The sequence below is a fragment of the Ylistrum balloti genome, unplaced genomic scaffold (genome assembly GCF_031769215.1).
Source record: "Ylistrum balloti isolate Yb309-2 unplaced genomic scaffold, AGI_CSIRO_Ybal_v1 Utg369858, whole genome shotgun sequence".
In the NCBI taxonomy this organism is placed as follows: Eukaryota; Metazoa; Mollusca; class Bivalvia; order Pectinida; family Pectinidae; genus Ylistrum; species Ylistrum balloti.
In genome coordinates, this window is record NW_026782007.1 from 724943 (window position 1) to 797031 (window position 72089).

General features: G+C 35.0%; 3 protein-coding genes across 3 annotated transcripts in view; 1 reads left to right on the forward strand and 2 right to left on the reverse strand.

The window, feature by feature from the left end:
- Positions 1-3154, reverse strand: part of LOC132545860 (hemicentin-1-like) — a 6119-nt gene extending 2965 nt beyond the window's left edge. The window contains exons 1-3 of the mRNA XM_060209532.1: positions 3122-3154; positions 1965-2117; positions 409-462 (exon numbers count right to left, since the gene is read on the reverse strand). Coding sequence (XP_060065515.1) covers positions 409-462; positions 1965-2117; positions 3122-3154 — 240 coding nt within the window. The remainder of the gene's footprint in view (positions 1-408; positions 463-1964; positions 2118-3121) is intronic.
- Positions 3155-26292: 23138 nt separating this feature from the next.
- LOC132545861 (amine oxidase [flavin-containing]-like) lies at positions 26293-52420 on the forward strand. Its single transcript, XM_060209533.1, has 15 exons — positions 26293-26341; positions 36735-36829; positions 37261-37398; positions 37688-37792; positions 38153-38244; positions 38686-38827; positions 44162-44225; positions 45330-45418; positions 45731-45890; positions 46293-46392; positions 46863-46974; positions 47592-47689; positions 48863-48974; positions 51320-51382; positions 52117-52420. The coding sequence occupies exons 1-15, from the start codon at positions 26293-26295 to the stop codon at positions 52258-52260; spliced, it is 1563 nt and encodes a 520-aa protein (XP_060065516.1). The 3' UTR covers positions 52261-52420.
- An 8266-nt stretch (positions 52421-60686) lies between these two features.
- On the reverse strand, positions 60687-69418 carry LOC132545863 (hemicentin-1-like). Its single transcript, XM_060209534.1, has 6 exons — positions 69392-69418; positions 65167-65292; positions 64584-64610; positions 64006-64050; positions 61077-61929; positions 60687-60874 (listed from the first exon to the last, which is right to left on the reverse strand). Exons 1-6 carry the CDS (start codon positions 69416-69418, stop codon positions 60687-60689), a joined length of 1266 nt encoding a protein of 421 aa, XP_060065517.1.
- Between the last annotated feature and the right edge of the window lie 2671 nt (positions 69419-72089).

The window sequence follows — 72089 nt, forward strand, 5'->3', positions numbered from 1 at the left end:
AACTGATATAATTACGTCATACTTCTATAAAATGTCGATGATTAGTCTATTAGCAAAACAAGTTCCTAGCTGGATGAAGATAATGACATAAGAGTTCATTATCTCTTAATCACAAAAACAATAATGTATTATGTCAGACCTATTTAATTTAAACCTTTGCCGCCATAATTTCACAAGTATAGAACACGAAGTTTGGGTACTATGGAGTAAAATTTAAAATGCTATTCTGACGAAGAATGAATAATTTCTTTAAAAAAACACTTCCTCAGTGATCAAGTGCGATATTTTACCCTCTAACTTTTGCCAATGACAACAAAACTCTAATCATTGTTTGAATTGTATGTGTTTCATAAGTACAAATACACGGAAAACAAGCAAATCTGAGGGAGTGACACCGATAGTACATACATTTGATGGTTGTACACCTCCGATCACAGCGTAGGTTGATGCTTCTGTCAGTAACTAATAAAAAACATAAACATTATTTATGAAAAAAGAACTGAACACATTATATCAGCATACATTTCAACGTCCGTCGAAGATTCCTTTTAAAAATTTTCCTAAAGACACACAAGTGAATAGCATTCTTTAATACAAAGTTAGAGTTAGATACAGTTGAGCCAGTTAATCAGAGGCAATAAGTTAAATTGCATCGTACAGATGCTTGTCTTCTAGGACTCGTAAGTGGTGCTATAGGCCTAAATATTTAAATCTATGATACAACTTCAGGAAATCAAAGAACAAAGATATTTAAAAATGTCAAATGGAAAAGTATACTAACGTTACAACTTTGTACATTTCAGACATGATTAATGATTTCAGCAGATAGTCAATTACATGTGTTGACATTTATTTTAAACCGTGCCACTATGCGAATGCATTAAAACGTGGCATGCCGGGCATGGAAAACCCCGAGGACTAATAGTCCACCAGTAGTATCTGCTACCTGCAATCTCAAGGAATGTACAAACGACACGCAGGTGACAGCAATATTACTCTTTTTATCTCATTGCATAATACAGAAAACACATTTAAATGAAGGATGCAACTGCGTACACCAGTGACACTAAGTGTTTTTCTTATCACATAAATTGTCTGAAGTGCATTACGTAGCTTTAAGGCATTGTTCATGAAATAAAATCTTACGTGGGGAGTCCCAATTACCCTCATTCCGAACACTGATCAACCGGCTTTCACAAACCCAGTTCAGTCCTGTAAAGCCCATTTGACCTCTAATTTGAATTCACAATGTTCTTACTTAAAGATTTTCGTGTGCTTATCTGTTTGATTTTTTATTTATTTATTTTAAAAAAAATTTTTTGTCTTGTCATAAGATACATTTTATCTTATCTATTTTAATTTTCTTTTTCTTGAAATATTCCTTTTTTGTCCATGTGTTTCAAAGTGTTTTATTTCGTTTTACAAAAAAGTAACGCACTTTCATTCCCAAAAAGACATGGTAGAAAAAGTGAGGTATAGGTAGGAGTTAAACATTTAAACGAGATTTTTTAAAAAGATTCTTTACTACGTCATCAGGTATTTAAAATTATTTTCATTTACTTTACATCTTGATTGTAAAAATGATGTTTTGGAAAAAATATACTTTATTTTACAATCAATATAAGATACTTATTACTGAACTAAATGTCACCTTTCTTAAACAAAAATGGCACTAGTACAACAGATATAATGTGTTGATGGTGACTTCTGTGAATGTGCCAACTAAAGAAGAACGTAATGCAACTCAGATATAGAATACTTACTGAGGAATGCGATCTCGTGGAACTGAACTGAAAGAAAATATTACGGGGATTACTCCTGTGTAAACATGAGCGATATAAAAGCGAACCAAATATTCTTGGAATGTTTACTTCAAAGTTCACAAAAATATCAATATATATGGATATTTCAACATGGATAACATTTACGATTTATTCTTTATTGAAACTTCCTTTGACATATACCTTGTCAGCAGAACACTTTACATAGTCGAAATTGATATAGTCGTAGGGATCTTCTTTGGTATCAGGTAAATTCTGAGTTGGGTTGGGCGTCATTGTAGGCTTACTGACAAACCCCTTGTTGTCATAGTGTCCAACCTTTCCCAGATCAAAAGCCTGAAACCAAGCAATGAGCTGTTTAGTATACATACGTGAAAAAGTACAGTTTGTTCTGAACGGCAGATAATGTCAATCACCGAAATATGGGCATTACGAGATAGTAAATGAAAACACTGTATCAGGTAGGTTAATCGACGTGTCAATCATCGATTAGATATGAAACGTTTGGTGAACGAGAGTATTACATAATCTTTTATAGATTCTTACCTCTCAATAACTAGAAAATGTCTGAGATGTAAACTAAATCGTTATTTGTCACGACTCCATCAAATAAGACACAATTCCAAACACAAAGTCATTATGCTCCATTTATTGTAAGAAAATTATTAGTATTTTTATTTATAACATCATTATCTACCTTTTGAGCTTATAATTGACGCACGTAAACAATTAATCTTTGTCAATATCTTACATCTAACACTTTAGGATATTAATATTATATATTACAAAATAACAAATAACAAATTGATTGTTTTAAACAGGTCCTATTTAACACTATTTCAGAAATTGCAACGAGACACAAATAGTCTTTTCGTAGGCGTTTTTATCAGTCAGACATTGAGCGAGTTAAACAAAAAGATTTTATTCTTAAACTGATCACAGAGGAATGTATTACTTGATATTCATATTTAATAACTGAACTAAATTTAACAAGTCACCAGAGAAATATGGTGGCCACAATTGGACAAGAACTACATATTATTAACCATCAATGATAACCTTTCCTGATGAGCGTCTCACCGAATATAAATTTATTTTCCAATTCCTTTAACAAACATACAGTTATTGCGGTTATACTATAAAAAGTATCGCTTTCGAAATAACCGATAAACACTTAGTAATCTGTGAAAGTTAATTAATGATACTGGAAAACATTGAAGAAAAAATATTATTGTAAGCTAAGAACATGAATTATAAGCTTGATATTAAGGAAATATCTTCTGTTATCCGAACACGTTCACAAATTCAAATTGATATTATAAATGCGTAATGTTTCTTACCTGATCATCCTTTTTCTTCAAGTATTCTTGCATTATTTTCTTTCTGAAAGTGAAATTGAAATTATACATTAAATTAGTCTGTTTGGAATGTAAATAAAGCATTAGCATTACTACAAACATTTATCCAAAAATGAATTAAGGAAATCTTTTGTGCACTTGAAAATTAACGTCTTTTTTCATTCAGTACATGCAAACATTTCCAAGTTGGATTTTTAAAAAAATATTTGATAAAACATTGTTTCAAATTAACTAAAATTTAGTTACAGTTTGAGTCAGTATCCTTTCAGGCCTTCCACACTCCCGATTTCTCCAAGCTATTAACGCATATGGAAAACCACAAGCGTCAAAATAAACCTTACGCACACTTCCTTGTCATTGCGTAACTGTAGCTTGTATGGAGACAAATTACAATCTAAGCATTAACAGGTGTAAACCCGAAGACATATATCAATATATAGTGTGTTATTCATGTTTATTGTGTCACGTTTATATTGATTTTCTGCAAAAGGCACAGAAAAAGTTGTTATCAGGAATTTGAATCTAGCAAGGACATTTTCTAAAAAGGACTTGAGTATTGATACACGACTTTCGGGACCAAATAAATTGCTTATAAAATCGATATAAATATTTAAGGTCGGGTGATTCACCAATATTTCCCGCTTATTACGCTTTATTCTATAATAACAAATAGTAATGAGCGCAACCTGATTCTACACAGACAGGTGTATGTATACTCATTACAGCAAACAGTCGGGTCTCTGGACAAGGTCTAATTAAAACAGATATTATGTTCGATTTACCACAGTAATACATGTATCGAGGAGCACACACACGTCAGACAATCGTTACATGACCTGGCATATCGAGAGAAGGTCCGAGACGACATATAGGGCACATGTCAGGCGTACAAAAGGTAGTCACTCGTCGGTAGTCGATAGTCGATAGATGGACGATGCGTAACTTTTCATGGTAACACCACGAATCATAGGCTTAGCGTTTATAAGGACAGTAAGTACAAGTATGTCCTCATATCAATCCCATGGTGTAGAGTGTAAGCAGCGCAGTAAGCAACTTCAGTGTCTAGGATTACTGCTGACACAACTGAGGAGGGCATTGTAACATCCATCGTTGTATTCGCAGCTAAAGGAGGCATCAAAGTGACTTACGTGAAAATAATTAAATGTTGGGGTGGAGAAGAACCAACATATACTGCCAGGCTAAACATTCTAGGACGTCATTTTGAAAAGACAATTAACCCATCATTCTGACCTTAAAATGTCCTTGTGCCCGAATGAGAATACCGTAATCGATTCGATGGTATTTTGTGCCCAATTCATTCAAACATGTAAATTTTGTGGAAAGCGCCTTGATAACATAATTGTTAATTTTTTTTTGTTCAGTTCCCAGTTCTATTTATTAGTCGGGACAAGTTATCAATTTATCTTTTTAATTTTCTAAACGTTCAGGGATATGTTTTTTGACAATTTAATAGACCATCAAACATCTAACTTTATTCTCGTTTGCAAAAGTGATATAACACTTGATAAAGAAAGGTGGTCGACTGATGCTAAGTATTGCAAATCATGTACATTATATGTTAAAAGAAATTAATAACGTCATAAATATGTGAAACAAAAAGATTGACAACATAAAATACTACCTTTTAAATCTTATAACGAAGAAAGGAAGTCTGTATGTCTGTCTTTAACTCACCTACGTTCTGAAAGTAAAATTGAAATTATACATATAATTAGTACAGTATTTAGGTCTAGAATGTATTTATAGTATCAGCATTGCTACTTATAATTATCAAATGATGAATTAAGGAAATCTTTTGTGCGCATGAAAATTAATGTCTTTTTTCATTCAAAACTTTTTCATGCAAACATGTTTTTATTTATTTGATAGATAAACTAAAATTTTATCAATTTTTTGAGTCAGAATCCTTTCAGTCCTTCCACATTCTCCTGATTTCTCCACGCTTTAACGTATATTATACGTGATTATAAACCTTATAGAAACTTCCTGGTTGTTACATAACTTTTTCGTGTATGAAGTATCGGAGGTGAAATACAATCCAAGCCTTATCAGCTGTTATCCCATAGAAATATATCACGAAAAGTGTGTGCTCTCCGTCACGTAGATATTAATTTTCTGAATAAGTACAAATCAATCAGTTATCCTATACTGAAAGGATAAAGAAACGCAGGGTAATATTTATTCCGATATTTTGAAAACGCGTTCTCCAAATAAAGTGAAACTTTGTGGATTGAGTAATTAGGTCATATTACACCTTGTCATGCATCGAAAATTTAGTCACGGTACAGTGCGCAGCTCTGGTAAATGGAGGAATGAGAAAACAAGAATCTCGTGCACCGTGTTGTTCTGGTCTCATGCAGCGTTGGTCAAGTCACTCTTCGTTAGTCTTAATACAGACCAACTGCTTCCATAAAATTAATTGAGAATTTGATTCGTTTTAAGAATGGCACGACTCACAGAAGTTCAGAGGGGTCAGGCCATTCAGATGCTGATGCAAGGACAGTTGCAAAATCAGGTTGCTAGGCACTTTGGTGTTAATGTTTCCCCCCATAGAACGTCTTGTAAGACGTCTTCGGGAAACTGGGCGATTGGCCGATCGACCTAGGTCAGGACGTCCGCGCGTAACGTCACGACGTCAGGATCGCTATATCGTCGTCTCTCATGTGCGTAATCGGCGCCTTACTGACGTTGAGAGTGCACTTAATGTTAGTGGAAATCATGGGCGTCCTATAAGTTCAAAAACTGTAAGGAATCGATTACGAGAAGTTGGTGTAAGAGCACGTTGCCCCTACGTAGGTCCACACCTTACCCCTGCTCGACGTCAGTGTCGTATGGCCTGGGTCGCTGCACATGCTCCGCGACGGTTTCCAGTGAGGCAGTGGAGACAAGTTTTCTTCACGGGCGAGTCTCGATTCTGTCTTTATCGATCTGACGGCCGTCAACGTGTCTACCGACGTCGTGGCGAACGTTTTACGTACGCTTGCGTTGTAGATGGGGATAGGTTTGGGGGCGGTTCAGTAATGGTGTGGGGAGGAATCTCATTCGGGTTAAAATGATTATTGATGGCAATTTAACAGCAGCTAAGTATAGAGATGAGATCCTCCGACTCAATATTATCCCTTTCTTACAGCAGCATAATCTAACCCTCCAGCAGGATAATGCTAGGCCCCACATAGCAAGGATTTGCCAAGTCTTTTTGGCCAACAACAACATTCAACCACTAGATTGGCCGCCATATAGCCCTGATTTATCCCCAATCGAGCATCTTTGGGACCAGTTGGATAGACAGGTTCGAAAGCGCCAGCCACCCCCTGCTACTCGAGAGCAGTTGACCAGAGCTCTGATCGAAGAGTGGGACAACATCCCCATACGACGGATTAACGCTCTCATGAACTCTATAACCAGAAGAATAAGGGCCGTGACCACAGCAAACGGCGGACACACAAGATATTGATGACTCAGTTCAATTTCAATTTAAAATCCTATGGGTCCATTCAATTTAATCGTTAGTACCTCTAAACCAATTGCCAGATGCAAAATACAGACTTTTAAGCTTTAATTTATCTGTAAGTATACAAAATTTCGTTTTAAATGAAGCCCGATATCATACTTAATTTCTGGTTTAAAGTTCACCCTGCGTTTCTTTATCCTTTTAGTGTATTTGACAGAGGGTATGTAATCAGAAATAAGAACATAACAAGGACATTTTCTAGGATTAAATTAAGTAGTGACACACGACTTTTCTACTGTTTAGGAACAACTGAGTTTTATAAAATCTAAATAAATATTTTTGGTTTAACCCTCCCCATTGATCTGGTGACCTTGATATACAGTCGATTGACTTATTATTGTGTTTCCGCTTAGTATGCTTTATTCTATAATAGATATTTAACTATTAGATATTCAACATTTTAAGCATTTAGCAGTGATATGTGTTTGCTGTATATTCCCATTTCTATTGATGGGAATGATGACAACTGAAAGTTAGTACTAATTTTGCGGAAACCATGTAAGAAAACTTATGTGGTTATCAAAACAAATATTTTTGCGCTTGGGTGTACTTAGGATTATGGGTGTAGCACCGTACATACACGCGCTAAAAACGAAAATAAACATCGGAGCGCGGAAAGAAAGACAGATGGACAGACTACCTGGTAAATATAAGTAAAAATCATCCTCAATGTGACTCTCATACATACGAAGGGTGTAACTTAGAGGAGAATACGTTTTTGATTGACAACGAATGTGACGATACTTAGCAGCGTATATTTGCATACTCTTCAGGTAAAAATGTATTTCTACCTTTGCAGTGGCAATAAATTTAATATATTGCCCCATTACTTCGTGAAATCTTATCTCACCAGGTGATTCATTCAAGGATTCTTTGCCAACGATCTGCATTATTGAGCTATCACACAGACCTTTGATCCATCGAACCTGATAATATCACGATATGTCTACAGTCGTTGCTAAACACGACTATTATTCAAGTATCAGAAACACAATTGTCAATAAAAATGAAAACCTATTGTATCGAGAGTCCCGTATGGCATGTTTGCATAAAGTCGTTTATCATTATTTTAACTACATCACTATAGTAATGAGAGTACAGACTATGCAGTTAGTATCATTGATAAAAGTAGTCGCAGGTCTTTCTAAAAATGTAATCAAATTATATCCTGACTACCGTTTCAAGCATTTGGTTACAGAGAGACAGAGGATTCCATGAATGTTTTTGCTTCATCAAAGCCGTATATTTAGGGAAAGAACTAGTTGAAAAACCTGTAAGATAAAACATATTTGATACAGGGTATGGTACTGTACTTCCTTGGATTAGGCTGATCACTGTTGATTAAATGCTTCTGGTATATAATTAAAAACTCTATTTATTTTACAACTATTGCGAAGCAAGTTTTTGAAACTTACATTAATCACTCTTGTAGGCTCGGATGGTAATTGGTAACCAAATATTCACTAGATGGTGTAGAAGATGTGGGTGGTACATTGTTCTTCATGTAGGACAAAACTAACCAAAATGTTGATACTCTTTAAAAGGAATGACAAAAGACAGTGATGGAGGATATAGAGGAAATATATGTACATCGGTATTTGCATGTGCTTTTATCACTAAAAGGTATAAGTCATTGTGTAATTAATAAATTCAGAAATTGATGGTAAGCTCAAGACAGCACTTGAAAACTCCTACTATTTCAAAACAATCTATCTGTATATAAGACAAAGACAAATATCATGCAGGATACAATACTAAAATGTGACGGTAGGGTTTGCTACCGTTTTTAATATTAGCGGTTACGAAGCCGATTTAAAGGGAAAACTGATGTAATGTGTGTTTATATAAATCAAATCCACATATGAATGTTCAAGAAGAGCATTTAAGCTGTTATGTATTAAACTAGTCATTGATGTCTTTTTGTAGGATATAAGGTTAAAGCAATATGTCTGTTATCTTATATGAATTAACATACAAGGGTGGATAGACTATCGATTTGTCAATACCCAAGGACGTAATCTGCTTTAAAATCATACGATTGAGCGGAATTTATGTAAATCAATGGTAATTATTATATTGCTTACAGTATTCAATAAATATAAAACAAAATGGTTCTATTGAAAAGCAGATATACGCATGATATTAAATGCTGAACACCAGCAAACTAAAAATGTTAAGGACACCAAAAATATTCCCAGCGAAAGACGAGAAAAGACACAAAAGAAAAAAACACATGAAGATATCAAGATGTCAACATAATCAAAATCCAAACTCAAAGTCATTTAAACTAGGACAAAATATGAACATAAATGTAAAAGGAAAAAAGTCTATGTGTGCCGGATGAGTCTTCTGCTTCAACCGCCATGTAAACCGAAGCCAATCAAAGAAAGTAACGTCACGTTCTCAAATGAGAACAAGGTATAAAACAACGGAACTTACATGCAAACTTATAGAAGAAATTCGAAGTTCTTAAGTATGTAACTAAAGTTTAGTTAACTTGAATCAATATTTTATCTAATAATTTAAAATTAGTCCAAATTGGAAATGTTTCCATGAAAAAGTACAAAATGAAACAGGACATAATTTAGAATGTGCACAAAATATTGAATTTTGTAAAAACGTTATAATAAAATTTATTCAGAATTTATTACGTATATTTAATGCGGACATAACATAGGATAATTGTACCAAACATCTATCACATCTTGGAGGTAATCAACTCAAAACAGCTAGAATGATTATTATTTTTTTCGCTCTGGGAAATATCATATTAAACGTTATAAGGCAGTTTGGAAGCACTATGTTTAAGAAACATTAATGAACAAATAGTGTATAAAGTTAGATGAATATGTATACATATGATTAGGTCTTTGGTAACAGCACAATGTTACAAAATGATTTGAATTAGTATTAATATATATGGCCTATTCTCTCAGTCATGTAATACTTTTTAACAACGGATATGCAGAACAAACAACCATTTTGACATTTTCTTTGCTTTCAAAGGAAGCATGTCTAACATGAAGTTATTGTTATTTTTCGCCCTCCATATTTCTTAGCGTTTACACACTTAAAAACAAAATTTCATATACTAGATATTCTAACTTTCAAAACAGAAAGGTATAGAAGAGCTCGTATTGTTCTTTTTAACTTTAACAAATCGTGTAGCAATTTAAATTTTGATTTGTATTATAATCATTAAAGTGACTGTGCAACAGTTTTCTTCTGTTTTCATGATATACCGTGCAATCGAAATGTCTTTGTTTACTTCGTATTATTGAAAAACAGAATCAATTTGATACAACCGTTTACAACAATTTAATAAATAATAGGTAAATAATGGACGCAGGCAAAACAAATGCCTCTATATCCATATCTAAAATTATATGATGTTTCAAAGAAAAAAAAAAAAAAAAAAAGAGAAAAAAAATCTGAGATTCTCAGTTACTACATATGTATAGCCAATTAAATGCTAAATAGCAAAAACATTTCACTATTTTCAAGTTGAAATGAAATTAAAAGTTTCCTCTTTATTTATTGTTTCTGGGAAGGCGCACAATTTTTCTACTCCAAGGCGGTCCATGGACACGGTATACATAATCCTCCGTTTCATTGTTTTCTTTCTGATTCGCTTCCTCGTATAATGCCTTCTGTGCTCCTCTTTCACAATGTGTTAAGTCGTTTCTTATTCCTATTGAGGAAAGTTGACTATGATTTCTTATTTTTCTGATATTTTTAAAGATTCCTTTCTTTGGTTGTTGTTACTCCAAAAGAACTAGAATAGGCCGGCTGTTTTTGGTTATGTCACTGGACTCTGGTCTCTTTCCCAATCGTATAATTTTTCTAGGTCTATCTTTGTTTAATACTCCACAGACTGCTAATAAATTTCTACAACTTTAGCATCTTCTTCCATACGTTTCTTTCCGTCGTGACTGGACTGCTCCGAAACTTCAAATAGAATTGTGTTGTTTTCCCTCTCTACTTGCTCGCTTGGTGCAGATTTCTTAGATTTCAAGTTCATTTCCAGTTTAGCAATTAACCCTTTTACCTCTCTTTCACGTTCCGCAATTCTATCTTCAAATTCTTGCGTGATTTGCCTGCTCTCTTCTATTTTTCTGCCCGTGAGAATATTTTTTTCAACTGTCATTCTGCATGGTGGGCAAACCACATTGTATCTGATTTTGATAGGATGTCATATTTCTTTGAATCAAAATCCAGATATCTGATGCAGAAAAGGTCCTGGCATCCATCACACTTCATGTACTTCTTTGCTTCCTTCGAGCATGTCTTGCAGTTATACTGTTCCTCCAATAATGCGTCGTTGAAGGACTCATCCGAGTTGGATCCCAGTTGAGAAGCCGATTTCTTGCTACTTTTTGCACTCTCAGTTTTATCATTTTATCTGTTATTTCGCGTATATTTTCGTATCCACGAATTCTCACTAAATTTAGGATGGTCTCATTATCACTTTCATACTATATGTATCGATAGTTACCTCCTTATTGACAAATCATCGACGAAAATTACCCCGTTGGTTACGGAGCATCCTCAAGTAGGACTGTATCCATGGCGTGACGTCACAATCCCCAGTATGGTTCTGATAGTGATGAATTAATAAACAGTTGGTTATTTAATGATAAACACTTGTTTACTGAAGTTCAGAACAACTTGAATCTGTATATCTGTGTTAAACATATCCCAGTAAGGAATAGTATAAACTATTTAGCAATGTTCGTGTGATTGCTTGGTTTATTGTTAAGGGTATTTCTAACAGTGCCTGAATGAAATATCTTCTAAACTATATCTACTTAATCTAAACAGTCTGGTGTGCATGTATTTGCAAATATTTTTGTCGTTGTCTACCATAAGGTGTATGACAAATATTTCCCAATTCAGAATTGAAAACAGGATATTCATTCCGTTACTATTTCATGTGGTTTTTTCTTTCTTTTTTTTTTTTTTTTTTTTAGATTTTTCAAGCCGGTTTGGAATGGAAACTCGTGTTAATCCTTTATGTATTGTAGCGTTTTAGGATTTTTTCACTTTTGAAAGCATATTGTTTTTTACTGTAATCCAAAGGATAACGTCTTATACAATCGTACTTTTTGAATAGATATAATATTGAATCAATTGAGATACAGATGCAAATGGAATTTAAATCGGAGTTACAAATAACGACTTAAGGAAAAAAACAACAAAATTTTAAGCTACAGTTACATGTGAAATTTATGTATGACGCAATGTAATGTGAGATTGTTTTTTCTGACAAACACGATTATCAAGTACACAGTTATAAATATTATGAAATACGAATTTGTATTGATATCATCTTTGACCATACACAATACATTATTCCTGCAATACAACCTTCCCCTCAGAATAATTACAAGATGACTGAAATGGTATTCATCTGGAATCTGCTCTAGATTTTTCATCAGACTCACCACCTCCTCCATAGTGGAGGTACCAGTTAGTAACTGTATCATCATTCTTTTTGAAGGAGTTACAATAGAGATGTTATTTACAGCCAGACGGACGACACGGACAAGAACCGAAATGACTACGTTATAAAGGAAGAATACCAATTACATTAAACAACAAATTGTAAGCTCTTGATGAAGATTGCATTCAGAAAAGTGGTACCATTCACGCTTCCCACGCACTTTTTCGAACTGTGCGATCTATAATTCACAGCACGTGTGTTTGGTATCTAGTGATTATAATGCAATCGTAGAGTGTACAGTATAGGATATCATGGGTTCGATTGTGATTGGATTGTTGATTAGTTTGTTCGATCAAATAATTTTTTGTTAAAATGAATACATCGGCTAGCGTTCAATAGTTTCACAAATACTCTTGTAAGTTTTTTGGTATTTATATACGTGAGTATAAGTAGGTAATGTAATATGCATCAAAATTTGTCTCACATACATAATTTTTTAGTGCATAAATACGCCAAACTTTACCTTACCATGAGAGAAAACAAAGTAAACAATATGAAAGAATGGCATTAGTTTACATAGCAAAATTCGAGGGATTACTAAACTCATTCACGAATGACTGTCCAGAAGAGTTCTACCAGAATTTCTGCCGTTAATTTTTATCTTCGTTTGAATTCCATAAAAAATGATACTGATACCTGTACTTACCCACATAAATGTGGTATCTACCCATGGTATACTTTTGTCTAGTTTATTGTCAGTTTGAAAGTTGTACAGTGATAACGTAAATTATATCTAAAAATTACCATAATAGTCAGGTCGTCAGATACACAGTATCAGAATAAGCAACCGACATTCATCAAAACCCATTCATATAAATTCTCGAACCATCCCCTAATCATCAAGTTTTCAGTTTTAAAAGTGTTTATTTTCCCACGTATGTGCGACATTTGAAGGAGTTGAGCTTTAAGTGGTAAGAGTCGAGACTAGATTTGTCTTTGGCGAGGATGGAATTTGAAGTGCACATATGAAGAACAGTAGCTAGACTGAGAATTGAATCATGGCAGTTTTTCTTTCAGAGCAAGCAAGCAAGCAGTAGTACTCCTTCCTACTTAAACATATCAAAACAGGTATGTTTTTTGTTCTATGTCTTCTTATGTCCTCTTCATTAGAACTTCCGTTGTAATAACAACGAAGAAGAAGACCACATCGTCCTCAAGACAGTAAACATATTCTCTAAACTCCACTGGCTCTCTATAGGCCGTTTCTGTGTATATGTTTAACTATGTTATATGCTTACAAAGATTAGGTTATATTTCATTAGAAAAATCTTGAAAACCATAGCAGTGGGTCCTGCTTTTTCAGATTATACCCGTAGATTCATTACACTATTTAAGTTAAAGCTTGTTAACCATCCTTGTTGTATTTATTCTCTAAACCATTGATTGATTTATAAAAGCATGTTTTAGGTTTACAACGCTTACTATCTGCCGATATTTAAACCGCTTTTAGCTATTTTTTCACGCATGAACCACTTTCTCTTTTGAATATACCTTCAGCTTACAGCCGTACATTTCAATATGGTGGCAATGCATGAAATGTTATCACCATGCATTCAAAACAATTCATGTTTTTTTGCAATTTACTTCTGTGATATCTTTTTATTTTATTTTATCATTTTATGATCGTATCTATTAGATCATACTGTATATTTGTACTGTTTCTTATATCTAGTATACAATTATGCGAGTTCACTACTTTCAAATGGAGTTGCTGCAGATTTTTATAATCTAATGTTTCTTAAGGAAAAACAAAAAGAAAACAGACTTCACGAATGTAAAGATATGTCCTACTGATGTATGTCTGTGATTTACGGTGTTAAGGTTACATAGCAATGACATTAATATTTACAGAAGAAGAGGTATCATTAAGACCAGGAAGTCCATGTGTTTTATTAGCCTTCAATTGCCGTGCTGTCTGCATTCTTACGGAGGGACGGGAAGACGTACATAAGTAAATGCTGCAAGCCGTTAACGGATTCAAACACAAATCGTAAGTATAATTGAAATTCGTTAAATTAATCAACAGTTATTGGCCTAATTTTCTATGATGGGTATTAATGGTTTCTTATTGAATATCGAGTTACAAGTATGTTTTTTTCATGTTCGAAAACAACGCGATACCTTAGTGATGTCATTTTTTAACATTTCTTAAAGTAAAACTGAAATATTGTAGTGTCATGGACATATTAACATTATCACTAGTGATGATGTAAGGTTTTCCATATCCTCACCCTTAACATATGTTGTTTTATGGACATTTCAATTGACAAAAAATGTGGTGAATCTAGCTTCACAATACTGTTACTGTAACAAATACGTTCTAAATAAAAATAACAGTAACAGTTCATGCACCATTCCATACACTATCTTTCCAACAAATGTACGTTTGAATAATCTTTTAATCGTTTGAATTGATTTCATCTTATTTTAGATTTGTACAAACAGGTCTTTTTCATTAGTGTTCCATTTTAAATAGTGATTTCATTAATAGTACAATGTAATTTCAGAACATCAGGAAATACAGGGAAATCTGGTAAAACAAGAGGATAATGTAAAACCTTATTCGTATATTATTTCATTCTTTCTGTGTGCTTCCAGAGATGTTGAAATGCTTGTGCCTTTAATTTTCTTTCTTTCCTCCATCTACTCCCGCTTTGGCAAAATAGCAAGGTATATAAATCACTGGAAATATTTCACGTCGATTTGTACGTAAAACTAAAAACCCAAAGATATTCTTTTGGTAATTTTTTTCCCGAACCACGATAAATCGTTCTTTTAATAAATCTTGTTTTGGGTATATATCGAATATAACCTATCTGGGGGGAAATGGAAAAAAATAGCGTCGTTTCGCTTATGACACCTTGTATTTATATCACTTCTACTTATTTCCAAACACTTGAAATAGAGCACCTGCTACTACCGCACTGTCGATTTATAGCTTTATTGATGACGCTTTATTTTTGTGGGGTAAAGTGTCTTTGTTAAAAATGCTCAAACTTCAAAAAAATTTATGACAGGTCAATAAAAAGAAAAATGTGAAATATTAGAGTAAACATATTGAAGGCTGCCGTAAGATAAGATTTGTTTCCATTTCTTCGTTTCTAATTAGTTGAAAGAAAGGCTTCCAATTTTGATGTAATTAAAGAGAAGTACATAATTTATACATGGAAGTCCCCACATTGGTTAGTTTCCAGTAAAATAGTTGTAATCATCAACATCCGGCATGTTTCGACAGCGTGTGATATGCGTTTATGTCCTTTGTCGACATATGGCATGAAAATCGTGATATTGCGAACAAATCTTTGTGACATGAATATGTAATCCATTGCGACCTATTAACATCATAAGTTGTGAAAGCAGAAATGTTGCTATCCAGAAAAGAAAATTCACAATGAGGAGACTGAAATCACCACGCCTATCCGTAACCTGTTTTGCTAAACTCTTCGAAAAGAACAAGACATTATCCAAGAGTCGGGCATCCAAGAGTAAGATAAAATATAAACAAAAGAAAGATTTACACGGACACTCCTGAAAGATATTGCAAACCATATTTTCGATCATTTGCATTTTTCTATGATTTGGACTTGGACTTTGTTCACCAAATACGCCCCAGGATATCAAACAACCTTATAGTTGTACGGCAGTTTTGAAAGGCGTTCAACAGAAGGCTCATAGAGCAAGAGAACAAAGACGTTCGTTCAGTTTTGGACGGATAATGGTAGTGCACTTGTGCAAAGAAATGCCATGCAGAAGTGGGCTTTCAAGAATGGTTAAAAGTTCTTTGGAGTTCATTGAGAGTATACATACCGTTTTTCCACTTTCTAGTAAACAGTACCACAATTCTGCTACCAGTGTTTCCGTGATGACGAGAAACATTTTTCTTTATTTTCAGTTCTTTATTCTCTACAATGTCAAACGGCTTCGGCATAACTTTAACGAACGTAGACGACATAAGCCAGAGGTAAACGAAGATGAACGCACTGAATTCAATCTAAGAATACTCAAGCAATATATATTTGATAAATTTGATAAATAACAATGGTACGTACCTCCTTGTCACAGAAAAGCTGTATAAAACTGCCCATGAAAACAATAACTGACAAGAAACATTATAGATTTACATTTTTATCATTCCTAATCTACCAATACCTAAATCATCTTATTAATGTATTAAGTTACACTTAATTTGAAAAGAAAATAAAGCATAGAAATCTAATCTAAACATTTAGTATATATATATATATATTTGTGTGTGTGCGTGTGTGCGTGCGTGCGTGCGTGCGTGCGTGTGTGTGTGTGTGTGTGTGTGTAAGCATGGGACTTTTATCATGTGAATAGTTATATATAAAGACCAAGTAATTCAAACATAAAAAGAGAGTACCTGTGTGTATGGCAAAGAGCCATTATATATATTATCTCGTCGATCTTTTCTCACAACAAAACAACTTGCACGGCTTTCAAACAAGAATAGAAATATTAACTTGACATATTCCAACCTGCTTTCCGTATTTACTGGGCATGTTTGCTTATTGTGCTTCACAAATACTCCGATGATATCGTGCTCTACATGTCACGTTGTGGGAACGTACTTGGACATTATCCCTGTGTGAAATGATGCCTCCCCTTACTAGGACACGCTGTATTTGTGTTCTCTTATATATACTAAACCAATTACTGCATCCTCTATTCCAATGGTTTCGATTACTGTCGTTCACTGCATCCCTAGAACTCAACCTGGCAAAATTGAAAGGCTTAATGAATTTGTATGGTCTAGAAACTGTTTCAGGAGAATAAAAAAGACAAATCACAAAATGTTTCCTACATTTGAAGATTATGAACTTCAAACAAACAACTTCAAAGCCAGTACAACATACAGTTTTGCGACCTCGAGATTGGTGTGATATACATCAAATGATCAAACTAGTCATGTCCATAAGAAAGTTTTGCAATGAATTGTTCCAGGATGCAGAACGAAATTGTGAGCGCAACACCTGGATTATCGAAGATGAGGTCTCTGATTCATTTCAGGTTCCTCATCCGGACAATTTTGGAAATTATGACAACAATGGATTCCTCAAGGAACCTACCATGACGCACTTCCAAACCCTGAATTCAGTTGATGATACTTACACCTATATCGACCCAGAAAATATTTTTGCTAGTGGACAGGTAACTGTGATTGGTGTTCTCCGTAAGAAGCAAAATTCTTTTTTTTTTTCTTTTTTTCTTTTTTTTCATTATCTAAATGTCTTGTTTACCTGCCTATGCATATTGTATATGTCGTCGTATTTCAATATTCCACCGACATACATAACTTTGGATTTCAGATAATTTAAAATGATTGCAAAGGACACAAATTAAAAAGATGTACCTTTTGAACACGTACATGTAGTACAAAGATTGATAATAGAAAAAAATTATTTTCAAAATCAATTCATAAAGAAAACGTTTATGACATATTTTACAAAACTGGTTAAAGTTTTAAAATGTATTCTTTTCTAACCGCTACACACTCTGCACCTATCCCTCAAAATTGTAAATTGTATATTATACGAAGGCGTCAGGTGTCAACGTACTTCTTTTCTGGTTTTGAAGGTAGATAATCAAATTTTGATTCTAATTTTTAGACGATAGGATCCAACTATGCTTCAATCGGAGGCGTACAACACCCTAAGGTAGGTACTATAATCTACCATCACTTTTCATTATCATAGGCAGCATTTTGTAAGGGGTTCCATTTGTAGGAGATTTCCACAAAATACCAAGTCATACATATACATGCAAATATCACTATCGTAATTTAATCCTTAAAAGGATTCGTTATTCAACACCATTTGTTTATATAGAAAGTATGCTTTGTCTACATTAGGATTTATCATTCAGTCGTAAGAAAAAAATATTGAACCTTCGTCAGATACACATAGAAAAGTACATACAATAGCAAAGAATTGTGGTATTTGAATTTATATAAAGGATCGTTCTACAGAAAATCATTACTAGATTCCTTAATTTTCTATAAAATGGGAATTCGTCATTTTCGTCCTTTGATTTCCATTTACTTTTTTGTTGGGTAAAACCAAGTGGAAAAATATTTGTGCCGGTTCGATGAATCAGACTAACAATCGTTATATATACGTTGTTTTGTTGGATAGAAATATTAAACACAAATTCATTTATCAAAGTCTAGTAATATGTGACACATTTTTCCTATACAGCATAAATGGAATGCAAATATAACTATGATTTACTTTATTTCATAACATTACATCCTTTTATTTGGTACAAGGAAGTAGAACCATCCCCAATGATGACGAAAACATATAATGTACCTTGATACTAAAGGATGGGACTGGTCAATGATTTGTATATTTGTTATCCACAGCCAATCCCAGTTGAAGTAGAAACTGAAACACCTACGGTGAGTAGAATCAGGAGGCTATCATGTGTTCATACTAGATCCCTCTAGGTTTGTGGGTGCAATTGTCATCATCATCAAGTCACGCTGTATTTCAAAAGTATATACGGGTGGTATCGCGGATCTACCATCTACTAAAGGATGTGAACATATCATTGTGCTTTTCTTTGCTTACATACCTTTCTGCAGGCGGAGGTAAAGAGAGACCTGTTGTCCCTTCCATTACTTGATCGTATGAAGCAACTAAATATTGGTTCCGCTGGGAATACTTAATTGTGGTACCACTATATACCACTAAAAAGTCGACTTCAGTTTCTCACTTTCACAAGGAGACTCACACAAACATATCACAACAAGGCAACGACACAGGCACAGACCTCACATACATCGAGAGGCCGTCCTTAAATAACCTAGCTGTTGATACGACGTTAAACAATATAAACCAAACACCTTTTTAATATGAAGTACAGCAATTAAAGTAAAATCGGTATTGAATGGTTATATTCATTTCTGTGTCTTGTGTACAATCTTTGAGATAGCAGGTGGTAGACACTGCTTGTCGGCTATAAGTGATCGAGTAATGCCATTACCTGCATGCCACGTTTCAATTTATTCAAATGGAACATTTCAGAATATAAACACGCAGTTGAAGTTCTTCTTAAATTCTCCCTTTTCTTTTCCGGTCCTCTTCTATGACGTGCCTATTCGGATCTAGCTTAGGGCTAAAATTAAAGTTTAATAGCAGGTCTGATAGTATCGTCTCTGTACCCCCTTTATCATATAACTTAACAGAATTCGTTAATGAATAAATAAAATCAATATGTAACTTGTCATTACTGGCTTTGATTGACCAAGATATACATGAAGGGTGTCCTCGATGAAGCGGAAGACATCCTTCCGGTACACCTGGTCTTATGTCACTTGTACTTATTGAGGAGACTCCGTGTATGTCTTTGTTTTGTTCATACCTAGTGTGTCATCGGATTTGAAGTCAGATTCTACAGACATGTCAGCATTTTCCTATTGTATAGATAAATACACGAAGTAGGCGTTCTACCCTGTTTCAGAAATCGGGAAGGTGTAATCGGCCAGTGATTGCTGTGGTAACGGTAGTTTTTATCGTCCTGCTTGCAGCCGTCATCGCTTTATTGGTCGCCTTCGTATTTAATGAAGAAGCGACTCTTAAAACAGGTATGTGTACACTGATATTCGGTATTAAACTTTCAGAGGAATTTTCTAAGTATAACATAAATTTTGTGAAAAAATCAATACCGCTCTATTTATCGTTTAGTCATGTACAACATTTCAATAATTAAAAAGAAACTGTGTAAAGTCTATTTTGTTATGTCACGATGATATGGAATTCAATATCAAGCGCATTTCTTCAGTCGATGGACAGTGGGGGTCCTGGCAGAGTTGGGGTGGCTGCTCTGCAACCTGTGATGGTGGTGAGAGGAGTCGCACAAGACAGTGTGATAGTCCTCCTCCTCAACACGACGGCCAGTACTGTGTTGGACCCTCCTCTGAAAAATCAATTTGTGGCGATGAGCTCTGTCCTGGCACCTGGGCAAACTGGGGAGACTGGGGCGAATGCAGCTTCACGTGCGGGAGTGGGGCACGGACAAGGAACAGGACATGTGACGGCAAATTCAGTGGAGAGGAATGTGGGATCCCTCCGACATTCAAGGAAATAGATACAGAGGGTTGTGTAGTCTCGAATCCTTGTCCAGAAAGTAAATACAGAAAATGTTTATTCATTTGATGTTATCGATAATATATATCGACTCAGTGTATATTTTGATGTTACTTCTGATCAGTAAGAACAATGAACAATGGTTTACCAGCATTTTATAAATCAGGTTCTTGTTTCATTTTAAATAAATTAATCAAATTTCTATTCTTGTTTCAGCATTTTGCGGTGACAGAAATGCGAGCTGTTCGTACAAATATCCAAACAGATGTGATTTGTTCATTACTTGTGACGCAGGGAAGGTCGTGCACATGTTCACGTGCAATGCGCTGATGAGGTACAGAGAAAATGCTGACGATAAATGTCAGGGAATCTGCGACTGGGAAGATAATGTTCAATGCTAATTATAAACAGACGATGTTCCTGAGCCTGTCTGTGTGAAACGTCATGGATATAATGAATTACAAGCCCAGTTATATTGAATGTGAAAAAATCCTTCTGCGTGTTGGTTTAATCATTATTTATGAGTTTAGCTTGTTTAAAGGAATAGAAACCCAAACGAAAGCGAAAAATGAACAAAATATATTTGACATTTCTTTCAATGTCGTCTTTTTACGCAATTCTGGTGACATTTCATCTGGCGCTTCGGTGTGTTTTCCCATTGATGCTTTGGCTACGCTCCTTCCATAGAGACAAACGTTAATAGATAGTTTGAATGTATTATGATAAGTAACACCCTGATAAAATATTTTGTACTGTTGTCATTATGATAAATATGAAACAAATATCGATATCATACTGAACTATCTTTTGACAGAACAAATAGGACGACACTAAAAATCCCTAAATCTATTGTCCATACTTTAAAGCTTAGCTTCGATTTTTGTTGTGTTTAGACATTGGAGTGTCCTCAATTGTCAAATTGAATATTATGGTTTACTTTCTGTAAGCCTTATGGAAAAGCCCTTATTTGATAGCCGGACTGCCGTCAATATTGTTTTTGTTCATTTTGATACAAATAATTAAGCCTTTATATCACGCACACACTAAGGCGTCAGAGCTTTTTTGCAAACATGTGGCAGGATATTGTCAGTAGTAGTGACGCGGTGTCGCATTCAAATTGTACGAGACTAGACATGAGTGAGGGCACTGCCTGCGTGACTCGTTAAACACACTGTCATTCATTGTTGGATGATGAAAGTTCGTATTAATCGAGACGAACAGTTGAATGACATGTCCACTTGTTTATGTATCTATAGAAGAAAGTAAACGTTTTTCACTCCGGATTTGTACAAAACAGGTTGAATTTTGCGTGAAGCTAATGCCAGAATTGGCAAGTATTTCTGACTGTCGTCATTCTAAATGGAAATTAATTTCTTTGTTTAACCAACTTTAATGTCGTTATGTTTATTGTATATATCTCGCTTATAACAATTATAAATCTCTTACCTTATTAACCATGACCATCAATGTGAGTTATCCGCACTGATTTTATATTCAAAGGCCTATGTCCATAATCAAGATTTTCTTAAAAGAAGTCGTCAACTGACGAACAAACTCGTCAGATAGGTGCTCGTTAGTTTTCTTGTTGGTTCCTTTGTTGTATAAAGTGTTCTCATTTGAGAACGTGATATTACTTACTTGGTTTGACAAAGGTTTACATGGCGGATGTCGTCGATGAAGCAGAATACACTTACTCTTTTGGAACACCTGGTCCTATTCTCCTTCTGCTCTTTCAGGAGTCTCCTAATACATTTTTACTTTTGTTCCTGTGTTGCCCTATATAATTTGAGTTTGGGTTATTATCATGTTGCCGTTTTGGTATTTTCTGGCTTTTTAGGCTAAACGTACTCAGTACGCATAGCCTATTGAGACGGCCTTTCAGACAAAATTTACCGATCCTGGCCCTCTCATTGGCTGAAATATCGAAAAGAGTTAGAGCCCTCTAGCGGCAATTTTCTGCGTAAATAATGCCACGATCTTTCAAATCGCTATTTTAAAAGCATCCAAAATTAGTTTATATTTTTGATAACAATACGATTACTATATATTTTAAAAAAGAAGCACAGTGTGGTTGAACTATTGATAAATTTTGAACAATATATTTTAGGGAATTCTCGACATGACGTAAGCGTACAGAACACTGCACATGCGAGTTGATAAGAAGCTAGTCTGGGGCTTGGTTTGAATTATCAACTAACAACACTTATAAACAAACAAAACTTACAAACAGAACATCAATTTTGTTTTAATCCTTGTCGTTGTGGCAGGATCGTCTTAATATATAACATCACTTTACCTCATTAGACGTCACCGAATTGGACTGTTCGTCCCACGCGCACACCCGCCGATATGACACTTTTTCAGGTTTTTCACACCCACCGCCATGACACTTTTTCAAGTTTTTGAAGATAAAAAGTTTGCGCTTCGTAGGCAAGGTACATTTGGTGCTCATGATTTATGAATAATATATTTTTAATACTGTACTGATCATGATGTTGACTCTGTTATAACTTATATTTTTGTCTTTTAGTTTTATTTGATGAAGGTTGATTGTGCTGATTTCTCAAGGTTTGTTAATGTGTATCAAAGTTCCTTGAAATGAAAATATTCCTTCAAACAAAGCGCGTGTAAAAAAAACCCAAAATATTCATGACTATAATTATCAATTAACTAGAACGAAATATTTCCATACCATATTTATTCATTTAACGTGTCATGGTGACATTATCTAATGCATTGGAGATCAGAAGTGGTAGTAGCTATAGTGAAAATATTGTAAATTTTGTATATATATGGAAGTCTGGTTTAATCTCAAAGAACTATGTCTTTATAGACATAATTACTGGAAGAAAAGTCTAACAATGATACTTCAAGGAAGATAGGCATGTAAATACATTTAATGTACTTACTTACACTTTAATCGATCTGAAATGCTGTGTACACCTTATCTACTTTCCTCAACTACAAATATGATTATAATAAGTAAGGACTATTACTTTGCAATACATTTAAAATAAAGAAGTAGGTATAAAGTCCTTTCGATTTGTCTAAATCCTCATATTGATAGTAATTATATAGTAATTGCAACACCGTGGGTATTTCAAAGGTTTTATTTAGCCAACTTCATCATAGAGCTATTTATCATTTGGCTTGTTGGCGATAGATATATGGTTGTTTGTATTTTGTTATGTATCTTTTTACCTATTTTGATTTGTTCACAATATTGTCGTCAGATTTGAAAGAAGAATTAAAGAAGATATAAAATCGCTTAAAATTAAGAAAAATAGCCTCTGGTTCTCTTATTTCAGTAATTTTTGCATTCCAAATTGTAGGAGTATGGGGAAAGTAATATAGCTTTGCGGTTATTTGTGAACATTTTTCAATACGTTTAGCCTTTCAGTACTTTCAGTACTTTGATTTTACATATAATGCAAATAATCGACTTCCGCATATACATATATTTCATTCTGTCCTGTGCGAATCTATGATTGATTGTATGACTCTTTATCGATTAAAATTGTGCGTGCTCCATTGATTCTATCGGCTGATAAATTCAATAAGATTCTGTAGGAACCAATGTGAGTTTTACTCCACACCAGACTGTGAATCGTTAGTATTCCTGGTGTTTTCGTTGTTATTATTACCCTTGTTCTCATTAGAGGACGTGACATTACTTGAATGAATTTCCCAGGATTCATTAGGTGGTTATTGTCAATGAAGCAGAAAACCTGATCGTGTCCTCGTGATACATTTTCTCTGTATGTGATACTTCTGTCCACATTTGGTCCTACATTCAGCGAATTTGCATTCGAATTGTTTTGATACTGAAGATGTGCAACTAAATGTTCCTTTTGCATCATCATGCTGTTAAAGCAATTTGTTGCGCCAATTAAAATCGATAAATATGATAGATGTGGCCACAACAAACAATCACTTTATCAATATCATCAGTGTTTGTAAGTAGTTCTGTATCTTCATTTATGATTGATTGTTTTGATTTACTTGTTCAGTTCAAACACTTCATTCTGATCCCGCAGGAGGATAAGTTCGAGGTTTGCGATATCACCGTGTCACATAACATTAATAAGTGTATTAACATTAAATCATAGTGATTACTTATGGGAGATAAGTTCAGGGATTCACCAGAAATGTCATTAAGGTCTAAGTATCAGTCACTGCTCCCTCCATACCAGGAAGGATATGTTTTTTTGTTTTTTTTTAATCCATTGTCAAAAATAAGATACACAAGTGAGAGAGAGAGAGAGAGAGAGAGAGAGAGAGAGAGAGAGAGAGAGAGAGAGAGAGAGAGAGAGAGAGAGAGAGAGAGAGAGAGAGAGAGAGAGAGAGAGAGAGAGAGAGAGAGAGAGAGAGAGCCTAACTATTACTGATGATGAAAACTAAATATATGACTATATGATACTTGGAGTATATATATATAGAGCACCCACTAATCTATGTAGTCATATCAGAGAATACTCGATAAAGTAGCATCATTCAATATTTTGGATATGATTGAAGAGTATGACTAGTTATATTCTACAAACTGTAGGTTTGGAGTATTAAACACATATATACAAATACAGTACAAAAAACGCATAGATACATCTCAGTCAACTCAACATAGCAATGTTGACAATATTAGATAAATCAAGTACATGTTATAAGATCATGGAAAGACGTCAGAAAGTTGTGATGATAAAACGAGAGTACAACTAAGCTAACTAGAATGTGAATTACCGGCCGTGCTGCCTCTGCGAGCGACAGGCAATACCCACAGGTAGAGAGTTGGTTGACCAGAAAATATGAAAATTAGGTAGTGTATTCAAACAAAAATTAATGTTTAAATCTTTGATAATGACAATGAAATAATTTCATTATAATCTCACTATATATAATGATTGCCTATCTTTTTATATACGGATTACCTATACGGAATTTCCGGCATCTTCAGTACATACTTAAACCACGTGTTCATGTACAAAACATACATATGATAATGGGATAAGGTCACCACTACAGGTCATCCCATATTGTTTACAAAAATAAAAACACCAACATCCAAAAGTAGTAAATACGTGGTTTTGTGTAAATTATTATCATAAATTCATAGAAAAGAAAAATACAACCGATCGAGCACTCACCTTTCACCCAAGCGTCCGGGGTTTGATTCCAGGAACTTACGTGAAAAGGTGTAGGGGTCACCTGCCTGTTACGTGGTTCAACCCGAAATACTTTTGTTTCCTCCCACAGGAAGACCCCACCCGCGCTTCCATCCGGGCCACCAAGAGTCATTTATACCACCATGAAGTTCGTTTCGCGATTGTGCTAAAAAGTTTATAAAGGACCTGTTTAATCGGTAGAGTTGATGATAACATCACAAAAGAAGTGACGCTTGTCTTATACTTTTAGATAATAGTTAGAAAGAATCCAAAGGCTACTTAGTATATAGTAAACGAAAGCAAAGCATTATATGATAATCAGCTATAGATTATAACGGCTACACGGATAGTTGTTAATATACCAAGATTGAGGCAAGGTACTTTTTCACTCGATATCTCAAAATGTGAGGATTTCATTTGCATATCATGAATAATTTTACAAAAGATATGGCATTGCCTTATAGGACTGTACATACCCGGTGGGGCAGTATCATTATATAACTATAGAGTAGCTAGCTGTAATGATAAAAAGAGAAGGAGAATAAACAGGAATACAGCACATCATTGGATAATATTGTACTATTAAGTATTCTGTTTGGATTCCATATGTACACAACTGTATATATATATGTATGATATATATTTTCCTTTCCTTAAACATCTATCTCATTGACTAGCCAAAGGATATGCTCAATGTTGAATAGATAAGGCGAAGATCGATCCGTAACCCTTCTGACCATTATCGATTGAATTACTAACGTCCAACAACCAATGAAGGAAAAATGCCGAGGAGTGCCGATGCCGTTACGATAAATCTCTCGAGTGTTTTCCTGTCATGTACAGTGATAAGGATGACAGCCAGTCAGGTGGACGTGATTATAATCGGAGCTGGGCTCAGCGGTAAGTTAAACTCCTATGTTGTTGGTTAAATCTACATATAGCTTTGTAATGTGTCTCACATCAACACATGTCCTTATCAAAGTATGTTAAGTATCACACGATATCCATCTGTACAATTTAGCACGCGTACTACCTGGCTATCGTCAGCCGTCGGTATGCACAGCTTGCTTTGTAAGCTTCTGTGCAGCACAGTCCTTCGCCATGTACAAAATGGAAAACGACTGCTAACGCGAAATCTGTTTATATCAAATCAAAAATAAGGGATGATGTTAATTCTGTAGTGTTGTGTACACCCCACAGCCTGTTCGGTCGAGATAAACATGTCTGTCTGTCTGTCTGCCTAGCTGTCTGCTTAGCTGTCTGCCTGCCTGGCTGTCTGTATTTCTGAACGAACGAACGAACAAACGGATGAGTAACTGTATGGCATGAAATTCCACAAATTAAGTTATAACCCTGTTACTAATTTGTTCAAATCCGTTTATTTACATAGTAATTAAAATAACTATATTTCACAGCGAATAGGTTAGTAGCACAGCTGCACTTTAAATCATAATTATTTGAATTGCTCTTCTGTCACTCACTGATTGGTCAAATTACATGAACATTTACTCCACCTGATGCCCTATTTAATTTGACATTTCAGAATATTCAAACATCACAATATACAAATGATGCATGTTGAACTAGAGCCTAACTTGATATTTGGCAGATGATAGACTGGCGGTATATTTTAAATAGATCATAATTTTACAAACAGGATTTTATCATGTTTCACTGTATCCTTTGTTCTGTATCCCACTTCTGTTTACTAGCACACGGATATAAATTGCATCACTAAATGTTGATGAGTTCCAGTTTCCACCCTAAAGTATTGTTGATATAATCCAGAATAAAATTATTGATTATCTCGTCTTGGATAAGAGTTATGTCCCTTGTTAGTGAGGAGTGACTTGTTTGGCGTTGGTCAATAGAGGTATTTTTTCTGAATAAACGTCCTGTATTTTGATTAAAATCACTTGAGGTCTACTCTACTCATGAATAATTCATTGATTTATATCCTGCTTCAATTTAGTTGTTGCACTGATTATTGTGAAATCACACGAAGTATCTGATGATTTGTGATATTACTATAAATCATCCATGACATTATACCCTCGCTAGTAACTCTTCCGACCGGTCTACACATGTGATGCATTTAAATATGACTCAGACATAGGACTTTAGACACAAGCGGTGTCCTTGAAATGCACATTGTGTGAATAATCTACTCGTGATAAGATAGTTTATTTCAATAAATCCTCATCCAAAAGCGGAAAAAATACCCCGGGAAACAATTCACAATAAGCTTTCTTCAGGATATTGACGTTATGGACCTAGTAATGATATGTCTAAACTGTTACCAAGTAGATGATTACAGTTGATTTGACACAATTTGGTGTACACTGCCACCTGCTACCGTTTCAATGCATATATTTACATTCGCATATAATATTCGTTACCTGAAAAACAAAATCTGGTTGAATTACTACTGACGCTAGCAAGTTCAAATCTGAGAACAGGAGAAGCAAAATACTTCCTCGTGTCAACACAAGTAACAAGTGTCAAATATAGCCTAGATATCGGAGACAGAGCAAGCTTAAATTACCATCACCGGCGTTAGTTTCTACATGTACAGTTAGTAAACCCCTTTATAAAGACACTAGGGTACTGATATTTGATCTCGGAGGCTAACTACATATACATATGTATTATTTCCTGGAGTCAGAATATATATTTTGCAGGGAATACCAGTATTTTAACACATTTTGAGGGAATCCGCTGCGATGAATATGACTGAAAGCACCATCACATCATAATTGCATATCGATGCTCAATAACCAATTTTGTTTGCAAATTTGTTTGAAAATAAAGATTATTACAAACCAACGGAAAAATATCCGATTATGATTATATAGATGTTACGATAAGGGTATACTTTATTATAAAAAAATTGAAATAGAATTTATCATCATCTCATTTGATGCGGTTACAGCTTGTACATTTTTCTCTTATAATTACCCTTTTGTGTGTGAAACAAGGAAATGAAACTTACGTGTTAACAAAACTATGATTACGTTTGTGACGACAACAACACGTGCTTCTATTGTCGTCAACCTGAATATTTAGTCAACAGTTGACATTGTCACAGTAATATATTAACGTCAGATAAATAGATATATACAGATTTCTTCTCTGATAAACATTTCCATTAAAAATATATTTTTCGAAATGTTGACATGTCTGATGACTGGAGTTTATGTTTGTTGCCATGGTAAATAAATAATATTTCAGTAACCTTCTGCGAGAAAGGCGATATTTCAATTACATGAACATCAGCAATTCCATAGTTGCGAAGTCATGTAACAACAACTGACCCATATCTTCTATTAATACATGGTTGTAATGTCATCCATTGTTCTTTTTTGTACTTTAAGCAAGCATGTTACCTGTGACTGTTCCATATGTTACCTGTAACTGTTCCATATGTTACATGTAACTGTTCCATTTATTACCTGTAACTGTTCCATATGTTATCTGTAACTGTGCTATATGTTACCTGTGAGGTTTCCATATGTTACCTGTAACTATTCTATATGTTACCTGTGACTGTTCCATATGTTACCTGTAACTGTTCCATATGATACCTGTGACTTTTCCTATGTTACCTGTAACTGTTTCTTATGTTACCTGTAACTCTTCCATATGTTACCTGCGACAGTTCCATTTGTTACCTGTGACTGTTCTATATGTTACCTGTGAGGTTTCCATATGTTACCTGTAATTGTTCCATATGTTACCTGTAACTGTTCCATGTGTTACCTGTGACTCTTCTCTATGTTACCTGTAATTTTCCAATATGTTACTTGTAACCATCCTATATATTACCTGTAACTGTTCCATTTGTTCCCTGTAGCCGTTACTATGTTACCTGTAACCGTTACTATGTTATCTATGACCATTCCATACGTAACCTGTAACTGTTCCATATGTTACCTGTAACTGTTCTATATGTTACCTGTAACTGTTCCATTTGTCACCTGTAACTGTTCCATATGTTATCTGTAACTGTGCTATATGTTACCTGTGAGGTTTCCATATGTTACCTGTAACTGTTCTATATGTTACCTGTAACTGTTCCATTTCTTCCCTGTAGCCGTTACTATGTTATCTGTGACCATTCCATATGTTACCTGTGACTGTTCCATTTGTTACCTGTGACTGTTCCATTTGTTACCTGTAACTGTTCCATATGTTACATGTAACTGTTCCATAGGTTACCTGTGACTTTTCCTATGTTACCTGTAACTCTTCCATATGTTACCTGCGACAGTTCCATTTGTTACCTGTGACTGTTCTATATGTTACCTGTAACTGTTCCATATGTTACCTGTAATTGTTCCATTCGTTACCTGTAACTGCTCTATATGTTACCTGTGACTGTTCCATATGTTACCTGTGACTGTTCCATATGTTATCTGTGACCATTCCATATGTTACCTCTAACTGTTCTATATGTTACCTGTAACTGTTCCATTTGTTACCTGTAACTGTTCCATATGTTATCTGTAACTGTGCTATATGTTACCTGTGAGGTTTCCATATGTTACCTGTAACTGTTCTGTATATTACCTGTAACTGTTCCATTTGTTCCCTGTAGCCGTTACTATGTTATCTGTGACCGTTCCATACTGTTCCATATGATACCTGAACTGTTCTATATGTTACCTGTAACTGTTCTATATGTTACCTGTGACTGTGCCATATGTTACCTGTGACTGTTCCATTTGTTACCTGTAACTGTTCCATATGTTACCTGTGACTGTGCTATATGTTACCTGTGAGGTTTCCATATGTTACCTATGACTGTTCTATATGTTACCTGTAACTGTTCTATATGTTACCTCTAACTGTTCTATATGTTACCTGCAACCGTTCCTATGTTATCTGTGACCATTCCATATGTTACCTGTGACTGTTCCATATGTTACCTGTAACTGTTCTATATGTTACCTGTAACTGTTCCATTTGTTACCTGTAACTGTTCCATATGTTATCTGTAACTGTGCTATATGTTACCTGTGAGGTTTCCATATGTTACCTGTAACTGTTCTATATATTACCTGTAACTGTTCCATTTGTTCCCTACTGTTCCATTTGTTCCCTGTAGCCGTTACTATGTTATTTGTGACCGTTCCATATGTTACCTGTAACTGTTCCATATGTTACCTGTAACTGTTCCATATGTTACCTGTAACTGTTCCATTTGTTACCTGTAACTGTTCCATTTGTTCCCTGTAGCCGTTACTATGTTATCTGTGACCGTTCCATATGTTACCTGTAACTGTTCCATATGTTACCTGTAACTGTTCTATATGTTACCTGTAACTGTTCTATATGTTACCTGTGACTGTTCCATTTGTTACCTGTAGCTGTTCTATATGTTACCTGCAACCGTTACTATGTTACCTGTGACCATTCCATATGTTACCTTTGACTGTTCCATATGTTACCTGTAGCTGTTCTATATGTTACCTGTAACTCTTCCATTTGTTACCTGTAACTGTTCCATATGTTATCTGTAACTTTGCTATATGTTACCTGTGAGGTTTCCATATGTTACCTGTAACTGTTTTATATGTTACCTGTAACTGTTCCATTTGTTCCCTGTAGCCGTTAATATGTTATCTGTGACCGTTCCATATGTTACCTGTAACTGTTCTATATGTTACCTGTAACTGTTCTATATATTACCTGTGACTGTGCCATATGTTACCTGTGACTGTTCCATTTGTTACCTGTTACTGTTCCATATGTTACCTGTAACTGTTCTATATCTTACCTGTGACTGTTCCATATGTTACCTGTGACTGTTCCATATGTTACCTGTGACTGTTCTATAGGTTACCTGTGAGGTTTCCATATGTTACCTGTAACTGTTCCATATGTTACCTGTAACTGTTCTATATGTTACCTGTGACTGTTCCATTTGTTACCTGTGACTGTTCTATATGTTACCTGTGACTGTCGTATAATTCTATCAGACAGTCACTGATATGGCAGCTTAAGTTAACTCGAGATTGTTTGGTCTCTCAATCGTCCTAATCTGGATACAGAAAAAACAATGTGAAACAAGTATAAAAATGGACAGTACTGTTTCGAAATCGCAGGTCACAACGAAAACATAATTAATGATAAGTTATTCCAAGGACAGTGAACAGTGTAGAGTACCAGCTGTTACCGAGTGCACCATGACAATCATACATGTAAACAATAACATTCACATTATTCAGTTTCCATAATTTCCAAGAAATAGAAATATCATATTTCCAGTATTTATGTCGACCTCTCTAGCGCTCTATAAATAGATATTTTTCATCTGTTTAAGTAAACGGTTACACAGTTTTGAAGATGTTCATTGAAATACGCTTTGGTTGATTAAACATCGAGCGTACTTTTTACGAATTCCGTGTGGGGATAGTGAAAGAGACACTTCCTATCAGAAAGACTCTTAATTTCATTAACATGCATATACTTATATATTCCAATGGCAGAAGAAAACCCATGTTTCTTTGAAATTTAACATCGTGCTTTAAAGGTAAATACGCCTATCTACGTACTTGAGCTTATCTTATTAACACATCTATGGATATTAATTATTTTAAGAAATGTCCCAATCAATGAAGAAACATATCCCTTTTCCCACATATTGACCACATCCGTTGAATATATGTTGTTGCTATGATAAAAACACTTAAAATACTATTTATATCAATCAAATTCATTAGTTCAATATAAAGACTGGGGAAGGAATGTTCTGCTTCACTATTGGAGATCACGGTGAGAATATATTCACAGAAGTGAACCAAGGTGAAACGTATGATCCGTGCGCGTCACCATATCAATTGAGGTCCGTGTTTTAAGTAAGAGAGATAAGCCCCAATCTGTACAGTATGTGTGAGAGATCACTGAGAAAGACAACATACCAGCTACCTGTTACGGTTATAGGACATGTGGTATGTTTATCCTGTATGTACATGCCGATATTACGATTAACGTACAAGAAAGGAAAATAAAAAGATAAAACATTTTGCCATGTCTCGTGACACAATCATGTATTGTAAATCCTCGGCTACGTTCAGTATAACCAGGGATTTGGTCAACAATCGCTCCTTTATATATAAGTAATTACACGACACTCGTTATTAGAAAAAAATAATTGAAAGGTGCATTGAAAAAGAATATCTCGGAATGTGAGATCGAACATGAGACACTATCAATATACTAATAAAGTTGGAGTAACGTCTTATCGTGTGGGCTACAGACATTTATATAGAAGTCATTGGCATCTTAATTGTAAAAAATGGAAAGCATAATCACTTGATTGTTTTGTAAATTTTGATTTTTCGGTATCAGCACACGCTAGTACCAATTTATAATGAAAGGATATAAATTTTATCTAATTACAATGGATTATGTTCAGCTGCCTAAAAGTTGGTACATGTGTACTCTGTGTGTCAAAATTACTTTTGAAACCGGGAAACTCCTATGTTTAAGTGCATTGCTTAAGTTGCAACCATGAAGATCTGTAGAAAATAAAATAGGACACATACAAAAGATTTCTTCTGATGATAAACATTTGTATTAATTACTTTTCCGAATTCGCCGGACTAGCAAAAAATTCCCCCATTTATTGTTGGTGGAATGAGACGGTAACACGCCGTACATGTACCTTCTTTAGGTCAATTATTCTGTGTTAAGATAAATAAAGTTTAATTTCGACGTAGATTTTTAAGTGTGCGGAAAGACAAGCTGTTTGATGACTGAATAGACTTATTTGTTAATTCTGTGTACAGTTTTGCACTTTTTGCTTGTTTGATAAGTCACTGGCATTCAAAAATCTCTAGACAGTTGTGTATATCACAACCAGTTAGCAACTTTGTGTATGACGTTTCGGTGACTTTATTGTCAAATTCATCAGATAAATGGCTACAGATAAAATTTACACGGAGATGTCTGAATGTTCAAACTTGTACTGAAATCAGAAGACTCTCATGCTGTAGATAAGTCTGGCGAGATTGGGACAAGTTTACATTGAAAAAGATGTTGAATCTGTGATCAGTGTGCATTTGTAGGTGGTAGCAATGTATTATCTCACGAACGTCGATTCGTCCCTGGTGTAGTGTCGGCCCGACGTTTCCAGAGGGGCTGAAAGACTCACATTCATGTGCTGGTTTGAAAAGACAGCAAAATCCTCTGAAAGAGAAATACGGTTTATTCATTCGGATATAAAAGATAACCAGTAGCTAGATTTTATCGTCAAACTCTAAGAAGATATTGTCAGCTTGAAATTCGATCATTTTCACGATATCATCCTCTCTATATTCCCTTCGTGAAATACGTTCCTGTATAGTTCACAAGCATATACTGGTTTTTCCGTGCACATTCCGTTGAAAGGAATGTTCTCTTCAGAAGAGAATGAGGAGGTACCATGTGCTTGAAATAGGGCAGTATGATGTACAAAATGAAAAATGGTCCCATAAACAACTGTTTTACAGGATAGCATATTAAAGATTGATCAAAAGTGTCTCTGAAGTTTTAAATTCCCAATCCTTAATTTTCATCTCTAGATAACTGTTTTATGAATGGAACCTCACTTTTTCGTGTTTTTTTTCATAAATTCTTGCTTCGATTGCGAATCATAGAACGTGTATTTTAAGACTACCAACTACTGCTACCGTACTCATCCATATACAATCCAAATTTGACTTCTGATCCGGTAATTTGTGATAGAAACATTACGCTTGTAGGTTTGTCTAAGGCTAGGAAATGATTTTAATATTTTAAGGCTAGGAAATGATTTTAATATTATGAGCACAGTTATAATCAAATATATTCTATTAACATTAATGCTAACATCACGCGCACAATAGAACAATACATGTTTGATATACCCTGCGTTTATACCGCTATATTATCCGTCAAGTTTGTTTAAAAAACATACTTTACTCAGATCTTTTTTATTCCACTATTTTACATTATATGTCTTAATACGACTCCATGATTCCTCTATCCTGTTTACATATCGATCTACAGGATTGTGGCCAACATAGAAACCACATGATCTGCCCTAAATAGTGGAAACTTGTGATATTTCGCTAGTCAGTAGATTGATTTTCCCTCTCTAGGCCTGACTTAATGAAGCTTCATTTTTCACCAGTGAAGGAATGTGACCAGTTCCCATCAACACCTGATTGACGTATAGCGACTCGCTTAATGATGTGAATTGTAAACTGAAGCTGAAAATCGCGATGTCAATTCCATGTACCATATTTATACTAAAAGGGAACATTTAACCCTGCTCAGACACAAAACGTACCGTGTCAGATGAGAAGCATAGCATATTTTCTATATTGTTGTTTTATTTTTAAACATTGAACAAGCCGTAACAGGGGTTCCTGATGTAAGCATATTTCTTAATCAAATTACATATGTCTAGAATTTGAGGGATGAAATGTACACCAGAACATCAAAATACATTAAAGAAACTCCTCTATAGAAATAAGAAAGGTCAGGATGTTTTGTTAATAGACTATATTTGTATTCACACGACAAGACCAGTATGTAAACCAACCAGAAACATCTGTCATTAAAAATACTATAAATGCCACCCAGCACGTGACCATTATGATGTGGGCATATAAATGGTGACGACAAAAACACACGAACACAAGCACATACACATAAACACACACCCACATACATACATATACTTTCGCACACATGCACGCGTGGTTATGGGTGTGCGCGTGTGGTTATATAGGTGTTTATGCCAACATAAATGATACATTCTTTAACGCACATAATATGTATGCGTATACGCATACACTGTATATTGTATATCTAAATGTATGTCTTAACTGAGATAATTTCCCTTCACAAAAGGAAATTGCTGTTGCTGTTTGCCGAAAAAATCTCGGTTTCGAGTGCCGTAAAACAGTGACATTTGACAACAAAAATGAAAGAGAACGTAAACTTGAGAATTGGACCGTCTTGTTATGGTATCTTTGGTCGTATAATTGCCAATAGTTTTGAAGGCAGTCACGCGCGGAATAGATTTTTGTCCATAATTCTATGACACGTTATAGTCACATATATCCGTCTCAAGGGAATCAGGGACGCTGCTAGAGTTTAATATCTCGATATTCAACTGAATGGTATGTTATTTTTATACTAAAAAATTGCATATAGTTTAAAAGGCCAGATTGATAAAATCTCTTTCATTATATATATTATATAGTAAGGAGTCCTTGTTCATATTTTTTGACAATGCTGCATTTTTTATTATTGGATGTAGTATACGAGAACGAATTACGTCATATAATAGGCCCGACATTCTCTACATGTCCAAACTTAAATAAATAGGTTGAGAACGGAATGATAAAGTGCGGCATCTGTCGTCTGTTATCTAATCGACAGGAGAATTATTGGGTTGAATAACAAGTCGATTAGGGACATCTTTTTTACCCAATCTTATCTATAATTATGTGTGTGACTACTGTGCATGCGGAAAATAGGGGTTCATGCTAAAAGTGATATTGCTTACAAAACCGTACCTTAAAATTTAGAGACTAATTTCGATATAAAATATGTCTTCATGAAGGTAGATATGGTGGAAACAATCGTAAAAATATTGTCAATATGTCATTATATTTACCAAACAATAAAACTATGTACAGTGTAATCAAGAACAGGTGACCTTGACCGATTGTACTTGTGAATCTGAATAAGTTATTTTCAGTTTCATGGATAGAAAGGTATGTTTTACTTAGTGATATATAGTTAAGCAACTCCTAAGTCTTATGCAATATATTCTCAAAGAAATGAACAAGTGTTGTTTGTTTTAGGTGATCTAAACTTTAAGACCTCTAAACACTCAACAATTGGGAGATAGAGATACGACACACCGACCTCGTAATGCTATTACCGCACAACGTAAGAATGAGATGGAATGACAACAAAAATTACCAACATGTCAGGATAATCGTAATCTAAAGTCAAATTCAATAAAATGAAGGGGGCAAAATATAAACATGAAAAAATATACAGAGACTCCTGAAAAAGTATAAGGAAATAAGAACAAGTGTTTCAGAAGTTTAAGCGCCTTCTGCTTCATCGACGACAACAGCCATGTAAATCTTTGTCAAAGTAAGCTTTGACTCGTTCTCAAACAAGAACAAGGTTTTTAACAATGGAGACAACAGCCAAACTTACGAGCATCAAACACGTCTACTAATAAAAGATAAAGTACAATGCGTTTTGAAAAGAGAATAGTGATATCTTCCTTTGATTGTAGGTTTGTCTGCAGCCAAGCTGCTTGATGGGACAGGCCTTAGTGTCCTTGTGTTGGAAGCCAGAGACAGAGTGGGAGGACGTACGTTTACAGAACATGTAAGTAACCTTCTAATGTTATGTCAAATAGTAGTTCCATAGTTCTTACTCTCGTCCATCTATCTACTTTCTATGCTCACATCAAAACAGATTTTAATCATTACGGTAAAATACTCATGCTCCACATCAAAACAGATTTTGATAATTACGGTAAAATAGTCATGCTCTACATCAAAACAGATTATGATAGTTACGGTAAAATAGTCATGCTCCACATCAAAACAGATTTTGATTATTACGGTAAAATAGTCATGCTCTACATCAAAACAGATTATGATAGTTACGGTAAAATAATTAACGATTTTGATGGTTGATATTAGATGATCATATCAGTTTGTGAACTTAAGAATTCGTGGATAAAGGGTAAACACGAACTCAATGAAAATTAATCCCCCACGAATATTAATGATTTATCGGACATCTCTATTCAGAATGATACCGTGAATTATGTGGACCTTGGCGGTTCATATGTAGGACCTACACAGAACAGAATTTTGCGATTGGCTGATGAGTTTGGGGTGGAGACTTACCTCACAAATGAAGTGGAAGACTTGGTGTACTATGTAAATGTAAGTTATCGAAATCATGTAAATCTTGTTATCAGAATAGTGTTAGATAATGAATTTGTATCTTATATTGCGTCTACTTTCTCTGATTAGTTGAGACAACCTTATTTCCGAGTTCCCCTCTACCAATTCAAACCAAACGTTGTATAGATAATTGATCTATCAAATTTATTGTATGCCAGTGTTTAACTTCCGTTTTTAGTCAAATAAATCATAATTCGTTTCCTTGTCGTTGACTTATATTAAAAAATAGCAATTCTAGAAACCAATGTTATTTTTTTTATTCTAAAAGGGAAAATCCAAGAGATTCCATGATGCATTTCCTTCCATGGGCAGCTTTCTTGCCAACCTCGATATGAATAATATACTAAGACTGATGGATAAAATGGGTGAAGAGGTAAGCATGTATTTCATCAAGGTTAAACGTATGTAATCTTTTTTCGTAGTATGTGCTTTGTATTTTGTGGATTGATCGGATACAAGTGATTTCGATATCATCGTTTTTCCTGTTTTATTTGAACGTTTCTCTTCGTTTTGTTTTGCATTTTTTAAAGAGTTTAAATGATCACTATTTTTTCCTTGTATGTCATATAAAATTCACCTTGTACCATTCACTTAGCTTTTTATGGGTTTTCCTATGAAAGCATTGTTTTAGGTTGATTGTTGATGATGTTATGGTACTTTATTCGGTAAATCCAACATAAGGATACATAAAGGTTTACTTAAGGACTTCCACTACAGTTAGACTATGTTTTAGATTCCAGCCGACGCCCCCTGGATGGCACCACATGCTGAGGAATGGGATAAAATGACTATGCAGGAATTCTTTGACAAACATGTCTGGACAAAGTAAGATAACACATCGTGGCTTTTTTTCGTGCACTCTATTCAGTCAAAGGTATTTATTTTACACTAATCCATAATATTTAAAGCGCAGGTATTGCTGTATCTATATACATGTATATTGGTTTTATGTAACCATGGAGAATATTGATATGCAATGGTTTCCTGTTTGTTTGGTTTTGTCGGAGACAATAAATACAGTCTAAATACAAAACGAAACCACGTCTTTTTGATGACGTAATTGCGCATAAATCACAGTATAACCTTCTTTCTGCGCGCTGTAACCTATAACTAACACACTACATAACGGATATACTCTTACAGGTGTAGACTTCCTCGTAGCAGATGGGAATAGGATTGATAACCTACAAGGGATTTTAACCTAAGGCTGTCATGTGCTTCATAAAATCTTCTGTTGTGTTTTGATTCTATTGCTGCTGTTTACAGGAGCGTCAAGACTTTTGCCAGAAAGTTCGTCAATGTGAATGTTACCTCTGAACCCCATGAATGTTCACTTCTCTGGCTACTTTGGTATGTGAAACAGTGTGGAGGACTGGATCGAATATTTTCCACAACGAATGGAGGCCAGGTCTCTTATTTAAAACAATAGCTCTTTCTCTTTTTGTTTTCATGTTTGTTTCATAGGTTGAAATCAGTTAGCATTTGAAACAAAAATACACAGAATAGACAAGCAAACATTACCCAAAAGATGTACTCAGCAATGAATATTTCATCTTTATCTTTTTGTTATTTCTCTAAATTAGTTGGAATCGTTAGCGTGTTCGCAAACATTTTAAAGTTTTGGCAAGTAAATTAATGTTGATAAATTGAGCATATAACACATATCTAGTCAGCTGAAAACAACTTATATTAAACACAAAAGGCAGTAATACATGAGATGTCTATAACTCTATTGTTACAATCAATTTGGAGATCGCCAAGAAATAACAACATATGCATAGTTCATAACGGGCACATAGATTTCTACTCGTTAGTATTATTTAACACATTTATAATTGGATCAAGCCACAACATTGTCCTAAAAGCCACAACTACGTTCAAAGAAAATACATCAAGCGTCTCTTTGTTCGATGTCACCGAAGCAATGTGTACATTTCAAACAGTCTAGTTGATAACTTTTTCGATCTTTTCCTACAAACTGATCATTTTCCCATCGATATCGGAATCAGGAGGGTTGGAATTCTTTCAGGAAAAAATGCCGATTACGTACCATCGCATAAACTCCATATCTCAATGCTGAAATGTCAAAGTTCATCTTCCACTGGATTTAAAAACCTATATTCCTAGGTTTTGAATTCATATAGTTTAGGATATAGTCTATATTGGCGTTATTACATGTATTGTAAAGCATTATGTTGGCTAACGCTTTATCAATTTTAACACCTTGTAAACGTTAACGATATGGTTTCGATATCCGGTCAGACACTCCCTAACAAAATGTTGGTTTACAGTACTTCTATTGTCTGTGGGTAAATGTGTTTCTGTAACAACATAATAACCGATATGTCTCTCGGTCATATCACGGTTTCTACATGTGAATCATTCGGTCCTTACTATATAACCAGTAAAAAGAGACAAGTATATTTTTGTCTTTCCACATGGAACAGAGGTAACGAAAACAAAATACTCAATATGTCAATGAAGTCTTGACATGGACTTCTCTTCGGATGTTTCCCTTCTGCGGATTATTGCCATTGAATTATTATACCAAATATACTGACCTATCAAAATACATCCTGGTTGTCGTACGGTAATATCTTCTAGATTTATTCCATTGCTTGATTAAAGTTTATACTGTGATATCTAATTGGTTACATTACTTGACTAAAGTTTATACTGTGATATCTAATTGGTTACATTACTTGACTAAAGTTTGTACTGTGATATCTAATTGGTTACATCACTTGACTGAAGTTTATACTGTGATATCTAATTGGTTACATTACTTGACTGAAGTTTGTACTGTGATATCTAATTGGTTACATTGATTGACTGAAATTTGATATATCCTAATTAGTTACATTATTTGATTGAAATCTGCACTGTGATATCTAACTAGTACTTTGTGACTGAGGAATCTACTCCTGATTAGTTACATGTCTTTGTTCAGGTTTCTGCTGTGACGAATGCTTATTAGTTACCTTTGTTAAGTTTGTACTCCAAGGTCTATTAACCGGTTACATATCTATTTTGTAATGTGATATTTATCAATTAATTACATATTTTGCGTTTTTGCTATAATATCTACTAACTCATATAAGAACTGCGAAATCCACCAATTAATTCCATTGCTTGAGTAAAGTAGATAATGCGATTTCTACATCGCTGTGACACGACCAATTAGTTACATTGTTTAACTTATGTATTTATTGAGAAATCAACAAATGACCGAGTGAAGTTTTTACTGTGAGTTGAACATTTAGTTTCATTCTTTAACTAAAATTTTAATTGAGAAATCAACCAATTATTACAGTTCCTGACAGATTGTTTACCATGACATGACCAGTTATTTATATTACCTTGTGCTTTGTGCCTTACATAGTCATTTTCTAAATTTTATTGTAAATTTCCACGCCATAATTTGTTTGCTTGATTCAAATGCCTGTTATATTACTATATTACCTTGATGTGTTGCAGTTAGCTCTTCTCTTATTTTGATGGTTAACATAGGTTATATTTCAGTCTGTGATGTTGGTTTGACTTATTCACTCTCTTAAGATGTATTTAAAGCAGTTTGTGTTTGGTTGTAGTGCAATGATGAACACTGACTGGATCTATCTCGAACTGTAACAATACATTGAAAACTAAAGAAGTATCATAAAGACATTTATAGATTAACAAAATCTTTGTTATGGTTATTTTTTTTTCAAGATATTGACTGTATTGTGTGTTTTGGTGGTATTATATAGAGGGTTTGCTACATAGCTTGTTGTGGTAATGGTTGACAAAGAATTGGACTTAAGTTTGTTGGTGTTGGGATAATGTATATGCCATGTCAGGAATCACGTCTGAGCCATGATGTTGAGTTTGAATCTTTGTTTTAAACATGATTCTTTTAAACTGTGGGATATTAAGATGTTTCATATAGATGTCCTGTTATGATAATGCTTTCAGAGAGGTGTATCTGCAAGCTGCTGACTATGTACGTTTAAATGTGACAAGTGAACCGTACGAATGCTCATTACTCTGGTTTCTGTGGTACACTTCTATCTGTGGTGGATCTGACAGGATACAAGCCTCCACCAATGGTGCCCAGGTTATAATTTCACAAATATTATGTATTGCGGTTCACTTCCCTCTTTTCATAGATTGTACAAAAGACACATTTTTTTCCTTTCTTATTCATTGTTTTTTATAATAATAGTTGGGTTTTAGGGTCTCTTTTTTCCTATTATTTTTTCCTTTGCTTTTATTTTATGTTGACAAATTATTATATGATATGTTGTCCTGCAATGTTTAAAATCAAATTCAGGTGGATGGTATCACTTTTATTTCCATTCTAGTTTTCCTTGCCCCACGTGATTTGTAGCTAAACATCTTCGTACAATTTACCTAACAGTTCTTTTCATCTGCCTCCATCACAACATGTATTGATTGTTAGATACTGAACCCCATAAAAACGCACATTTCACGTGAAAAGTTGTAGTTGTGACCTTTTGTATACTACTGTTAATATCAATAATATAACATTTTGAGTGCAAATGAAGAAATGGCAAGTTTTTGTTCACTCCCGACACTCTGCGAATTCTGCACGTGCAATTCCGACACTGTTCACACCAACACATGCGCTATGCTCTAAATCGCGAATTCTGCACGTGGCATCACGTGTGTTGCCAATGCATCTTTTCACCGAGACATGTCCTTTATAAAGTGGTCCGTTCCAAAAACATTCATTCAGTGAAGGCAGCGCGAATAATGCTCTTGAAACACGATACCACGATTAACACAATTGCAGAGAGGAATGGCTCTTGAAAGATTGCAGGCGGGTACATCCGCCACTATTGTAGCCAGTCGTTTAGGATGTCATGTTAGCAGTATCACCCGGTTTGCTGCCATCAGAGTAGTAGACGCCTAGTGTCCGGCGAGACCGTCCGGCGTCGCCTACGTGAACATGGAATTAATTGCTGACGCCCTTACGTAGGGCCTATTATCATTCGGCGCCATCGACAGCAACATCTTTAATGGGCAAGTCATCATCAACGATGGCGACGAGCTTTCTTCTCAGACGAGTCTATATTCCATCTTTCCCATGTTAATGGCCGATTGCGTATGTTGCGTCGACGTAACGAACGTTACGCCTATTTTTGTGTCTTGCAGACTTACAGATCGGGTGGCGCCGCGTGATGGTATGGGAAGCCTTCAGTTACCATCATCAAATACCTCTTCACGTCTTCTGTCAAAGTATAACAGCAGTGGTGTACAGGGATGACGTTATCAATTCTTACGTCAATCCCTTGGTTGCTGCATAGCCGCAACTACAGTCCCCACACTGCTCGAGAACTTATGGGTTACCTTGCACAAAATAATGTGAATGTCCACTCCTGGCCGTCTCTTTCGCCGGATATGGCACCGATGAAATTTGTAAGGGACGAAATTTGGAGAAGAATCGATGCTGGTGAAGCTCCGTTGACGTTGGCAAAGCTGGACTAGAAACTATCCAGGAATGGAACAATTTGCCCCTGATGTTCTTCCAGGCTCTCGGCAATTCCATGAGACTACGTTGCGCAGCGTGTACCAATGTCCAAGGCGGTCATACGCATTATGGGCTGATTTGTGATTTTCCTTTCATGGGGACACCTTCATTAAATAGACAACAGACGTTGTAATTTTTATGAAATGAAATCTAGTCACATTTTTTTAATTGCAATTTTAACAAACTTAAGTCGGTTTCATTTGATGCTTAGTATGATAATGATTTAAGTTTACAGTCAAATCCTATGAAACTTAGATATATATTCTTCTGATGATTTTTTTAAAGTTGAATTTGAAACTCTCATTCACAACATCAATTCAAGCTTGGTGAGAGTTTCCGACAACTGCTGAAAAATCTTGTTTATTTTAGCGGTGGACGCTGAATGGCGTTACCATATTGATTTGTGTTTGTCGTCTCGAAATAACGAACGTTTAGATGAGGTAATAATATAAAAAATCATATCATGCACTCTAACCTTTGCTTCGATTTCAAAAAAAATATTTAAAACCTTCAAGTCCTCATACTCGCATCAAAGATACATATCCCAACAAGATGACGAAACAGCTGTGGTATTTTAGAAGACGTGCTGTTCCTGCTGTTATCATCCAAAGTTCAATGTCTCACAGCTGTATCTCCGAAAACAATTCAAGGAAATCTGTGTCTTACATCATCAATGTCTAAAATGTTTAAAAGATTATATATATATATATAAAGGCACAGGTAATCCTGACGATAATATCCGCTACACTGACTACACCAGCTATGTAATAATTCTTGGTCATTACCAAGTAAGTAATTTAGAGTTATAAGGTTGATATCACAACTACGTAAAATATTTAGTTGTAGGAATATACGTTAAAACATTAATTTCAGACTAAAGCAATCATTCCTGAACCACCTTCCTGAGACCATATAACATATCGCACATATCCAGATTTTGGTTCACTTACACATGATCTCTCACTTGTATGTAAAGATAAGCATTTTCTTAAAGTGATTATTCGGGTATCAACTTTTCTGTCGAATTCACAACGAATCTCTAATAAAGAAGCATAATGAGGAATATACCAGTACTAAAAACATATGAATTTAGCTTGATGATTCGGTTTAAACTATGAAAATGGATTTTTGAAACAAACATAATACAAACATGATACTAAAGACCCATAGAAATCCATGAGATTTATTCATATCTTATTTACATTCCAGGAAAGAAAATTTGTGGGTGGATCACAACAGATCAGCAAATGTATGGCAGAAAAGCTAGGCAAAGGTAAAGCAGTAATGTATAGCGAAGGCACTTGGTAAAATAGGCCAATAATGTATAGCGGAGAGGCTTGTAAAAGGGAGAGAATTAATGTATTGCGAAGGTACTTGATAAAATAGACCAGTTATGTATAGCGGAGAGGCTTGAAAAAGGTAGAGCATTAATGTATAGCGGAGATGCTTGTAAAAGGTATAGCAATAATGTATAGCGGAGATGCTTGTAAAAGGTAGAGCAATAATGTTTAGCGGATAGGCTTGGCAAAGTAGACCAATTATGTATAGCGGAGAGGCTTGGAAAAGGTAGAGCAATAATGAATAGCGTCGGATAGGCTTGATAGCATACAGCAATAATGTAAAATGGATAGGCTTAGCAAAGGTTAAACAACAATATATAGTGAAGAGGCTTGGAAAAGGTATAGCAATAATGTATAGCGGATAGGCTTGGCAAAGATAGAGCAATAATGTATAGCGGATAGGCTTGGCAAAGGTAGAGCAATAATGTATAGCGGATAGGCTTGGCAAAGGTAGAGCAATAATGTTCAGCGGATAGGCTTGGCAAAGGTAGAGCAATAATGTTTAGCGGATAGGCTTGGCAAAGGTAGAGCAATAATGTATAGCGGATAGGCTTGGCAAAGGTAGAGCAATAATGTATAGCGGATAGGCTTGGCAAAGGTAGAGCAATAATGTTTAGCGGATAGGCTTGGCAAAGGTAGAGCAATAATGTATAGCGGGTAGGCTTGGCAAAGGTAGAGCAATAATGTTTAGCGGATAGGCTTGGCAAAGGTAGAGCAATAATGTATAGCGGATAGGCTTGGCAAAGGTAGAGCAATAATGTATAGCGGGTAGGCTTGGCAAAGGTAGAGCAATTATGTATATCGGAGAGGTTTGGCAAATGTAGACCAATAAAGATACCCAATTAAAAGTCAAACTGGGTACGCTTGAATTTTTAATGACTACTCGTTGATGCGTTTGTACCGGGCTTACATTTCGCATTCAATATCAGCTTTACCTTGTTTACTGCGTTCATTGTTATTTACATTAATAGTTGTCATTTGACAACAAATAACTTTATATCGCCGTTTGTTATTTCGGTATTGTTTTTTTCTTTCAGATAAAGTTTTACTAAACCAACCTGTGTGTAAAATATATCAGGACACTAATGGAGTGAAGGTTACTGATATCCATGGAAACGATTATCAGGTACATTTTTTTCACCATAGTAAAAATAGCGGTATGTATATATCGATATAAGTTTTTAATGCACTTGTTAAACGTATGAAAACCATTATAGAACATAGTCAAACTGAAGTATTTAATCATGGAATCTCTACGATTTTAACATGGATATAATGGTTTTTACAGAACCAGTTATATTCAAGCATGATTGATGCATCTTTTATCTGATTGGAAACTATTTCAGGCATCTATCCCATTTGCAAAAATCCGTTCAAAGGAAGTTCTTTATAATTGGATAACGAAGAATTAAACATTCGTTTTTTTACTTCCGTATAGGGGAGGTATGTGATAATAGCCACGCCTCTTCCTCTTCAAAACAAGATCACGTATGAACCGTCACTACCCTGTCTCCGTAACCAGCTCATACAGAGAATCCCGATGGGCTCTGTTATTAAAACATTTCTCTACTTCAAAACTCCCTTCTGGAGGTCGAAAGGTAAAACACTTTTTTATTGTTTATATAATTCGGCCAAACAAAACAGGAACATCAAACTTATCTTGGTATGTGCAGCTTTGAAGCACAATTCCTAGATATTCTACAAGATATAACGGTTTGCTGCATGTTGCAGTGGGAAATTGGACTAAAATTGGTTTGAAAAAGGAACTTATCAAATAATCGATTTTCCATAACGATTTCTATGCAAATACGCACCTGTGATCTTGTGTAAGTCGATTTGGACGATCTGAGTATGAATGTTATTTAATTTTTGCTATCATTTAACATCAACATCTGTATTACTGGAGCCAGCATAATTGAAATGATGAAAACGTATTTGAGAGCAATCCATGTCGATCTCTTGTTGTTCAATGTCTTGATACAAGAACTGGTATTTTGTAGGGTATTGTGGGTCGGCAGCCATAGTTGACGATGGAGCCATCGTAGGATTCTCTATGGATGATGTAAAACCTGATGGAAAGGATCTACCGGCACTTATGGGGTGAGTTACCATACAAATGCCTCCAATACTGCCCTTTTATTTCAATTTAAAGTTTTCCTGATATCAGTTAGAAGATCAAAACCATCTAATGGTATTTGTAGTTATTTTTGTCATACCATCAATCGTACGTTGACTTTTGTCAAAGTAAACATAACGAGATTGGATATTGATAATACTTCTTATGTCTGGATTGTCATAATTGGAATATCTCTATTTGGTAATTGTTCGTGATTTATCAGCTATGATATATGAATAAAACATCTCTTTGATACCATTTTATGCGACGTTATTTATAAAATAATCAGTCAATTTTATTCTAAAAATAGTATAATATTCGCGTTAATCATTGTTAATATCAAAATCAAAATTCACACGTATTTATTTTTTACCATGTCATTCTTAGTAATAATAATGTCATGGAGTGCTAGATTCTTTTTATACAAAATGATTAATTGAAGTTGTATCTCCAGTTTTATTCTAGCTGACAAAGCCAGAACACTGTGTAAGCTGACAAAAGAAGAACGAAAACAAAGAATTAGTGAACTATATTCAAAAGTCTTCCAATCACAAGAGGCCTTACATGTAAGTGTGTTTTTTTCATATTCCTGTTCAGTATCTGAAATATTGTGCACTAAGCTACTTCTTATGAGTAAAATTTGTCAACAAGGAACGATTTGACACTGGAGAATAATAAAACAACAATGATTATCAAAACATATCGGTACATAACCTGAGTTTACTTAACCAATCATCTTTACAATCAACTACAATGCATTCTAACATCCAAGCACAGTATCGTTAAAACATGATACGAAGAGTTTAATATGTACAAGGAAATTAACAAAGATACAATGTTATTGTTTGTGTATTCTGCTAGTTTACCTTCCTTATGTCAATTCCTTTTTGTAAAAGGGCCCATGTCCTACAAAAATACTGGGGTCTTAGAAGACAGCATAGTCATATGATTTTTCAAGTTACTCAAAGCCTGTGTTTTTATTTTCAATTTCCGTTGAAAAGCAGCTTCACAGTACTGTCTGTTTTACCTTTAAAGATAAAATGAACTTGAGCTTCTGAAGGATTACAAATTTTTGTTTGCAAAGTTGGAGGTGTAGAATCTTTAGTCCTGTCCCATCTAATATTTCTGTATATAATATACTTGTCAGACAACATGATTATCAATGATAAACTTTATGTTGTAGCCTGTACATTATGAGGAGAAAAATTGGATGGAGGAACAGTGGTCTGGAGGATGTTACACTGTCATGATGCCACCGGGTTTCCTCACAACGTTTGGAAGGTATGATTCATAAATGTTTTTAGGGACGGTTGACTGGCTTTTAGTGGACAAGACGTCATAACATAATGATAATATGACTAGGTGGTCCGACCCATTTGGGACGGTTGACTGGCTTTTAGTGGACAGGACGTCATAACATAATGATAATATGACTAGGTGGTCCGACCCATTTGGGACGGTTGACTGGCTTTTATTGGACAAGACGTCATGATATAATGATAATATGACTAGGTGGTCCGACCCATTTGGGACGGTTGACTGGCTTTTAGTGGACAAGACGTCATAACATACTGATAATATGACTAGGTGGTCCGACCCATTTGGGACGGTTAGCTGGTTTTTAGCGAACAAGACGTAATAACATAATGATAATATGACTAGGTGGTCCGACCCATTTGGAACGGTTGACTGGCTTTTAGTGGACAAGACGTCATAACATAATGATAATATGACTAGGTGGTCCGACCCATTTGGGACGGCTGACTGGCCTTTTATTGGACAAGACGTCATGATATAATGATAATATGACTAGGTGGTCCGACCCATTTGGGACGGCTGACTGGCCTTTTATTGGACAAGACGTCATGATATAATGATAATATGACTAGGTGGTCCGACCCATTTGGGTCGGTTGGCTGGCTTTTGGTAGACCAGACATCATAATGTAATTATGATATGACTAGGTGGTCCGTCTTATTTGAGATGGTTGGCCGGTTTTTGGTCCACCAGGCATCATGACGTCATATTGATATGACTAGGTGGTCCGTCTTATTTGAGACGCTTGACTGGTTTTTGGAAGACCAGATATAATAACGTAATTATATGACTAAGCGATCCGACTTATTTGGCCTGATTTAGACAGGTGATATTGTTTCGTCGTCTTATATAATCAATTTTAATTCAATTTCTGTCAATTATGGACAGATTGTAAGACGTCGGTATATCGTACAAATGTATCGAGATTTCTATAAAAATAAGGTGATATTTGAATCACCATCTTTCATCAGCATCTTAAGATGATTTTTTGCCCATTATAAAGTGCCTTCGGCGTCCATCAGCCAACGCGATTATCGTGACGCCTAAATTTACTCTCGATTTTATGTATTTGTTTGATCTTCTATATATGTGATGTAGTTTATGTAATATGCAGTGTCTTATTTTCACTTGATAAAGAGAACTACGGAAGCCAGTGGGTAGATTGCACTTTGCTGGAACAGAAACTTCCACTCAGTGGTCTGGTTATATGGAAGGAGCTGTACAAGCAGGAGAGAGAGCAGCCAGAGAGGTTAGCCAATTGTGGTCTCTTGCTGTTTAACAGTTTAAATAATCGATGTATCATATTGTTGATTATAGAAATTCGTTGACCAAATCTGTAAGTGTCAATATGTTTTAGTGACACTCCCGTCATTTGTTTTCAATACTTTATATTGACTGGTTGTGCTCGCACTACAACACGTCGTCAGCAGACCCATTTCCGTGTCTTCAAATAATCTGAACTTGCGAGGATGCAAAAAAAGTAATACTATCTTCAGATTTTAGTCAGTAGCGAAAAAAAAAAAAACTGACTCTGAAACGGATTTTAATCAAAATATTTGAAATACTCATTTTTCATATTAACAGCTGATTTAACTCCTTTGTGAAAAAAATCAAATGTTCTCCAACAGGAGAAACATTCGAACATATCTATATATTTACAAATATGTATTTTAATAATTGCATAGGAACATAATACGAATACATTCTTCTTATGTCGTTAGCATACACGTTTCACGCAAATATTCCATAAAACATTACCGTGTAGCTGCTTATTGTACCGGAGATTTTTCACTATATCGTGGTACTGTAAAATTATTCCAAAATTGCTTTCTTGATATAATAAGACACGTATGTATATGTCATTTTAGGTCCACATTGCGAAATGTTAATTCGTTAAAATCGTTTTAAAAGAAAGTCGCGAAAAATTGACTTGCGAAAATTACCTGCTAAACGTTAATTTCAAAACAAGATATAAGTCATCTTACCACCCTACCATATTTACTAGATAACACAGGGAATTTCGGATATAATTTCAAACAGAAAGTACCTTATGGTATGAACACAACTAGAACTAGATAATTCTCGTCCTGTTTGCATGCAGCGACACAGAATTATAATAGAAATTCGATGCAAGGTAAAACATTGTAAACAGTCAACAGTGGTGAAAACGCTATCACGTTTCTCTAATAGAAATGAAGGTACACTTTTGCCAATGTTTATCATTAGGAAGTGTTAATACATAACATTATACATAACCGTATTTGGTATCTAATCGAGATGGGATGGTAATTACCCTAGTTGGTATTGTCTCTTACTGAGAGGTGATGATACATTACCGTATTAGGTATTACCTCTCACTTAGAGGTAATGGTACATTACCTTATTTGGTATTCCTCGTCATTGAAAAATGATGGCATATAGATATGGATTCACTGGTGTTACATTATAGTAATATGTGAAGGATACGGGTTCACTGTGGTGTTGATACAGGGAGGATATGGGTTCACTGTGGTGTTGATACAGGGAGGATATGGGTTCACTGTATTTGGGACGGATAGGGTAAACAATGATGTATATGTGGTGGGTAAAATCACTGTGGTGTTGATAGGGGGAGGATACGGGTTCACTGTGGTGTTGATACAGGGAGGATATGGGTTCACTGTGGTGTTGATACAGGGAGGATATGGGTTCACTGTATTTGGGACGGATAGGGTAAACAATGATGTTTATGGGATGGGTAAAGTTCACTGTGGCATTGATATGGGGAGGATACGGGTTTAGTCTAGTTTGTATTTGGGACGGGTAGGGTAAACAATGATGTTTATGGAATGGGTAAAGTTCACTGTGGTGTTGATATGGGTAGAATACGGGTTCAGTCTAGTGTGTATTTGGGACGGGTAGGGTAAACAATGATGTTTATGGGATGGGTAAAGGTCACTGTGGCGTTGATATGGGGAGGATACGGGTTCAGTATAGTGTGTGTTTGGGACGGATAGCGTTGAAAATGATGTGTATGGGTTGGGTATTGGTTCACGATGGTGTATAAAAGGGATAGATTCGACTTTACTGTTCTCTATATGGGATGGCTTATGGATGAATATGATGTATATATGATAGATACGAGATCACTATATTAGTGAGGAAACTGATTTACCAAATAATATATATTATGTTATTATGTAATTGATACTTGTGTCGATAATGAGTCTAGCAGGTGGCACGTACGCGAAAAGACATTTCGTTCATCTGTTGGCGACTTCATATATATTAGATGACATTGAACATGAAAAAAATATATTGGAAACATTGATTGTTGATTGTTGATATGGGGAAAGATGTGTCTGTCTTTGATATATCAACTGATTTACCGTCAGATAAAGGGAAAAAAAACATGAAGTCAACACTCTAAGTAAATAAACCACGGCATTATCTTCTAAAATATGATTAATTAACTCCATGCTTGTTGACTTTATCAACACCTGAAATAGATGACTTTAACGTCTGATGTGATAGTTTTATGGCAAGTTATGGTCGATGGTCACTGATTTTTTCCCCAAATATCAATTTTTAATGTTAAATATGTATTTTTTGTAGATACTTTTTGTTGAGAAACGGATACCTGAGTCTGAGATTTGGAAAGACGAACCAGAAAACCAGGTACGTAAAGTATACAATAGGTGGTATAAGTATCGTGTACAGCCTCTAAGCATCGGGGGAGCTGGTGGGGTACCGCAGTGCAGGGTACGGCCTCTAAACACCCGGGAGTTTTGTGGGGTACCGCAATGCAGTGTACAACCCCAGAACACATGGATGTTTTGTGGGGTATCGCAGTAGAGCGTAAAATCCCTAAACAATTGAACTGATAAAATAAATTCCTTGCGACAAGACTTTTAAACAAAAGCAGTAGAGCCTGTACAACATTTTGTCTCGATTTTAAGTTTCCCTGTCTTGTCTTGTCGTTTGTTTACCAAGCGTGCCATTCCACAAGGATATGACACTGAATTGTTTTTTCAACATTTAGTACAAGGTTATATATAGAGTGACTGTCATTTCAATTAGCTTCAAATAGTCTCACATTGATTAAATTTAAGTTATCAATGGTGATCACTTTTGTTACTTTATGGTCTGATATTAATTTTCGTAAGAAGTAGAGTGAATCATATTTGTTATACAGATCATATATGATAAACAGTATTGAGGCAAAATACATATTAACCAAGACGTTTATGGTTTAACTATAACTATTCCTGCAAAAATCCTTAACTTTCGGTTTCCAAAGAAAACGAAAGAATAGTTTAAAGTGATAAGAATACAATGAAGTGTTTGAAGCTTGTGGATCCCATTGTCGTACATACCATGATAATTAAAGCCCCGTAACAATGTATTTACAGCACGTGCAAGCCAAACCCTTCCACGCGACCTTCTGGGAGAGAAACGCCCCTTCAGTACCAGCTTTCCTGTATGGTGTTGGCCTGACCTCTCTACTTACAGCGGTGGCTGGAGTGGCTGCATTCTTTCATCTGAAGAAAAAATGATCATTACTCCCTTGAAACTTTATATGAGATTCTTCATGGAAATGTATTTTTATATCATTGGATTATAAGGTCAACTTAAATAGAGCTTCATCTATATTCAGGCTAATTAAAATATTTTTAATATAAGTAGATAAAATAATGAAAAACACTTTTATGAAACACAAACTTTTTTATATAATTATTGACTGATTTCTTTTGTATGATATCGATTATAATGTCTGCTTTTCTAGAACATAAAGTATTCTTTATTCAGTTTAATATGATCAGCTACTACATGATTAATTGTGTAACGCCATCGCGAACGACACATTCCTCTCACCGTCCAACGGAATAGAAATATTAGGGTTCTTGTTTCACCAATACAGTGTGCTTCTTGGATTCTTCATTAAGTTGCATGGATATGTTGTCCTTCATCCGGGCCAATTTGTTAAAGCTCTATAATGTAAGTCTATCTTAATTTTAATAGGAACTAACAGTCCGATAGATTTTTCCCTTCCCCTAATCCTAGGAGATGTGGGGAAGAAGAAAAGTAACACAGCGGTATGGTTAAAATATTGGATTCTCTCCTTGTTCAAAACATTTCATGAAAAGGTGAGATTCACATCAACACTAGAAATAATTAATACACTGAATGGAGTGTTATGAAAATTCATGATTAAATGGTCATGTTATAATTAAATGAATACGTATTTGTAAAATGAGAAGGGGTGAGGGTGGAATGAACATCTGGTTCAAGTTCAAACGTTAATATCCCATGGTAAGTGAACATTTTGAAGCGTTGATCAAACAAATTTGAGAACGTTATAATCATTCCTTCCGTACCACTAACTACTGGTCCACTCCTGCTAACGATTGAGCAACCGGGTCTGGGATTAAGTTCTTTCTCATTTTCCCAATCTCTTTTCCATCAGTTTTGGTGTCTGCTTTTGATGATAACAATATACTTCTGATAACTGATATAGGTTGTTTTTTTAATACATGCACTGATGATTTACTTATTCTAACATACATTATATATATATATATAGACCATTTAATCGTTATTGCCATTTACCGTAGTTAAGTTCTGAACTAGACATTATTAAAATATTTTCTCTGTTGCATAAATCTATTGGTTACACTAAAATTGTAAATGAATATAATCTGCTTCATAGATACAACACGTCTTTTTAATTGTCACAATTTATGTTATTTGTTATATTTTGTTCAAAATGATTTACAATTATATCATTAATTGGACTAATATTTAGTATTTAAGATGGGACAATAATGTTTAAATATCCATATTTTATACATAGTGAACTATTTTATACCGATGATTTGTTGATGTCATTATTCAAGACATAATAAAAATAACGTAAAAACAGGTTACCGTGTGATTTGTCGCTAAAATCCTAAAGAAAAATAGATTTCTAGTCATATCGAAATCTAGATAATAAGGCCAAATTTCATCTCAAAATCGGTGAAGCTGATGCCAGATCGAGGCAAAAACAAATCCAGGTACGCAGGGCGTTGCTTAGACCCGGTAGAGTCCACATCTGGATGGGAACGTACACTGCCTATGCAAACAGTGATGTAATTTTTATATATCGGATAATTTCAAAAGAACGAAAAGTTTCGAAAAGGTATCATTATAGGATATCTACTTGTAAAATTTTCCCACTCTAAAATAATTAATCTGTGGGAAAATCAAGCTTAATGTCTTGGCCAATGTTTGGCATGAATTTCAGAATTTGAGCGTCAAACTTCTGACAAATCGTAAGATGCCTCAATTTGTTTACTACAACCACAGTATGTACACAATGACAATGTCGGTGGTAACTGTAGCACATACACAGTGGTTTAATACTTGGTCTGTAAATGAAGAAATTTGTTGACCACTTCAATCATATATACCAACTAGCCGATCTTATCTTACCACGAAACCAACATGGACGACTCTCCACAAGCTACATAATAAGCATGATGATTTTCAATTTCCCTATTGTGAATTTTCCATTTCTGGAAAGCAGCAAGCTTGTGTCCCTAACCTATAATGTTTACATGTCGCAGTTGATTCGATAAGCTAGCAAGTACCTGTTCCATTATCATGAATTTGGGTCAAGAAGTCATCAATTGACGGACAAACTCGTAGCACGGTTGATCAAAAGATGAAGGTTGATGAACATTATGGGGTTTTACGGCCGTCCTGGTGATCTTATTGAGAAATATTTTGTTTTCTTTATACGATATGATGCTCGTTAGTTTGCCTATTGGTTCCGATTTTGTATACCTTGTTCTCATTTGAGTACGTTACATTACTTACTCGGATTGACCATGATTTACATCGTCGGTGGAGCAGACGACGCTTACTTTTCCGGAACAAGTGGTCTTATTCTCTTTATTCTTTTTCTTCAGGATTTTCCGTGTAACTATTTTGTTCTCTCTATTGGATTATAATTATGTTGAGATGTTGCTCTTTTTCTTGTTGATTTATTAACATAGTTGTTCCCGTGGCATTTAGTTCTTTATAAACAGTAGACGACAAAATTTCAAATAAAAGTGATAAAAACAAATAAGTATGATTGTAACCATATTAAAAACAAATATATTCCGTTTCAAGGTGACAGGGAATGTGCGCTGATTGCTTCCCTCCACAACCATGACGATGCATCCCTCTTCCTGTCCATATTCGACTCCAGTAACTTTTGACGATGTTGACAAAACACTAAAACTACACTCCGTAAGAGGGACATATTTCTTATGGGCCTGCAAAAACGACAAATTATACTCATATCAACAGTATTGGGTACCAATATATTTCCAAATGCATCCTTCATTTTGACTGACACGGTTCACAGCTACTTACACTTAGAAGTAGTTCTAAGATGATTATGTGGTAAATGATTGTATCTTATTCTCCGTTGTGCCCTAGCTGTATCACATTGAGCGCAGACTTTTAAATTCCATTTAATTCAATATGAACCTCTTCATCCAACTTTAATCTTTATATTTCATCCAGAGGGAAAACATTTCCCTTTCCCTGTAAAGACCTCTCTCAGGCATCTCTTTTTACAAAAAGCCAACATGTTTACTAGATATGATATAGCTTTCTGCCAACGTAAGCGTCTAAGCTCAGATAACCTCGTAGTCAGTGTGTCATTTTCGGCGTTTCTAGACAGAATTGATAGCAGTTCAAACATACCAATAAGTTAAGGCACAGGTAGATCAAACTAATATAATAATTTTAGTTCAAAAATAGGATATTATGTGTGTTGTAATCATTTAACTGCGAGAACATTATTACCTGATAATAACACACAAGTTTATTTGTTAAACGAGTCTCCCGTTAAGCATGATTTGTTATGGAAAACACACAAATTGTTCATGCGGTTTTTTTTAACTTTAGAAAACATGAGTCGTTTACGTTATCGTCTGTGTCGTATTGTTTTGTATTGCTGTCATTGTATATGTATTTATGTTACAGTACAAATCCGTATATCACTGAATTTTATTTCGGAAATAAGCTGATGTTTTCCTATTCATAATATGAATACTTTCATTAATGCATATGGCCGAAATATTATCCAATTATCAGAAATCATGGTCCATTTTAAGATGAAATTATTTCGAACACTGCTACGTTTAAGTACTATATTTCATTTATTTAATAAAGCTATATGACACATCACGATGTTAATTTTACCACTGAGATAAATGACACAACATCATATTTGTTTGGTTTATCTTTCTTCATATTCAGGTTTACCAGAGCAATATCATTTTGTCGTCAATTACTTAACGTAGGTTTCAAATTAGCTGTCACAAAGATAGCACAGACAAGTAGGTCATTTGGAGCTCTTTCATATCCAAAGGTAGATTTGATCTAGACCCGGAAAACTATACCAAAAATCCTAACGCCATTTCATACACTTTCTTTACCGTCTTGACCACGAAGTCAAACTTCAGAAACTGATGTGTTGTCACACTTCACATTGTTTTCCTATACTCTTGGAACATGGATGCAATCTTGTCTGAAAATTCCCGGATTTCGTCTTGACATCAGATGCTACATGTTCGTTCTAGTTACTCATGTAGCGGCTAATCTACTTACACACCGGGATAGCTGTTTTTTTCTGTTATCGTATATGCATTAACATGCAAGGGTTGATAGACTATTGGTTTGTCAATACCCGAAGACTTTATCTGCTTTAACGTCGTAATATTGAGGGGAGTTAATGTATATCAATGGTAATATTATTACATTGTAAACAGTATTCAACTGATATAAAACTAGATGTTTCTTATCTTCAAAAAAGAAAAAAAATGAGGACAACAAATCTATACCCAAAGAAAGACGAGAACAGAAAAAAAAAAAACAGATTGATACGAACATGTCAACATAATAAAAATCCAAACTCAAAGTCAATTAAGCTAAGACAAAATATGAACAAAAAAAAAAGGATTTGCACAGAGACTCCTCAAAATGTTCAACGATAAAACGACAATTTGAAATCTGCTGCAATATTTTTTTACGATATACTTGGTAAATCTGTCAACAACTGTTGACGCTAGTGTATATATATTATATATTACAATTCTGTCAGTGAAATACCGAAATTTATCAATTTGAAAAATTCTCCTGTGAAATCTTATAGCGATCATTTAACATTTTTGCTGATACCATTACTTGTTTAGGTTGAACCAATCAAATCGATGTGTTCTCTAATCTAGTGCCTAAAACAGTTCTTGCCACGTGTAAGCAAAAATCAAAGTGGCGTTGTCGTGTTGTAAAGTTTAACGATCCGGAACTGTTTTAGAGACAGTTTATTTTGTTAAGATCGGTGTTTAGTTGTTTTTTTTTCTGTTGAAAGTTTTATGGTTTCCTGTAAAAGCATGATCAAATGACAGATATGTAAATCTCACGATTGAAAGGTATTAAAAGAAAACTATAAATACCATCTACAGTATTTCGAACTTCAAGGGACCAAGTCAAAAAGTTCGATATAGCGGGACTTCGATATGTGAATATTGATTTAAATTTTATAGAATGAAAATTTTACTCCGGTGTATATGTGCATTACGCGTTACAGATACATGTACAAAATCCATGTCCTTTACCGATGTTTGAGATATATGTATTTGAATTATTATTTAGTGTACCGATCATATATTTCTCTACAAGATATTGTTTGATATGATCCCTTTTTAGTTGCGAAATTTATTCTTCATCCCTTTCATTGATTTCCATGGTCCGAGAAGCTGCAGTGTGTGGACGTCCATTACCTTCGTGGTCAGACGTAACAGGATTACGGCTGATCATGAAGATAACACTCCTTTCATTTGAACGATTGATTTAACTACCTTGACAAACTGAACAAAGACAGATATTTCATTTCATTTCAAAACATTTTATGAATACAAAGTATTAATAGGATTAGACAGCAGGCTAGTGCCTATATAAGTCTTCTCCTGGGACAACACAGGTGGTCAATTACAGTTACACTGATCAGATTCAAACACACATACATACTCCCTCTCTTTCACACTCACAAACCTACATACTTACATGTACATGTATAGCATACAGTAACTTACAGTGGATACATACATACAAACACACATATAGACATACATATAAACACACACCCTCACACGCACACACACACCCTCTCTCCCATACACACCATCACACACACATACAGATAAATACACAGAGAAACCTTAGAAGGGAGATAACTCTTACTTAATTTGGTATATAATTCAAAATACAAAATAATCTGATCTGTAAAATTTAGAAATATTTTAACTGAATCAATACACTTACGGTACACTTGCTCCTCCATACTGACAGGAATATTGGGCCATGAGTGTCCATAGTAATAAAGTTGACCCTCATCCTATCTAATGGAGAAGCAAGTATACCTGAACGTGCATTACTGTAGAATAGAATTATTTTTTTCCAAAATATAGAGGATTTTCTGCTTTAACATTAGAGAGTTATATCCCTATTTTAGGAATAAATGATAACTAGAATATCAGAATTCTTCAATATCTAACCAAGTATACAAATTCATATTCATAATTTATAATTTTAAAAACTTTTATAACTTGCAAAATCTTTGTGTGCCAATAATATAGCTAATTACAGAGGCTAATATTGATTTATTAACATTAATATCACAATCTTGGCAGCCGTTAAGAATAAAATCTAATTCATAATGAGGATGATCATGTTGATATAGAGAATGATACAAATCTTGACGGTAAGTTACATATCTTGGACATTCAAAGAAATAATGTTGTACAGTTTCAAGTGGTGCACCACAAGCACATGAGGGGATATACAGCTTTAATATTTAATTAGTAATAGCAACAAACAATAAAAGAATACATACGATTAGATGTTTTAAATCTCACACGGTGTTAACACGAGGTTAACTGCAACACGTTTTTACATTTTACGGATTTACCGTTTTATAACGAAACGACACAAGCTTGGGTAATAATGATTACTGTATTCCAGCATTATCGTTAACCATTTAAATGATTGAATCAAAGCACTAAAGTCCGAGAAATTCGAAATATTGAAGTTTGAAATACCGAAAAAAAGTATCAACATAGAAACACCAATGAAATTCTTAATAGGCAAATAAAAAGTCTACAATTTCAACAAAAACAAACAAAAATGATATTTAAACTTTGAAAACTCTTTCGATCAAAGCAAATCTCCCTTTAAAGCATTAAAGAACTGACAAGGCATAGACAATAAAACTTTAATGAAGACATGTGAATATACATTTGAATTATTCTGAGAAACATGTAAATTAGTTAAGCTTTGGTTATAGTTTGCGGATGCCTGAAATTGCTCCAAACATACAATTGACCATAAATACGAACAACTTACAATCAATAAACAATATACGATCATTTTGTAATGTCATGTTTGATTGGGCAATGTGGTGAAGTTATCAAAGAAAATGGTTCACAAGTCATATAAGTATATAGCATCTTTTAATATTGCTTTAGATTTAGATACAGTAGAACCAAACAATGGGCTGAACTGTAGCATACAGCTGTATCGTTCTTCCAGGACTCGTCAGTGTTGCTTAGGGATATTTTTTTTAAGTCTAGGATGCGACTAAGGAAACTCCAGAGTGATCGAAAGGTAAGTCATGAATCAAGAGTAGGAACATGGGTCTCTAGCCACATCAATCAACACATTTTGTAGTTTTCATACATCTGATTATTTCATAACAACGTCAATTGTATACGTATATTCTGAGCCGTGCCAATGACCGAGTATATTAAAACGTGTCATACAGGTTACGTCAAACCTCGGGGACTAACAGTCCACCAGCAGTGCCCACCACCCGAAAAAGTGTTATTGTTGGCTGTCGTCTATTAAGTCTTCCGAAACACTTGGTATGTTTTTTACATCACAAATAATGTCAGAGATATTACAATCAGTGATTAAATTATAAAAATGATTTTTATTTTTCCTTAAAACACCTGAAAATTCTTAATGAAAATGTTCTGCTTAAAGATAAAAGTTTTGATACATAGGTATTACAGTATTCAATAATGTTTAAGTATCACATTGTTCAATTATGTTTAATTGACAAATCTGTAACAATATCTTATTTACATCACAGAATGTTTTTGGCAAGAAAGTAGATACCGTATATAATCTCAAAAGTAAGAAGAAGGTTAAAGTATGGAATACATTTCAATGTAAGTGAAAGAGAAATGTCTATTATTATTCTAAAGAAAAAAATATAAATAACTTTTCATCCATCCATCTAGTCACATTATACAGTTCTCTCTGAACAAATATGTACAAATCTATATACACTATATTTATGTTTATGTGTCGTTACAGTGCTTCTTCTTATTATTATTATAAAGTATATTGTATATATGTTTTAACATATTACTATTTTGTATTCTATTACAATACATATACACAGTGTCGAAATTATACCTCAGAGCTCAAAGTGCTTAGGACAAAATTGAGAGATATGTGGTCTGTTCTCAGGATTTTTACTTTCCATGGGAAGAGAAAGGATACCTACGCCAGAGTTGACAGTTAATCATTAATTATCATAAAAAAATCCTTTACCACAGAGAGTTATACTTTCCTGATAAAATTAAAAGTCCTGGCCCCACAGATTTCCTCAAGTCGAGATTTTCCTCAGCTGATATCTCCTCAAAAACGGCTTGTATAAAATTTTCTCAAGGAACAGGAGGAAGGCATCGGCTAGGATGTCCTGAAATTACTTGAGGAATTTTCATACAAGATATTTCCAAGGAGATATTAGCTGAGGAAAATCTGGGCTTGAGGAAATCTCAAGCTGAGATGTTTTATACAAGTTGGGCCTGGTTACATAAGGTCAGAAGCTGAATACTAGCGCAATGCACCGTATTCAAACTGGTAATGGTTACAGTTACGGACATGGAACATTTGCTTCAAAATCGCAATGTCCCGTACATTCATTTGACTCCATAACCTTGTATCTCAGCAGTACATTACACACCCGCTCGAGCATGGCTTGACCAGCGTCACATGTGATGTACATATCACACCTGTTTGGATGTTTGTAAGAACACTCTGCAGTTCTGTTGGAGCAAAAAGCTGAAATAATGATAAAAACAATGATATTCTAATTAAGCAAGTTTCCAAATTATGATAAGGTAATCAAATTCAGACAAATCGAAAAACAAACTAGGATGAAAAATTAAATACAAAATAACATTTATATATTGATGATTAGTTTAGTAAATACGTATTCGATATTTGATAATACATTTCATTTGATCTGTATTACGATACCTACAAACATCACAAGAGTTGCCTGTGTTGCTACAGGCCTTAACGTCCCTGAACGTCGGCGTGTTCCATCCGCACATCTGTCCAGTAAATAGTCCGTCACATGTCCTGTTCCTTGTCCGGATTCCAGTCCCACAAGAGAAGCTGCATTCACTCCAGTCTCCCCAGCTGTCGTAACACTTCCATTTTTGGCAAACTTTTGTTTCCGTTTCGGCTCCAACACATTCTCCGCCAGCAGAGTTGTCACAATCCCTCGCTCTGTTCGACATACCTTCGCCACAAGTTGCAGAACAGTCAGTCCACTCAGACCAGATGCCCCAGGTACCAGGTGGGGGACAGGAAACATCGCCGCAGGTTGATGTTTCAGAGACAGGTCCAACACAGTCCTCGCCACTATATTGTGGACGAGGATCATTACACTCTCTTGAGCGACTTCTCTCACCTCCACCACAGGTTGCAGAACAGGAACTCCAATTCTGCCAGGAACTCCAGTTACCGTGTATAGGACAGTGTTTTAGTATACATACTTCGTAGTCAGTATCGTTACCTTCACATACCTCGCCACCAAACGCCGGTAACGGATTATCACACGTTCTATTGCGGGTTATGATGCCATCGTCACAAGAAGTAGAGCAAGAACTCCAGGGAAGCCATTCACTCCAATTTCCATTCACAGGGCAGTGGGTAAGCGTACAGTTCTGTGTGTCTGATGCTGATCCTTCGCAGTCATTTCCACCAAATGAGGGAGGAGGATTGTCACAGTTTCTGCTGCGTGTGATGGACCCATTTCCACATGTAACAGAACAGGTACTCCATGTCTGCCAGTCAGTCCAGATTCCGTTGATTGGAGGATTCCCTACCTGTGTTCCTGACAAAGGATGATTTCAGTTATACTCGTATGTTCTTTTGGCATGCGATGTTTGCTTAAACTGAAAGCTATCACCTTAATTCAGGCTATGAAATTCGTCAGCTTGATTTTAGGTCATACATTTACAATGCAAAATCTGCTTCATGTTCCGATTGGCCTGTTGTTACCGTTGTTGTATAATTTGTTCTCATTTCAGAACATGATTTACTTACTTGGATTGATCAAGATTTACATGGTGGTTGTCGATAAAGCAGAAATCTTACCTTTCTGGATCACATGGCGTTAATCTTCTTGTTTTTTTTTTCAGGAGCCTCCGTGTAAATCTCGTTTTTATCATAATCATTGATTGTGTTGACATGTTAGGATTTTCTTGTTTTTTACACTTGTTTACATAAAAGAGAATTAGTTATTCTATTCATGAATTCACATCAATATTTTCTCAAACATTGCATCATGATGAATAATAAAGTAATTATGCCATAAATAATGAATGGATATGGATACCTGATGTCAATAGCGTAAAAATCAATGGCAAGAGTGCAGGTGCTAGCAATACCAAAAACAGTACTGATAAGCAACATATCACGAGTCGTTTGTGCCAGGACGTTCTCTGAAAAATAATATGCCGTCATACGTAATTCAATTCATTTCCAATAGTTGGTATGAATGTAAATATTTTTTTCATTGGCTTAAATGCCATAAGGATCAAAATAAGTTGAATTTTGATAATGATCTTCAATTTTCAGGATGATATTGAAATTGTCGATTCCGACCTATACAGTCCTTTGTGAACTTTAAGTATTTATTTTAGTCTACTATACCAAATACGTGACGATTTCGCTATAAGGTATTATGTGTTTCAATTACTGTTTCTTGCAGTTGCCAAAACAAGTTTCTAATTTGTATAGTGTATTCAACTCGCATTCAATAATCAGTGGTGTTGTAACTGTGTATTGTTTATTTATTTACACCGAGACGTTTATTGTACTTACAATTGGTAATTCCAAATCTTGATCCCTACCAGACTGCAAATAGCAAGTGTTGAAGACATGTTACTCTACTGTTATGAATGTCAAGTTCATGCGTTATGGCCGGTGTTGTCGATGAAACAGAAGACGCTTACTCTTCCGAATACCTTATCTTATTTTCATTTTAATGGGTACTGTTTGGGGTTCAAGTCACATGAAAATTAACACATTTTCTACTAATTTGATAATGAGATATTTTATCTTGGCCATGTTATCAAATCTCAAGGAAAAACAAGAAACCAACATGCCAACTTAATCATAACCAAACCCAAAATTCAATAAAGAAAATGTTTGCAAAAGAAAGATTTGCAAAGAGACTTCTGAAAATGTACAAGAAGAATAAGGCGTTTCAGAAGAGTAAGCGTTGTGTGACTCATCGACGACATCCGCTATGTAAATCTTGGTCCCTCCAAGTAAGTAATGCCATGCCCTCAAATGAGAACAAGGTATACAACAACGGAACCAACATGGAAATTAATGATAATTATAATATATAGTATAAGATATATCATTATAACTTTCCATTCTGAATATAATTGTGAGAATGTTCCTCTCTCTCCCCCCACCCTCTCCCTAAAGTTGAATAAGAGGTCCTTTTCACTTGAACTTTTTCGTCTCTTTCTAAATATTTAAATATTATGATTTTTATTTGTAGTCGAAAAAACAGCATCACTAACTTGTCCAGGAAAAGGTGTTTTAAATTTGACGGTTTTATGTATAAATTGAAAGTTCCATTATAACTTGTAGACATGAACATAATCAGCAATATCCTATATAAGGATGTTACTGATCTTCTCTGCAGGTCCACAGACAGAAACCAAGAAAGAATGATTCCAACACATCCCGCAAGCCGCCACTTTTAACACTTACTGATTTGTAACCGTCCCTAGCATTGGACATATAATGACAGTACAACTTAGAATCCGTTTACCTTTTTATCCGTCCTGTTTCTTTTCTGTTGATCCTATTTTTCTATTCATTCAATTGTTCCCTAAATTATCATAAAAATAATAAAAGGGTGTCTCAAGGCTTGTACTTACCGTTGGTGGAATACCTTGAGTAATAAAATAAGCTGAACTGTCATCCTGTAGATCAAACATTAAGAGTAAAATTATGCAAGAAAAAACGCAAGCCAATTTGTGAACAATTAGAGTAACAAATTATAAATTATAATGTACTCCAGTTATTTTTTTGTGACCAGATGTATTATGTTATGACTGTACTTAATATGGATAGAACTTTTAAAAACCATATAACATCAGCTAAGAAGCACAGCTTAGTTTAGGTTCTATCACTACAACAAAGCGATAACATACCCTGTAACGCTATCAAAACAACGAAACTTTTGGAAATTTTCTTCGTTGGTACTTACATTTCAGCTATAAGCCGCTGTTTAGAAGTCTCACAAGGGAATGGAAAACAAACAAACACTTCTTATTCTCTAGTCAGGATACTACTCTTTGTATTTTAAGTACGAGGGGAGAGAACTCTAGCGATATAAGTATTATCGACCTTATTTAAGTAAAAGCACATTTATTAGATGCTTGTATACTTTATTTAATATTGCGGTATGAGCATGATATTCAATGTCTTTGGTGCCAACGCAGAGTAAACTTACCGAATAGCCGACATCTGTTATATTACTCTGAAAGAAAAATACAGATAATATATGGGTATTTTATGAAAATGAACCGTGATTATAATCTTTTTTTTTAATCTACATAACATTCCGGAGAAAAATCACCGACCTATAGCAAGTGCCTCGCAAGTACCTCACGTAGGCCACGGTCCCACGACCCAAAGTTGTAGGGATAGTGACAAAGACGGTAAGAGACCTTAACCAGTCCGCTACTGTGGCCATTGATGTTTATCACAATCAACCAAGAAACAATATGGTTTAATTGATAATGATTAAAGGTATCAAAGCAGGATATACTTACAAAATGTCGAGAATTGATGGTACTATACTGAAAGAAAAAAATATGGATTGAGCATTACTCGTCAGAATTCGGAGTACGAGAAAACAAAATGTTTAAAATACCTACAGGAGCAGTGATTATCTAACAAAAGAAACCTTTATCATAAGGATTCAGAAACATTTTATCATTAACTTCAATGAGATCATCAGATTAATAATAGAACATAAATAATTAAGATATGATCAAAGTTTTAGTTATTGAACTGATCAAATAAACACTTACTATTCTCGAACTAGAGTCCGTTGCAGAGATGTAAGTGGGATCAGAGTCTTGATGTGGCAAGTGATAAGTGTAGTGGTTGGAGTGATTCCGTGACACACCACTGTTGTTATCATAATAATGATATACCTGTAACCAAATAGCAATATTGAGAGTCAGACATGTATATATGTCTCAATCAACTAACGAATTAACATATGCCCTCGGCAGCATTCAAGTATTCATAAAACAATAAAATATATTTCAACTTGTCATTGAAACCAGTTAATAGTATTTATGACACACACACATATATAGATACCCCTCAAACTATTTCTCTTGAGCTTTAAATCGTTGCAAATACTTCGCAAATCCTATGAGTATGTAAGAAAAATTCATTTTATACACAACTCTTTGACAGATAAACCTACAAATATGTCTTAATCAAACAGGAAAACACACAAATATGTCTTCATCAAGCAGTCACACCTACACTACGTCTTGATCAAACAAGGACACGACAGAAACTTCTATATCAGCAGCGAAAAGAGTTTTATCTTCTTGTTGTTAGTAATAGTTTATATTTTTTCTATCTCTTTTACTTGTTGGAATTCTAAATGATTACAATCGTATCTAAATAATCATTGCAAATTGCCATGTATTATTTCTGAATGAGCGAAAGGGTTTAGAATTACTTATTGACCATTGAAATCATTATTTGGCTAACAATGGTAAGAGCTTCAAGTCCAACCGACCGACGCGAACATGGAAGTTAACAGAACTGTTTGTCACTAGTATATGAGAAATGTGGTCATATACCTATCTGTTCTGTCTGATGCTTGTCACTTGTGTATGAAAATGTGGCCATGTGCCTATCTGTTCTGTCTGATGTTTGTCACTTGTGTATGAAAATGTGGTCATATACCTATCTGTTCTGTCTGATGCTTGTCACTTGTGTATGAAAATGTGGCCATGTGCCTATCTGTTCTGTCTGATGTTTGTCACTTGTGTATGAAAATGTGGTCATATACCTATCTGTTCTGTCTGATGCTTGTCACTTGTGTATGAAAATGTGGTCATATACCTATCTGTTCTGTCTGATGTTTGTCACTTGTGTATGAAAATGTGGCCATATACCAATATGTTCCGTTTCATGTTTGTCACTAGTGTATGAGAAATGTGGCCATATACCTATCTGTTCTGTCTGATATTTGCCACTTGTGTATGAAAATGTGGCCATGTGCCTATCTGTTCTGTCTGATGATTGTCACTTGTGTATGAAAAATGCGGCCATACGCCTATCTGTCCCGTCTGAAGTTTGTCACTTGTGTATGAGAAATGTGGCCATATGTCTATCTGTTCTGTCTCATGTTTGTCACTTGTGTATGAAAAATGTGGCCATATACCAATCTGTTCCGTTTCATGTTTGTCACTAGTGTATATACCTATCTGTTATGTCTTATGTTTGTCACTTGTGTATAGAAATGTGGCCATATACCTATCTGTTCTGTCTCATGATTGTCAATTGTGTATGAAAAATGCGGCCATACACCTATCTGTCCGGTCTGATGTTTGTCGCTTGTGTATGAGAAATGTGGCTGTATACCAATCTGTTCCGTTTCATGTTTGTGACTAGTGTATATGCCTATCTGTTCTGTCTGATGTTTGTCACTTGTGTATGAAAAATGTGGCCATATACCAATATGTTCCGTTTCATGTTTGTCACTAGTGTATATGCCTATCTGTTCTGTCTGATGTTTGTCACTTGTGTATGAAAAATGTGGCCATATACCTATCTGTTCTGTCTGATGTTTGTCACTTGTGTATGAAAAATGCGGCCATACGCCTATCTGTTCTGTCTGAAGTTTGTCACTTGTGTATGAAAAATGTGGCCATATACCAATATGTTCCGTTTCATGTTTGTCACTAGTGTATATGCCTATCTGTTCTGTCTGATGTTTGTCACTTGTGTATGAAAAATGTGGCCATATGCCTGTGTTTTGTCTGATGTTTGTCACTTGTGTATGAAAAATGCGGCCATACGCCTATCTGTCCCGTCTGAAGTTTGTCACTTGTGTATGAGAAATGTGGCTGTATACCAATCTGTTCCGTTTCATGTTTGTGACTAGTGTATATGCCTATCTGTTCTGTCTGATGTTTGTCACTTGTGTATGAAAATGTGGCCATGTGCCTATCTGTTCTGTCTGATGTTTGTCACTTGTGTATGAAAAATGTGGCCATATACCTATCTGTCCGGTCTGATGTTTGTCGCTTGTGTATGAGAAATGTGGCTGTATACCAATCTGTTCCGTTTCATGTTTGTGACTAGTGTATATGCCTATCTGTTCTGTCTGATGTTTGTCACTTGTGTATGAAAAATGTGGCCATATGTCTATCTGTTCTGTCTGATGATTGTCACTTATGTATGAAAAATGCGGCCATACGCCTATCTGTTCTGTCTGAAGTTTGTCACTTGTGTATGAGAAATGTGGCCATATGTCTATCTGTTCTGTCTGATGTTTGTCACTTGTGTATGAAAAATGTGGCCATATATCAATATGTTCCGTTTCATGTTTGTCTCTAGTGTATATGCCTATCTGTTCTGTCTGATGTTTGTCACTTGTGTATGAAAATGTGGTCTCTAGTGTATATGCCTATCTGTTCTGTCTGATGTTTGTCACTTGTGTATGAAAAAAAATGTGTGGCCATATACCTATCTGTTCTGTCTGATGTTTGTCACTTGTGTGAAAAATGAAAAATGTGGCCACTTGTGTAAAAATGTGGCCATATACCTATCTGTTCTGTCTGATGTTTGTCACTTGTGTATGAAAAATGTGGCCATATATCAATATGTTCTGTCTGATGTTTGTCACTTGTGTATGAAAAATGTGGCCATATATCAATATGTTCCGTTTCATGTTTGTCTCTAGTGTATATGCCTATCTGTTCTGTCTGATGTTTGTCACTTGTGTATGAAAAATGTGGCCATGTGCCTATCTGTTCTGTCTGATGTTTGTCACTTGTGTATGAAAAATGTGGCCATATACCTATCTGTTCTGTCTGATGATTGTCACTTGTGTATGAAAAATGTGGCCATATACCAATCTGTTCCGTTTCATGTTTGTCACTAGTGTATATACCTATCTGTTCTGTCTGATGTTTGTCACTTGTGTATGAAAATATGGCCATATACCTATCTGTTCTGTCTGATGTTTGTCACTTGTGTATGAAAATGTGGCTGTATACCAATCTGTTCCGTTTCATGTTTGTGACTAGTGTATATGCCTATCTGTTCTGTCTGATGTTTGTCACTTGTGTATGAAAATGTGGCCATGTGCCTATCTGTTCTGTCTAATGTTTGTCACTTGTCATGTTTGTCTAGTGTATATGCCTATGTTTGTCACTTGCCTATCTGTTCTGTCTAATGTTTGTCACTTGTGTATGAAAAATGTGGCCATGTGCCGATCTGTTCTGTCTGATGTTTGTCACTTGTGTATGCAAAATGTAGCCATATGCCTGTGTTCCGTCTGATGTTTGTCACTTGTGTATGACAAATGTGACCATATGCCAATCTGTTCTGTCTGATGTTTGTCACTTGTGTATGAAAAATGTGGCCATATGTCTATCTGTTCTGTCAGATGTTTGTCACTTGTGTATGAAAAATGTGGCCATATGTCTATCTGTTCTATCTCATGTTTGTCACTTGTGTATGAAAAATGTGGCCATATGCCAATCTGTTCTGTCTGATGTTTGTCACTTGTGTATGAAAAATGTGGCCATATGTCTGTTTCTGTCTGATGTTTGTCACTTGTATATGAAAAATGTGGCCATATGCCAATCTGTTCTGTCTGATGTTTGTCACTTGTGTATGAAAAATGTGGCCATGTGCCGATCTGTTCTGTCTGATGTTTGTCAGTTGTGTATGAGAAATGTGACTATATTATACCTACACAACTGTCTGTGCATCATGAATGAAGTAGAGTGTAAATTACAAAATGCGTTGCCGTTCCTGGTATTATGGTTATTACCACTAACAACGTTATTATCTATTAACTATTAGTCGGTATAGGAAACTTATGTTGAAAACAAATATCTGACAGAAAACATTTTATTTTAAAGGTTTGTAATACATTTTATGAAAGTCATTACAATACATAGCAATTAAAAAACACACGCCTACTTCCTGGATTCATGTGTAGTTTATAAGGCGTTGGTTAAGACTGTTAGAAACTGGATTACATAAACTTACCGGATTACCCAAGTCATCCAATGGCATGTTCATACTTCTGCAATCTGTGATAAAATGTACAATAAGGAATACTCTCAAAGTCACAAGATCCTTATAACTTTCAGCTATTAATTCTCCTGTCTGGATAGCAGTTGCTTGAAATGCACAATGTTATGAACAGTTAATTCTGGTTTTACCAGCTTTTTTTTTTTATTAATATCTTTATATTCAATACAAAATCTTATTTAGAAGTATGTGTGGTGAAAAGATAAAAACCTTCCTCAATAACCAATTATTTTGTTCAACACTTCCTGGTCCACTTGCCTTCTGTACTGAACTGGGCGCACCCTAATTGACGTAAGTAAATAACCTCTTTCAATATGGTTAGGTGCCGGGTGTTAAACACTTCAATGCATTTTTATATTTAAAGCGAAATCATATTCAGAATTAAACAGACCCATACAGCTGTTAGATATAACTTATCTCGTCATAATCACACACATGGGTACCCCTTCCATTATTTCTTAAATGGATAATATACACGTCACTATCGCTGCACAAACAGCAGTTAGCGATTGGATAATAAAGTATACGAACCCAAACATTTTAATACAGGTATCTTCGAATCCTATCATCGACCAGAAAATTATGTAACTGTACAGCGAGTGTCATAAAAATATTTAACACTGTTTATAAAGGCCACTTAACAGGACGGTGGCCTTTATATAGAGATTAAATCGTTCATAAATGTATTGTAATTGATACCGAAACAAAAAACCGCGATAGGTAAAAAAAATAATTGATGACATTATCTATCCCATGAACAGGCCCTTCTTTGTCGTAACATTTCTACGTGTTATGTATTTTAGTTAAAATTATCGAACAGTAAGGAATCACGTTCTGGGGTACTGTTGTAAATCTTTCGTTTGTTCATTTTTTGTCCACGTTTTGTCGATTTTGAATTTGAATCAAAATCATGTTGACATGTCGGTATTTTCAGTGCTGCTAATAAGAAAATCAGATATGAACAAAGTGCACATAATTGATAAATAAACATTATACGAAACCAATACCTTCATTTGCTTCAATTAAAACATATTGAGGTCACTGTTGTCTAGACAGTCTTCATACAGGCGTAATTATCACAACAATAAATATATTTCTAATATAACGACTTTAAGTTTGAATAATAAATCCTAGTTAAATACCCAGATCCTGTATAACATGGTATTCACCGTGTTGAAACCTGTCCAATCCTGACATGTTTGACAAGATCTGTGTCTTGGTTAGCACAAGCGTTTGTTGGTGACTCTAAGATGTGTTATAGTGTTGATAGCATAGAAATGATTCAATAAGCCATTTTGAATCTTTATTCAGATTCCATCTCACTTATTGTCACGGTCAAGAATAAACAAGTATCCTGCTTGTGAAATAACTCAATATCAAAATATTGCAAAAATTACCAAAAAAAAAAAAATAAATAAATAAATAAATAAATAATAATAACAATTTTCGCGTGGATGCTTCTATACTTGTGGCATTTTACTTTTATTTCGACCAATTTCACACTCACTCGCTCCACCGACGAGTCCTAGGAGAACAAACCAGATGTACGGTGTAACACCACTGACGCGTCCTAGAAGGACGAAGCAGCTGTATGATGTAACATGCTTGATGAGTCCAGGAAGGGGAAACAGATGGATGATGCATTATCACTTTCGATTCCTAGAAAGACGAAACAGCTGTATGATACAACATTTCTGATGAGTCCTAGAAGGACGAAACAGCTGTATGATACAGCATTACTGATGAGTCCTAGAAGGGCGAAACAGCTGTATGATACAGCATTACTGATGAGTCCTAGAAGGACGAAACAACTGTATGATACAGCATTACTGATGAGTCCTAGAAGGACGAAACAGCTGTATGATACAACATTACTGATGAGTCCTAGAAGGACGAAACAGCTGTATGATACAGCATTACTGATGAGTCCTAGAAGGACGAAACAGCTGTATGATACAGCATTAATGACGAGTCCTAGAAGGACGGAACAGCTGTATGATACAACATTACTGATGAATCCTAGAAGGACGAAACAGCTGTATGATACAGCATCAATACAAGTCCTAGACGGATGAAACAGTTGTAGGATGCCATATCACTCATTATCTGGATTCCTGTATCGTATTCGTAAATGTATTGAAAGGTGTCAATTATTTGTGTGTCGTTTGTACAATCCGTTTAGCTATATACGCAATTGTATTGAAACTTCAACGATATACAAAATAATAATGTATATATTTTGAATGTGACCTTGGTTGAAGGTTGGAAGCAACTCATACATGATGAAAATAATTAAGAGCGATCGAGCGTCTATATAAGATGATAAAGAATTAATTAAAACATTCAAAATCTCGACCTCGACACAGTTTGCAAACGTTGATGTACCATTTCATGTAATAGACATTTGGCCAAGGTCATGATACAACATAACAAAGGGTTATGGGTAATGATATAATGAAGTTTGATAAGAGCGATGGTAACAGAATTATCTTGTATGGTACTATGTTATAGTACTCTTACGAAGATCTATCAACAAGTTGACTACCGATGGGTAGATTCCAACGTACGAAATTAAAACATCAACGTAAAACATGACTTAACTTTCTAGTATGATATCTACTTCCTTGTTTGTTTGTATTCTGAATGTGCCCTT

What these genes read in the sequence shown, in the direction of transcription:
- LOC132545861 (XM_060209533.1), top strand. Translation starts at nt 26,293, where the DNA reads ATGACAGCCAGTCAGGTGGACGTGATTATAATCGGAGCTGGGCTCAGC. An exon ending in ACTTGGTGTACTATGTAAAT is followed by an intron (nt 37,399 to 37,687) that starts GTAAGTTATCGA and finishes TTATTCTAAAAG; the next exon opens with GGAAAATCCAAGAGATTCCA. An exon ending in TTCCTCACAACGTTTGGAAG is followed by an intron (nt 47,690 to 48,862) that starts GTATGATTCATA and finishes CACTTGATAAAG; the next exon opens with AGAACTACGGAAGCCAGTGG.
- LOC132545863 (XM_060209534.1), bottom strand. Translation starts at nt 69,418, where the DNA reads ATGCCATTGGATGACTTGGGTAATCCG. An exon ending in CGGACTCTAGTTCGAGAATA is followed by an intron (nt 64,611 to 65,166) that starts GTAAGTGTTTAT and finishes TTTTTCTTTCAG; the next exon opens with AGTAATATAACAGATGTCGG. An exon ending in TAACAGATGTCGGCTATTCG is followed by an intron (nt 64,051 to 64,583) that starts GTAAGTTTACTC and finishes TTTGATCTACAG; the next exon opens with GATGACAGTTCAGCTTATTT.